At 40.5% G+C, this 72089-nt stretch overlaps 1 protein-coding gene across 1 annotated transcript; it reads left to right on the top strand.

The window, feature by feature from the left end:
• Positions 1-14101: 14101 nt before the first annotated feature.
• Positions 14102-15022, top strand: LOC147449890 (actin-85C-like). Its single transcript, XM_086522721.1, has 6 exons — positions 14102-14113; positions 14263-14395; positions 14493-14548; positions 14621-14657; positions 14798-14852; positions 14971-15022. Exons 1-6 carry the CDS (start codon positions 14102-14104, stop codon positions 15020-15022), a joined length of 345 nt encoding a protein of 114 aa, XP_086378847.1.
• Positions 15023-72089: the final 57067 nt, after the last annotated feature.

Here is a 72089-nt window from a genome sequence, read left to right on the forward strand (position 1 = left end):
CTGTCCAACACCCAAATAATCCATAAGGCGTCTGAGTCACACACACTCAATCATAGCTATGAAGATTGTCTTATACTCAGTCAAACAAATAGAAGTGGCCATAGTAGGTTGCTTCTTGCTCAACCATGAGATACATGAACTGTCGCTTGTGGACACTCGCGTGTCAAAACAACGAGCCCAATACATGAACTGTCGCTTGTGGATACTCGCATGTCAAAACAACGAGCCCAATATGAGTCCGAAAAAGCATGTAAATCTGGCAGCAATGATCCCCCCTTGGGATAAAACAAACCAAGATGTAAAGTGCCACTCAAGTAGTGAAAAATCCTCTTGACAGCCTGCCAATGCTTAGACCCTGAGCTATGCATAAATTTGATGACTTGTGAGACTGCAAATTGAATATCCAACCTTGTGTTGCACACATAAATAAGGCAGCCAACAACAATTTGGTAAAGAGTGACATAGGCAGGGTCACTAGCATCATGAAGAGTCAATTTCAAACCCATTTCCATGGGAGTGGCAATAGGTTTGCAATCCTCAAGTCTAAACTTATATAGCAATGTCTCTACGTAACTTGTCTGACACAAGGTGATACCACCATCACACTGCTTAAACTGTATACCCAAGTAATGATGCAACAACCCCAAATTTTTTGTCTTGAAAGTAGCATTCAAATCAACCTTAAATTCACCAATATGTCTCTCATTTGGTCTAGTCATCAACAAATCATCCACATAGAGAATGGCAATGAGAAGTACATTACCCTCTTGCTTTACATACAATGTGATTTTTGTTGGACTATTACAAAGGCCTCGTTTGAACAAATGAGTGTCAACCTTCTCATACCAAGCACAAGGAGATTGCTTGAACCCATACAAAGCTTTCTTACATTTGCACACTTTATCCTCTTGTCCTCTCTTGACAAAACCGCGAGACTGCGTTACATAAACTTCCTCGAATATGTCACCATTGAAAAAAGGAGTAACAATGTCTGTATGATGTACACCTCAAGCAAAATGAGCTGTCAATGCCCATAGAAAATGCACAGTAGTCATACAAAAACTGGGAGCAAAAGTCTCTTCATAATCTATGCCTTTTTGCCGTGCATAACCCTTTTCAACAAGTCGAGCCTTATAGCGATCCATCTCACCATCCGGCTTGCGATTCAACTTGTAAACCCACTTTATACCAATGGACTTTTTGCCAGGAGGAAAATCACATAAAGTCCATGTGTCAATTTCTATAAGTGCATCATAACTAGATTGTATGGCAACCATCCACCAATTTTTTGAATTTTGTGCTTCATTGAACGACAGAGGTTCCTCAACATCACATAAGTGAGACTCAGGAAAAGCATAACAATCTGATGCATAAGATGCATGGCGAGAACCTGGACAAGTACGACTAGATAAAGGTGCATCCAATTTATTGTCATGCAAAGTATGCACCAGCCATTTTGGCATACATCTAGCTTGCTCATTATCAACACTTTCCTCATGAAGTATATCATGTACATTTGCATTAGTAATAGGCTGATCCATAAAATTTTTAGAAACCCCCATTGGCTATACATTTGCCTCATTGGAATTTGAATTTGAACTTCCACCACTGAAAAGAGGCAACAAAGTGTCATAAATGTCATCTGAGCTTACATTATCGTCTCTAGTACATGACAGCAAGGGTTGAACAAAATTTTCCACAAACACAACATCTCGTGAGACCAAGATATGCTTTGTTTGCGGATGATCTAGTAACCTTTGCTTTCAGCACTATAACCAACAAAAATACATTTGAAAGCCTTATCATCCAATTTCCATTAAATGCCAGATGCAACAATTTCATCACCGAAACTGAGATCATGTAATGTTCATGTGTCATCCACAAATTTGACTACAAGTCCAAGTCTAGCAAGTGCAAATACAAACAAAAGAAACTTCTTGATCCCAGGTGCATACAATACATCAACAAGTGTGAAATAACTGTTTGCAACAGTAAGCAAAATCTTTCCAAATCCCTTGACCGGATAAGAGGCATTCTTGGCACAAGTGACTGAATTCACATGAGGGACATCCTTGAGAGGTGTAAACAAGTCACGATGAGAGGTAATATGCTTTGTAGCACCATTGTCAAAGTACCACACTTGATCATCTGCAGCAACTGACAAACATGCATCATAGACAGAAGGATCATAGGTGCACTCTTCACTAAAAGCCCATTCTGCATCAACATCAGCATCACAATCTCCTTTCAGAGATGACTCAGCAATAGTTGCATTTGTAGTGGAACCAACATTAGTAGTGGAACTAGCCTCTTTCTTCTTAGCCTCTTTGGCCTTCAACTTAGGCCACTGCTTGATCAAGTGATCATTAGCTTTACAATAATGGCAACACATCTTCTTTGTTCCCTTATCACCAAAATTCCTAGACAAATTGCTACCAGCAAAAGCATTAGGAACATGTGATTTACCACTCGCAGAAAACCATGAGAAGTGACTACATTGCTATTACCACCTTTTCTTTGAGAAACAATAAAGGCCCGTTCAAGTGCATATTGTCTAGTCCTGTTTTTTTTGGGAAAGTGAATCTTGCAACATCAATGTGCATAATGCATCAAACTTGACAACTTTTAGGTTTCCTTGGGTCATGAGTCTCCAAGTACTAGCAAAAGTTTGGTAAGAATTTGGCAAAGCATCAAGAAGAGTATGCACAGGGGAACTGTAAAAAATGACTTTACCTACAGAAATAAGCTGCTCATTGATATCCTTGACACCAGCAAGGAAAGTTTCCATGTCATCTTTCTCATGCATAATCTTCAACTCCAGCTCTTTACACAGTAATGCAATTTTTTCCTCATTACGACTTGCATAAAGACCAGCTAGAATATCCCAAGCCTGTTTTGCAGATTTTGTTGAACGAATGTGAGCAATAATAGTGAACTTCACAAACAAGGCAATCAATGTATGAGACTATGCATCTTTTACATCCCAACAAGCTTGCTCAGCTGTAGGCAAAACAGACAGCAATTCTACCACCAAAACCTGCAACATCCTCAACAGTGCCTACATCCTCAGAACCAAGACTTACATCAATGCCCTGCACAATGTTCCAAATGCCCTTTGGCACAAGGAAGTGTTGCATCATCTAAGACCACATAGGGTAATTGTCCCCATCCAATCTGTGCTCAATAGCAAACATCATGAACACATCTATGTTGTTATCGGCCATGGCAAATGCCAACACCTCACGTGAAAACTGCCCAAAAAGAAGAGAAACAAAGAGGGAACAATATGTTCTATATAGCACAAACCATCAAAGACTGTAAGGGACCTGTTATGCAAAAAATGGCACTGACAAAAATTCTGCACAAAATGACAAAATAGCATGCACAGTATTGCTTGTAGTGGAAATGGAGGCCGAAATGAGCCCAAATAAAAAATCTGAGCTCGCAAAGTTCTACGAGATGTCCCAAAGTATTTTTTGACCTTTTGAAGCTTGCCAAAGATCACAAAAATCAAAGAAAGTGAGCAGACATGTGCTAGAGCTACTAGCAGCTAAGCTCAAGAGGACACATCCTGCTGTGATAACAATTGTTGGAATTAGGATTGCAAGAAAACACACATAGCTTGGAGAAGATGAAGGAAGCTCAAGGCACACAACAAAGAGTGTATTACTTAGTGCAATGGAAAGATAAGATAGCCCTAGAGTGATGGGTGTATCTACAATGCACAGGGAAAAAAACCTCCTAGTGAGGGAAAAAATGGTCCGATGGTCCTAAATGTACTCACACACACCAATGCCACATGTATATGGTAACACATCCAATGCTAGCATTGCCAACATTTTGTGCCAAAATTATTTTAGTGAGCTAAAGAGCATTGTGTCGCATCAGGAGATGATGGAGGTGTGTGACAGCATAAGAATAAGTTTCAAGGCCTACGAAGATTTGTATAAAATCGTCACACTAGGTCATAGGGCAAAAGGTCTATTTAGATTGCTGTCAACACCTTACATTGTCAGCATTGCAAAAAAAAAAAGCCAATAATGATGTTGTAAGCTTGTTGGGTGGATTTTATTATGTGGAGGATTCCATGACATTAGAAGATAGCAAATCCTTTTGCTACAACAAATTCAATAATGTGTATGTAGACTTGTTGAAGCTCCAAGAGTCAATGATCAGATTTTATGGGTTGACACAAGAAGAGTTTGATGGAAAAGTTATATTTGTAATGAAGCTTGATGAGTTCCAGATTGTCAAAGGTCAATGATTTAAAAGGGTAAGCGTTACACTGATGAACAGGGACTTGGTGGGCGTCGATGTTGAGCTAAATGCCAATAAGATGGGAAACACGTGTTTATGTGTGCAATTAGAGAAGAATATTTGGTGGCTTGTAGCTTTTCATCTCCCACATCAGATACATGAGTCCCTGGAATGATATTTCAATCACACCCCAATCGTTGACGATGTCATTTGGAAACAACAAGAAGAACAAAGATTACAGGTTTTGGGTGTGGGTACGTTCCAAGTTGAGTGGCATTTGGTAGGAGACTTGAAAACTCTTAAGTGTATGTTAGGGTGCAAGCAAGGTGCAATGAACCTCTTTCCATGCATTTATTGCCACCACAGTAAAGTCTCAATGGGAACTGAGGGCAAGGGTGCAAAGGCCAGCAAGTCAAAGGGTGGTAAGATAAACGATGAAAAATTTGCAGTCAACTCTACGAAAGGTGTGCCCACTACACAAATAGTGGGTAAAGCGCCACAACAATGGTTTCAAGGTATCTTAGTTGTGACCAAAGTGTACCCCCTAATCAAGACATGGTCAATTCAAATTAGGATTCTATTCTATCGATTCCATTGATAAATGTGCATGTGTGCACCCTTCATGTCCATCTACGAATTCTTGACAAGTTACAAATGCTCCATATTAATTATGCTTGGAATATGGAGTCTACAAAGAGAAGGAAAGAGTGTATAAGAGAACTCGAGGCTCTTCTATCGAGTGTTGTTCTACATGGTGGTATAGTTGAGCTATCAAAGGACAAGAAAGCAATGGTGGGTTGGTCTCTACAGTCAAAATGCATCTATGTTTGAATTAAAGCTTTTTTTCCAGCACATTCTTGCACTTGGGGATTTTTTCTCGACACCTATGGGTCATTGGGTATCTTGAGTAGCCAAGGAATGGAGCACTCACACTATCAAGCAAAAGCTGTGTAATTCAAGAATACATGGCATGGAGGTGGAAGGAAAAAGAGCAATACTCCCCTACATGAGATGCTCAATTGGTTCTAAAGAGTTTTAGCGGGGAGAGAGAGGAAGAAGACTAGAGTGCAAAGAAGCTTAAAATGCAGAATAGGGAAAGTGGTTAGCGTGAGGCGAGCACAATCATATCATGATTTGAGTGCAAAAGATCGATACCGACGATGGTTGGAGACAAGATGGGACGGCAAAATGGCAAGCGTTGGGTGGAAATCTAATAAATTTCTGACACTAACCATTTCTATTGTAAACATGAATTGTAATGCCAAGTGATTTGTTGACGTCCCAATCAGTGGTCCCGTCGGTCAAGTTTCGTTTCGGAGTTTTTTTTAAAATTATTAGTTTTCTTGAGTTTTTAACTTAAAAAAAAAAACTTTAAGTACTATATAAGTCAAAACTCACAACTTGAAGTTCATTTCTCATTTGCACATTCTAAAAGATTCTCTCAAGCCCAAATGAGCACCCACTCATATCTTGCATCACATGGACGATTCACAAGAGTTGACCACTATGCACATCAATGTCACCACCACCACTCACACCATTGAAAATCCACAACCAGCACCTCATGCAGAATCTACGGCTTCAAATCCATATCCTCAATCACATGTGGATAGCCCAACACCACAACCCACTTTAGAAGCCCATCAGCCTCCCCAATCTTCAAATCTAGATGATCAAACCACCATGAGGCAGATTTTTGGTGATCTCCAACCACTACATCATGCCAACTGCACACCTCTGTTGGATTCCCCATCACTTCCATCTCTAAATAGACCCACACAAGAAAGAAGAGCAACTGAAGAAGAATACCAAGATCTGCTACTAAATGAGGAGCCCTCGCCTATTGTCATAGCACATGGCACTCAAGAAACTGCATCAACCACACTGTGTAAATTTCCCCAATGGTGGAAACAAAGGGTAATCAAACTAATACTTGGTGACCTTGTTTCTGAAGCACACAAAGCCAAGACAAGGAAGAGAAATAAGGAGATGGAAAGAAACAGGCAGTTGAGAGAGAAACACAAAGAATGCAAGAAGAATAGAGAAGACAGAGGAGCAAGAGGAGTGGCAAAGAGCTGAGACCGAGAGAGCTCATCTCACAAATTTACAAGCAAGGGCAGAGGTAGAGAGGAAAGTAGAAAAAGATAGAGCTCAAGCCACCCAACAAGGAAAGGCTGGGAGCTCCAGGCTTTCCAAAATTCCTCCAAAGGCAAAACAGTGTGCAAAGAAGAAGAAGGACAAGCTCACATCAAAAGAGCAACGGGCCCATGCGGAGAGGAGGAAAAAGTACAAAAATTACCCTCCAACGGCTCCTCCACCACAACCAACAACATAGAAGAAACAGAGATGGAGGCCAGGCACAGTTTCTTTGCAGGATATCTAAAAGTATCAGAAGAGCATAGAGCCGATCATACCAAACGTGGCCTTCTCTTGGGTGGTGATAGAGATAATGGCCTTCTCTTGGGTGGTGAGAGAGATAATGGATGAATATGGTGACAATGTACATTGTGTACTTTAAGTATTTGAATTTCTCAAGTTGTTAAATTTGAACTCACCTCCACCATTCAAGCATCTGGTGGCCGGGGGGCAAAGCCCGTTGAAATTTTAACAAATTGTACAATGTAAGCGAGGTTCAACGGTGCAAAAAAAGGCCCTGTGTGCCACGACCTACAAGGACCAGATTTGACTTGGACCAAATTGTCAAATTTGGTCCCTACGCGTTGTGGCGCTCATGGCCTTTTTTGTGCTGTCAGATCCCGTTGGGCACCACCGTGCTACGTGGGCATCTTGCCCCCCTCGTACGCCCCCCCCCCCCACCCATCGCATTGTATTGTAAAAAGTTCATCGGGCTTTGTCCCTCGGCCATCGGGTACTTGAATGGTGGATGTTTTCTGCATAAGTTGCGGAAACAAATTTTTTGGACAATATGAACCAAGAAAAAACAAGTACAACATGTTGACAAAAAATAGTAGAAGAGACAATTATTCTCTATTGCTTTGGATATTACATCATGGCTGATAGTTTTTCTCAAAATTACATCTGTGGGTATGGGGAAAATGGCTGAGTTGACACCAAGGGTTTTTACAATTTCCTTTGGGTTTGTCACCCCTTGACCTACACTTAAGGCACAACTGGAGAGGATTGACCCAGGGTGCTTGCCTGTAAAGGCACATAATGCCAACTACCGGTCCACCAATATACGTTTGTGAGCATTAAGGGTGAGGGAATCTTCAGTTAAGATGCCACTTGATGCTTTGCATTTGAGCAGCTCCGCAATACCATGCTTGGAGAACTTTGTGCGAGCCACTCAAAGAATCAATGGCCCCAAGTGGCTCAGGTAGTGCCATAAGGAGCTATCCCTACCCATGGGCACCTTGCAACAACCTCTACTTCACATTGCAAACTTATCAACATGGTATGCGATTTGCAAAACATTTTAAAAGACTTTAACACTTGTTGTAAGGAACAATAGACAATTGACTAGGTTAAAAATGTTTACCTCAGTTTCTTCATCCATCTCTTCAAGATTTTTACTAGTAAGGTTGATGCTAGAGAGATCATCTCCACCCATAGTAATCAACGGCTTGTGTGGATGGAAAGTGCTTTCTAGGATGCTTTCATAAAATGAGGCACACGATTTGATTTCTACAAGGGTACTTGCCACTGTTTACACCAACTTTTGTTCATTTTCATTGGGGAGGAAAGAGAGGCTTGCTGGGAGACCTTGATCTTCAAAGTCAATTTGAAATTTCACCTTCTCTTCCTTTGCACTGGGATCCTTCATGCCCGCATAGATATAAAAGCACTGAAAGTGACTCATCTTCTGTGAGTCCTAGTGTTTTGGCAATGTCGTAAAGGAACAAAAAGTGACAACCATCCACCACCATTGCATGCAAAGTGAGGCCTTCGAATGCCTCTGCATGCAGGTTGGTAGTGGCCATCCCTTTGCACAGTCTTAATGGGCTTACGTTGCTTATCATCCCTTTGCACATGATGAGCTTCGCCATAATGCGAGCTAGTCATGGTCTTCCGACGCATCTCCTCTGACAAAAGTGCACTAGTAACATCATCATATTTTAGCGTACCATTAGGAGCAGAGTTACTAACAGCTGTGCAAAAGATATCCCAAGAGGGTGGCAACGAACAAAGCAAAAAGATTGCTTTCATCTCATCATCAATGGTCATGCGCTATGTACAAATCTTGGCGAAAAGAGAATCAAAATCATTGATATGGATGGCAATGCTAGCTGAATCCTTCATACAAAGGTTGAAAAGTAGTCGCATAAGGAAAACCTTATTGCTAGACGTATCCTTTTTGTAAGTGTCACATAATTTCTGCCATAAAGCACGAGCAGTCTTGCATTCTAACACTAAAAAGTACACCGACTCACCAAGGTGTAGTCTAATTGTACCACTGAAACTGAGTCATGTGCATATCTTCAGTTCTAACCGAACAGGCAATAGGCAACTTTTGTTTCTTTTGGACAAGCACATCATGCATTTGGTTCTTCCAAAGCTGAAAATTAGTGCCATCAAACTTCTTTATGTCATAAATGTCATGGTCTTTGCTAGTAGCCATGGTGACAAAACTAGAAAAAAGATTCTGGGAAAATTTCGGCAATCTCCTTTGTATTTAGGACTATGTCAACCAAAATACGAGACAAAATGACCAAGTATGTCACTCACAAATCATAAAAGAGGGCTATGCCTCTCAAAAACACAATGTATAGAGACCAACTGAGGTGCATAAACTTTCAAATTGACCATAGACCGCCAACTCGGTGTCAAAAGCACCTATACCACTCTATACATGTCCTATGGCGAGGCCTCGTAAGGGATGCTCTAGCTACCTGTATCATCAAAGGTATCTCCATATTTGAGAATACCCCAACTCAATGAAAACCTCATGCTATCAACCCTCAACAATGTAAGTTGTGCAGTAAAACGTATAGCCAAGTCTCAGAAATGGCTATCATCTGGACCAAGTCTAAAAAATGGTACTGCCGTACTAGCCAAAAATTGGCTCCACAAAAGCGTACAATGGCAGTATCCACAAAGATGTACAAGTCTGTCATGACACTCAAACAGGCTCCAAAAGCATGTGCATGCAAACAATTATTCCTACGGGGAGTCAAACTGCTCTCAAAAGAGCTCAAACACTATCAAAAGTGCCACTATATGCATGAATGCATAAAAAATTGCTCCCAGTGGAACCATAATATAGCAAGCACTAAAACTTGTAGCCTATGAGTTGATGCTAGTGCCATAGCCTAAGTCAAGATCGAGGCCGAGAAGCACAAAGAAAGCTAACCAAGCCGCTCTATGTACCTATACATGTACCTGTATCTATACCTGTAGTCAAAGAAGACAATGCCTTCAAACTCCTACTCTATGTGTGTGTATGAGGCCACTCCAAAAGAGGCTACACACTCCCAAATGATCCTTGGGCTCTTGTAGATGGAAGAGACTGCGACAATGGTACATGTAATGGCTATGGAAGCTCTGTAGCACAAAGTACCAAAAGAGGAGTGCTTATTTTTTGCAAGCTTCTAATTTGGAGCTTTCAAAGAGAATTTAGAGCTTTTTTTAATCATGATGCTAGTTTTTCACTGTAGCACCCAAAACAACATCTTTTTCAACACACTAATAATCATAATACACCAATACACTTGGATTAAAGACATCAGTCCTAATATACTCTTTATTATTATCCCCATAACAAACCATTTTAAAGTACACTATAATATAAAAGGAGGATTGCCACTAGCTAGTGATTATGGTTAGCAATTAAATGCCACAAACCATTTTTCTAAGTGCTTTTCAAGAGGCTTGTGTAGTATGCTTTGTTAAATTAGTATATAGAAGACCAAGATACTACCTTTCCATTGAGCAAGTGCAAAATACAAAGATTCAAAAATTAGAATCTTCATGCATCTACCACATAGAAGGAGAAGACTTTGGACTACACAACTTGTAGTAGTCTAAACTGCCCCTCTATTGTGTCATTCACAACCAAATCCTTAATTTATACAATGTGAGTGTCTTAAACAAAATACATTGCTAGGAGATACTATGTAAAGGGACTCTAATTGGTACCTCTATTGTGTCATTCATAACCAAGCTTTTCTTCTATACTATAGAAGTTCACTTTAAGTTCTCCTTGCTATGCACTAGGTTGTGAGTCTATCAAAAAAAGCTAAATTGCTAGGAACTAGTATGTAAAGGGAATTATTGACTTCGAAGGGAGGCACTTAGAAATTGAGAGGAGAGAGCAAGCATTGTTAACAAGAGAGAAGTGTATGGAATTATTTTTATTGTTTCTATCTTCATCTCCATCTACACTCTTTATTTATTTTGACTCCTCTCTAACAAGATGCACAAATGGGAGATGTCACTCATCTAAATAACACATATGACGGATAGATGGTAGGAAAACTTGCCTTGATGCTACATACCCTTACTAAAACTACTCAATTACTTCAAGTTACCTACAAAGTGGTAAACACATTGAAGAGAGCACACAAACCCTTACAAAAAGGGGGAGCCCTTCATTGTTAACTACTTTTATTTGTATCCATTATCCAAATTCACATATGAGTTGTCATAATAACTAATATATAATTCTCCTAAATGATTTTCTCATCATTTAATATGGGGAAGTACCAGGGGAGAAAAAGCTAGAATATTGGTTAAGCTGGCAGACCGGCCACAGTAGGGATCCAAAGGATGAAAAATAGGGATCCAAACAGGAGGGCATCTGCAAAAGAGCAATGTGAAACAATGGGCTTAAAAGACCCTAAGGTTCACCATCGAGTCAAAGGAATGAAGCATTGAGAGCTGCTGAGTGGGCTGAAACAATGCTCAAGATGAAGGGGGCGGAATTCAGAAAACTGCTACTGCACCATTCAGCTCTGAAGGCTTCTCTGACTGAAAGATACATCTACAATAGCTTGTCTGAAATTTTAAATCCATCAGGCAATGCTGTTTTCAATTTAGAGAATTTGAAGTCCTCGATGGAAATTATGCAGAGCGATTTGCAGGACAAGGTGGGTGAGTTCAATAATGCTCTGATGAACGAAGCTATAATGGATTATATTGAGCAGCAGACTTCCCTGGATGAGGAAGAAGAAGACGAAGAAGATGAAGCTGATCAGGAGGAGGATGATCAAGAAGCTAGGCATACAAAGGATGATGATGATGCCCCACCACCATCTCCACCTCCAGGACCTGGTACTGGTGGAACATGGCCAAATGAAGGAGGCCAGTCTTCACAGCCAGACCAGCCAGACCAGAATGAGGGCCAGCAAGAAGGACAGAACAAAGAGCACCAGTCGAGTAATCAACAGACTGAAGAGCAGCATCCCAATCAAACTGGGAATCAGCCAACTGATCAGTCCCATCTCAACAGAGATGCTAAAGGAAAAATGAAAGTACAGGATGAGGGACCAGTTGCTGATCATCCGCATTCACTGCAGCTTATTACCCTGAATAGGCAACTGAGACATCAACAGGCCTCCATCACCAGACAGTATCTGGAGGATGATGATCTCTGGACTGACTTGGAAAGATTTCAAAGGCTATATGTGGGAGCCAGGGAAATGGTAGAACATTGGAAATCAACAGCTTTCCATGATAAAGAAGCTTGTCGACTACCTACGCATCCCAATACAGTCCAGCTGTTGGAACGAGTTCATGAATGGATACTCAATGCTGATGAGAGAGTGGCAAACCCGCACTGGCAAAGGCAGTCTATTGCAGATTGTCGCTCCCTAGCTCTGGAACTGGAACTTCTGCTGGGTAACAAACCAACTTACCGCTGTATGAAGGATGTTAGGGTACAACTCAAGGAAGTTTTGGTGCAAATGTAAACTGCCAGAGGTGTTTTGGATCAGAGAGTCAAAGCCATTCTTGAGGACCAGACAGCCACTAGCAGAGGACCTCAAACACGAATGTCAATTGGAGCACAGTCAACTGCTCTCCGAACACTGTTCCAGCTAGTGAGAATCACCATAAAGATGATGCAGCAGGAGAACCAGGCTGTTCTCAATTTCTTAGAATTTGTGCGTGATTCTCCAGTTCTCTTATATGCTGTTCCAGCAAGAGAAACCGAGATGCCAAGATTCTTTCCAGTGCTGTATCCTCAACATCAAGAACCAGTTGATTGTCTCACATACTTCAAGATTACTGATGAGCTTCAGGATTGGTATGAGAGGTCAACTGTAGAATGGAAGACTTGGCAGACGTTGCTCAATGATGCTCTCCAAATCAATGACATTCAGGCACTGAAAGAGGAGTTGAGTAGGATTCAGCTGCGTATGGGCCAGTGGAAGATTCAAGTCAGAGGACTAACCAGGATTACTAATCAATTGCTACAACTTACGGTCCAATCTTCCAAATTGCCTGAAAAAGACATTGCACCAAAGCCGGGTCTAGCACCACAGTACAAGGAGATGGCTGAGATTCTTTTCAAAGCTCGAGTCAAAACTAATCAACCTCTTCCAGAAGGATGGATCCATACTGCTTCGCATTGTCATAATCTAACCAGAACCACACTGAGCAAGGGCAGGCGTACACTCTATGATCCTGACACCAAAACCTATCATTCTCTCATGCCTTATCAAGTAGAGATGACCACCGACCGGCGGGATCAGCTTGAGCAGGAGGCCATTTACCGATTGATTCACAAGGAGAACGTTGGTATTGGGACTTCTCAAGCACCATCCCGGTCAAAGAGCAAAGGCAAACGGAAGACTGTCCAATGGAAGGATACTGGGTAGTTTCATCTCAGAATTCAGTGGAGACTTTTCTTCTCAGCAGGGAGGGAGAGATGACAGCTCCACCTTGGCCTTTTCCGTTGCCTCTCGCAATCCCTGGTCCTTCTTGAACTCCTACTTGTAATCTTTGAATGGCCATTCTCTCAGTGGTCAAGCTGACATCCCAACATCAAAACCAGACGATGGATTTTTCAGTCTCACATCAGAATCAGACAGGGGAATTTTTCAGAAATTTTGGAATCGTGCCAAAATTCAAGAAAGAAGGAAAGGATGTAGACGGCTGGATAGTCACTATGTGGGAACGTCTTCTTAGAAGATGGGCAGCGAATTACTTAGTAATTACTAGAGTAATTACTACAGTAAACCCGAAGTGTATAAATATGGCCCATTACATTGTTATCGGGTTGGCAATTGTTATCACTTGGGTTAGCGCTTTGGCTATAATTGTACTTGAGTATCGTTGGCAGTATTGTCGGCTATACTTTCTCCCTGTAATCATATTCGCTGTAATCTTGATCTGTAATCCGAATCATGGCATATATTTGAGTTATACTTACTTCTCGTCCAGTCTTCTGAATCTGAACCTTATTCCAGTACATAAGTCCGATTCTTATTTCAGTATCCACATTTCAGTTTAGTCTCTCATTCCTGTCCAGTCTGCTGTCTGAAATCTTCCCACACTAGTAGCTGAAATCTTCCAACATTGGAATTAGCTGTCTCAAGAGATTAGCTCCAATTCTAGCCCCTACTCTATGCGCATCGCGAGGTTTCAGACTAAAGGCCGGCGATATTGTTCCTATAACGGCGTTCAAGAAGGTACATTGTTCATCAAGGAGCACGTGCGTTCAAGAAGCAGGGATCAACACCCAAACACCTAACACATGCACAAGTTCATACAAGTATAGGCCTAGCACTGCAAGTTCATACAAAGAGTACAGGATTTTATATGGCACATGCGGTGTCCTGTCTTGCGTGTGTGAGTGTGCGTGTGCCCGCGCATGCGTGCTTTCATGCAAACAGATCGAGAAGAAAATCAATGTCCTAACAACTTTGCAAATCGCTGAATGCAGATGGATGCTGAGGTCAAAAATACTAGACACTGAATGCAGATGGACGCAGAGATCAATCACGACTTTGCCAATCGCTGAATGCAATGGACCAACATCTCTTTGCAGTCTAGAAAAACAGGATTCAAAAAAATTAGTGTTGTGGATGACATGTGCATGTGCAGGATGGATTTGCGAGGGATGATGCACGAAGAGCAATGGTTCCGAGCATTGTGGGGCGGCCAAGACATGCCGGTATAATGGTCGGCATGGGGCAAAAGGATGCTTATGTGGGGGATGAGGCACAATCCAAGAGAGGTATTCTGACACTCAAGTACCCAATTTACCATGGCATTGTCACAAACTGGGATGATATGAAAAAATTGTGGCACCACATTTTCTTTAATGAGCTAAGGAGTAGCACCGGAGGAGCACCCTGTCCTCCTCACAGAAGCTCCACTTAATCCAAAGGTGAATCGTGAGAAGATGACACAAATCATGTTCGACACTTTCTATGTTCCGGCCATGTATGTTGCAATCTAGGTAGTCTTTTTGCTCTATGCGAGAGGACATACTACAGGTAATCCCTCTCTCCCAATTTCTTCCATGGTTTTAGCATACAAACATGAATCAGATGTTAATTTCAAAAATAAGATTGCTACAGTGGCTTCTAATGCATATGGCATTACCATTTACTGAATGTTCTATATGAGTAACCAGGAATTGTGCTGGACTTTGGAGACGGGGTGACCCACGCGGTGCCCATCTATGAAGGGTATGCCTCTACACACTTTCTTCTGAAATGCATGTCTCCCCACACACACACACACACACACACACACACAACACATATACACACAATGATCTATGTAAATGCATGTCTATCCATGCAGCTATGCCCTTTCGCATGCAATCCTGCGTTGGACTTGGCTGGAAGGGCCCTAACAGATGCACTGATGAAGATTTTGACAAAGAGAGGAGAAGCTGGCGTATGTAGTCCTCAAATATGAGCAAGAATTGACTCCGATTGAGGTCAAAAGTACCAGATGTGCCCATTACACTTGTTGCTTATAACAGATACAAAACATGATTGTACAATGATATGATCGCCAACATTGTGAAAGGACAACCGCCATGGTTTTAAGCTTCAATTTTCACATTTTTCTTGTCGAGGACGTGTTTGCATAGCGATTAATGACCACCGCCAATTCTTTTTGAGATGGTAATTAACGGGCATGACTAAGAACAAGGTGTTGCAGGATGTAGTAAAGGGATTGATGCAGAAAGTATTAGTAGTATCGCACCTTGCATTTCTAATGTATGTCAAAGACCTTCATTAAATATGGCCGCACTTTGAGAGAAAGAAGACTACAGAAGCCACCGCAATCATCCAAAATCAGCCCATATATGCATTGGCAAGAAAGGTCTCTAAGAGTGATGCTTTTCAAAGTCTTTGAGCATGTTGGATGCTTGTTATATGTAGTCCATGTGCAAATTTTTCATTGGTTGATGCGTTCGTGAGGTGCTTATTACAGATCTTCCAAGGCTGTGCCGGTGGGGAGCTACAAGAGTTTAGTGTACATTCTCTTGAGGGGGTGAGAGGATGTGGTAATAGGGAGCGGCCTTCCTAGTGTGGAGAAGCACACTTGATCATCCACACCTCTTCAAACCTATTCTCATCATCATCACCATGTGTGGGATCCATGGACCATGTGGTTTTGTTATTGCTATGAGTGCTTTGTGCATGAGGAGACTTGGGCAGCTCTAAGGTTTAAAGGAATCCATGTCCATGTCGTAGTTGTGCACAAAATTTTAACTGGAAGTACATATAGCACAATGGTATCTACAGAGTGGGCGATGGCAGAGCTATTGTGTGCCCCAAAATCAAAGTTGGCTAGTTAAGTTTCAAGAGGAAATAATTGCACTGGTACAATGGGGGTAGAAAGTGGAGGAATCCCATTTTAATAGCTTGGCATACCTGCAAGCATTTGTTAAAAAAGTTTTGAGGCTACACCCACAAGTGCCACTGCTACTACCGCATTTGGCTAGGGATCCGAGTGGGATTATATCCTCCTTTTTGTGAATGTGTGGGCAATTGGCAAAGATGAAATCTTGTGGGAAGTAGCCCATGAGTTCAAGCCTGAGAGGTTCTTGGTTGGTGTTCATGCAATGATGTGGGGATCTTTGGAGAACAAAGCTATATAATTTGGTTGCTTAGACCTTTTGAGAGAGTCCGTAGAGGATGCTGAGGTAACCATTTAGTTGTTACCATGATAAGCCTTGTCATTGCCAATCTTTTGCATTGTTTTCATTAGCATCCCTCTTGTTTTAGCATCCTAGAAGGTGAGGTCATGCGGATGTCTAATTCTTGGTCTAATTTCATGCTGGCAAAGACATATTATTTTTAGCGACACCTGCCATCTGCTACAAAAACTTTAGTAGTCTTGTTTTACATGTATCTAATCTTTCAACAAAAAAATATGTCGAGGGAAAATAACTATCCTATGCACGGTTAGCTTCAACACAAGGGTAAGTATTCAAGTCGTTAGTTCTTTTCCTTTGATCAATGGATAGGATAATATGAGGCTCAATAGATCCCAAAACTCAGTTGCGAACTTGCCTAGAATAACCACTTCTTTGTAGTCTTGTCCACGTGCTCCACTCCCACCTTTGTGCACCATTATGCCCTCTAATAGCGGGCCCACATCAATTGAATTCCTAACACGTGGTTGCCTATATTTTCCTACTCATGAATGATTGATCTGTGCCTTCATCTACTTTCATACATGACAATCTCCTTTGCCATCCTTCTTTTATTCAGCTAATAATACTCATCATTGCAAGCTTCCCTAGCCACCTTCATTAGAATTGCAAGATCACATACACACACACACACACACACACACACACACACACACACACATATATATATATATACATATATATATATACATATACTCTCTCTCTCTCTCTCTCTCTCTCTCTCTCTCTCTCTCTCTCTCTCTCTCTCTCTCTCTTTTAACTAGAATGCTTCTTCAAGGATTTGTCTCCATGGATTTTATTTTTTGAGACTTCCACTTTTGGTGACCAAAGTATCCTCCAATCTAGAAACCCTTCACATGTTTTGAGTAATGATGAATGGTTTTGTGACAGACTGAGCCTCTAAAAAAACAAGCTCCTCGAATGAGCATCATGATCTAAGACACATACAACCTAATGATACCTTTGCATGCGTATCTACACCATCAAGATCCGATACACATTTGCTAAAAGTTACGAGTTCAAATATTAGTTCTCATTGACTTTCACACATATCCAGATCACATAATAAAATCTACCATATTCACCTTCTCTGGGCCTAGTCAAAAACTTCTCCCTATGAAAAAGCTCTGGGTGATCCTCCTAATTCTTTTAATGTTGAACAATGTTTGAACCCCTCCACTATTGACCATTGTTCTCTTCTATGACTCCCATGTTCTTGCCACGAAGTTAGATGCAATATGAGGCACATAGATGGCCTACACAGAATTGCTCCAAAGGAACCAATCAATTATTGCCCAATAATGTGCTCAAAGGCCTACAAAGGCCTACAAAGGCCATATTCTTACAATGAATGGTAAAGTGACAACCCAAAAACCATGGTTGCAAAGCATGTAACCCAAAGAGTCCATAGTGTAGCACATGTAAACCTAGACGAGGCAAATCCCATTTAGCAATTCGAGAGTGATAACAAGACCACCCTCTGAAGGTGAGGAAACCCCTCACATGCCAAAATAGAGGCATTATATGGACTTACAAGAGTGATTTCTCGGGGGGTTCACTATATAGAGATCTTGCATAGCACGTGCGTTCAAGAGGTATTTATAAAACCCCCTATTCTAAATTTTTTAAATTATATAGAGACCCTTTATGTACCACTTTTCTCAATAAAAAGACCCCTTATGTACCAAAATTTTCACTTTTTCAATTTAAAATACCCTTCTATATGTATATTTTTTGTAAGTTCATAGGAGAAATTAACCCCTTCTTGACTCTCTCTCTCTCTCTATATATATATCTATCTATTTATCTATACATCATTCAAGCTCCATTGACTATCATTCTCCTCACATTTTTCATAGGTAGTACTCAATTAGCTTCCCCTCCCACTTATGAAAATTGTTTTTTTGAGCATGAAATGGAAAAAGCTCTTTTTGTTTGAAAAAAGCTCTAAATTAAAAGCTTACAAATTTATTATCCCCCCAAAAGAGGGCTGAAAAATGCAGCTCCTGAATTGTAGCTCGAATGCGGTTTTTGATGGAACCCTATTTGCACTCTTGAAAGTGCATGCACACAAAAGCAATTTTGGGAACAAAACCACTCTGATACCAGATGAAGGAGAGGAGCCGGGAGCGCGGGAGCACAGTAAAAGAGGAAGATGAATCACACACACACACACACACACACACACACACCCCACCATAGCCTCACACACAGGTTGGAGGGGGAGAGCCAACACATTGTGTGTCCCCTTTCTTTCTTCTCTATCTTATGCACTAAGGCACAATACACAATCTACTTAGTGTTAGTGTCTCACCCTAAGTGTATATCTGTACACTTAGGGTTAGTAGCAGTTAGTGATGGACGGTTGGCCATTAAACCTAACAAAATCTTGAAAAATGACTGGTGATAAATATGAAGATGGACAAAATTGATTTTACATGCCGCTATGTGCAAAGTTGATACGTACAAAGAGTTGTCTTGTACGACTACACATAGAGAAGGCAAGATGAGGGCAAAAAAACCGCATCTAGAAGCATCAAGGAGGCACAACTTGCTAAAACCTACAAATTTTTAAATGTTGGCTGAACTTTTTTAAGTTTTTACAAGAGTTTTAGCTATATACAAGTCTCACTTCAAAAAACTCACTAAGGGGCATGTACAATAACCCGACAGTTGGCGCTATACTAGCAACCTGCCTGCATGTACATGTGCTTGCTAAAGCAAGCTAAAAAACCCACTAAAAGAAATCCCACACACCCTTTTAACATCAAGTGTCATGTCCATATGTACAAATTTACAAAAAAATGAGGTGTTCAAAATGCACGCAACAACGTGTAGATGAGAGATGAAGTCTCTATAAGGGATCTCTCAAACAAAAGCAGAGGAAACTTTCTATCATCCTAGTGACCCACTTTTGCAAGAAGATGCAGACAATAAAACGATGAGTGTTTGAAACGGAAAGCATTGTTTGGAGATAAGAAAACGGTTCTATGATTTTCCAACACCAAGCATGATACAAAGTAAAACAAGACAAATACAAGCAATAACTAACTAGAAACCAATGCCAACCCTAAAAGGAAATACCAACACTGTGTGAAAAACAAGATCACAAAGAGGTATGAAATCTCCTTAGCCAAAGGGAAGAAAACATCAAGCAAAAAAGAAACTAAACCTAAACCAAAATTGCCAAAAGAGATTGTGCCAGAAATGACAAAGGTAGGATGAAAAAAGAAATATTAAGAGGAAAAACAAACCCTAAAAGAGGTATGGCAATGAAAATGGAAAGTAAGGAGTACACCCATCCGGATCAAATCAGTCTTCCATCCCATTACAAGAAGTACAAGATTCAAAAAGGATGGGTTGTTAGACAACAACACATGCAAGAAGTGAAAAAACTAGGGACATCGTATGATGGGCCAAAAAAGCCAAGAAAATTGACTTAGCAAAACCGAGGGAAGAGCCTAGACCGGCATACATTGCAACTGACCTAACCCCTGAAGAAGAAAAAATCTTAATTGCGACACATAAAGAGTACAAAGTTGTGTTTGCATGGTCTTACAAAGATCTTCATTTGTCAACACACCATCCCTCTTAAGAGCAATGCTAAGCCTAGTAGACAACATTTGTACATGTACAATGAAATGTTTGCAAGAAAAATCAAGGAAGAAATAGGCAAACTAAAGGACGAAAAGTTCATTTATGAGATCAAGCATATACATTGAGTTTCACCTATTACAGTGGCATCCAATAAAAATGGGATACGCAGAGTGTGTGTGAACTTCAAAAAGGTCAATGCTACCACCATTAGAGACAATTATCCTCTTCCTATTATAGATCATGCGTTAGAGAGAGTGGCAGGTAAAGAAGCCTACAACTTTTTAGATGGATTTTAAACTATAAACAATTGGTTAGTAAACCCAAATACCAACATAAAATGGCCTTTGCCATAGAATGGAGCATATATGCTTATCAAGTTATTCCATTTGTCTTGACTAATGCTCTAGCCACCTTTCAACAATTGATGAGTCATGGATTCCGAGAATATCTATGGATATTCTTAAAGATCTTTATGGATGACATGTGTGTTTATTCATTGCTGTGCAAGGACCACATTGAGCACTTGAAGAAAGCATTTCAAAAATGAAGAACCTAGAAAAATTGTGTAAACTCGAAGAAGTGTGTTTTCATGGTGTGACAAGGAAAAATCCTTAGCCACATTGTGTCAAAAAAATGGCATATCCACAGTTTTAAAAACAATCCAAATTTTATTGGCCACTATGGATCATCTCAATGATTTACCTCCATGTATGAAATTATTTCACAATCCCTTGACCAATTGATTAGGAAATTTGATTGGACCAAAGAGTGCAAGGTAGCTTTTTAAAAGCTAAAATACTACCTCATTTCTGCTCCACATCTTGAAAGGTCCTTACTGGGACAAAGTTCTTTCATGTCCACATTGATACATCAGCTGATATTGGCTCAACTAAATGAGGTAGAATGGATTTTACCATTTGTTATGCTAGTAGATAGTTGAATAGCACTGAAAAGAACTATATCACCATCGAGAGAGAAGGGTTATGAATGATCTATGTAGTAAAAATATTTTGACACTATTTACTAGCCAATAATTTCACAGCTTTGTCGATCATCAACCTTTCAATACATGGTGTATTGTTCAATGATTTATTATATGGCTTAAATTTGACCACTTAAAAAGGGTGTAATCCATTAGCAATCCAGCCATCTATCAAGGATGTTCCATGATGAAGCACATGAGGGTATCAATAATGACTTACTTGATTCCTACCTATTCAACATATAAATGGTGCCAAATGGAGTGAACAAATGATCCCTCTTCTAGCTCAAGGAAACATAGATATTGAGCACAACCCAAAGGCTATTGAGCATGGGATATCTCTCTTCTTATTAGTCGAGCATCTCTATACATAAGGAGCTCACCAAATCTTATGCTTATGCATTGAGACCTGGGAACAACAAATGTACTTGACTCAAGTCCATGTTAAAATTATAAAAATCCACAATGACTCTAAACAAATTTATCAATGGTCCATGAGACTCGGAGTGTACTTACCCCAGATGCATCCTAATGGGGGTCACTTACAACAAGAAATCATCTATGTTTAAAGTGTATTATAAAAACACCTATACTTACATGCTTTGTGATAATAAATTAGTCTCGTTTTCACAAGAAACTTACGGGTTCTTTTTGAAAATGAAATAAGAAACCAATTTTGTAAATGTTATTTTGTTCATTTTTAAAAATTATACCTAATAAAATCCCTTATTTTGACCTCCATGGTGAAGCACATGAGGGTATCATCATGACTTACTTGATTCCTATCTATTCAACATTGAAATGGTGCCAAATGGAGTGAACAAATGATCCCTCTTCTAGCTCAAGGAAACATAGATATTGAGCACAACCCAAAGGCTATTGAGCATGGGAGATGTCTCTTCTTATTAGTTGACAATGTCTATAAACAAGGAGCTCACCAAATCTTACGCTTATGCATTGAGACTGGGGAACAACAAATGTACTTAACTCAATTCCATGTTCAAATTATAAAAATCCACAATGAATCTAAACAAACTTATCAATGCTTGATGAGGCTGGGAGTATACTTACCCCATATGCATCCTAATGGGGGTCACTTACAAGAAGAAATCATCTATATCACGTATGTTTAAAGGGTATTATAAAAACATCTATACTTACATGCTCTGTGATATAAATTAGCCCCTTTTTCACAAGAAACTTACAGATTCTTTTTGAAAATGCAATAAGAAATCAATTTTGTAAATGTAATTTTGTTGTTCAAAATTTTACCTGATAAAATCCCTTTTTTTGACCTCGCAAGCTATGTTTACATTCTTGGAAGTGACACCCCGAGATATGCATAGCACCATTCATGAGTATGTCAAGAAGTGTGAAACCTACAATACCACAAAGAGGCATAATTCTGTGCCCATGTTTTGAATCATACTAGTACCCCAGTGGAGAAAATACATTATAGATTACTTGAAAAATCAAACATTTCTTGAGGGATTTAGTAAAACAAGGCAAAAAGGTATATTGAAATAGAAGCCCGAGACTTTGAGGTAATCTCAAATCATCTCTACCAAAGGGAAAGGATGATATCTTAGGATGTGCACTATGAAAATCAAATATATACCCATCCTAGACCAAAAGCACATGTTGGACAAGAAAGAGGTCATTTCTTTGATGCCAAAATGGCCAAAGCAACTCTAGTTGCTAGGATTTGGTTGCATATGCTACAAATGGATGCAAAAGCTTATGTCAAACTTTGTGATGAATGTCAACGTACCAAAATATTGATTTGGATTGAAGAAATGCCTCTTAGACCAATGATGGGAGCACAAGATTTTTCCAAGTGGAAAATTGATTACAAAGGACCCACAGATCCACCTCCATATCAAATGCATACAGAGTAACTTATTGTAGTAACATATTATCTTTCCAAATAGGTAGAAGCCAAGGCTACACAAAAAATGATGCAAGAATGACATTTTGAAATTCTATATGAACCTATCTTTACGATATATGGACTACCAATAGAAGTAATTAGTGATTGAGGGATGAGTTTCTTGAACAAAGTGATTGAATATCTCTTGGATGAATTTCTAGTAATCCATCAAAATTCTACACCATACCACCCTCAAGCAAATGGATAAGTCAAGAACACTAATAAGATCTTGTGCACAATACTCACAAAGATTGTTAGCGACTCCCATTGAGATTAAGATACAAAATTACACTTCATCATATGGGCTTATCAAGTAGCATTCAAAACTTTTATAGGAATGATGTCGTTTAACAAGGTCTTTGGACATGATACCATTTTAGCTTTGAAGTTTTTTATTCCCTTCTTTGAAAGTATCAAGAATACTTGAATAGGCAAGAAATGAATTTTTAAAATGGCTTGATCAACTTGAAATGCTTCACAAGACACGATCATGAATAATTGCAAGTTTTTATGCTAAAAAACAATGTATAAAAGAATTTCATGACCAAAATGTCAAGAGCAAAGAGTCTTCAATGGGTGACTACATCCTCATAGAACAACTGAAACAACACGCTAAGAAATTGAAAAAGTGAGGCAATGAACCATTTGTGATTCATGAAATATCTTCAAGTGGTGCCATTAAATATGCTATATTAGTGGGAGGTGAAATTCCTAGAAAGAAAAAGTGAGGCAATGAACCATTTGTGATTCATGAAATACCTCCAAGTGGTGCCATAGGTGTTCGCACCACAACCAATTCATACAATCCAATCATCAACAAATGGCTAGGCGGCATAGATGTATGCATTAATGTGCAACCACCACATGGAACCTTTGAACATGCATTAATTGACACAGTGGCAAGAAAAAAAATTATGGATTATACATCATACTGCAAGATGAACAATGCCCCCCTAACGAAACAACAACTAAACCTAAGGCTACCAATCGTAACATTATTGTAAGTAAGGGTTGTGCTAATGTCAACATCAAAATCAAAGGTCAACAATGCCCACACCAATTCTATATTATGGCTACCATTAACATCAATGATTCTATTCTTGGAGTGCCATAGAGGTGCACTTCCCAACCTATATCCATGTGGTCCACGATTACCTTATAATTTGTCAATAATGGCAAGACGCATGAGCTTCCCTTGGTAACCATAGACTATGAATGGACCGTACTTCCAATCAAACATCCTCAATCCATGCATATGGACAGTCCAACCTCACTATCACACCAAATTACCCAATCAATTTACCATTCAAGAACAGGCTATCAACTTGCACAAATTGCTCTTAAGCAGGTAACCAGACAAGAAGCTTTGGCAAAAAATTAGCCCTAAGCGCATCACTCAAGACCTGTTTCTTGCACCACGCTTTGTTACCCCCTGCATTAACTTCATTTTCATAATAGGACAACATTACAGTGCCTTGCACATGCACCTCTTTATGGCCCCATGCATGCATCCCACCACCCTTGGACCAATGTCATTCAAGAGGACTCCAAATAGGAGGGGGACAAACACAAGTAAACCACACAATTTATGTGTAGATATTGTAAAATGTGCGATTTCTTTTGATTTTTTGCAGATTTTTTGCTCTTTTTTTGCATAATAATGGGATAGAGTTAAATTTTCATCTTAAAAAACAGAGAGTGTTAGAGTAATTAGGTAGTGCGAGATTAATTTTGGGACAATAATAATCTTTTTTAGGTTCATTTTTTAAAATTTCCTCTTAATAATTATAGATAACTTTTAAAAAATCAATAAATATCACCAAAAGATAGAAATTAGAATCTAAAACCAAATGTCATATCTACAAAGCTCTCCTATTGAGACCATTTGGCACCTTGACTTTTGAGTGGTTGGCAGGTACATGAATCACAATTCATGTTCCTTAGCCAAACTTCATAAGATTTATACCATGCATTACTCTAGTGTTGGTGATTATTTTTGGCTAGTGGAATCCCAATTTTGGGGTGTTGAGATCATACTTGCCCAAATTTACGATGTTTTCCCCTAGATTTGAATTTTTTTGACCTATGGGTGAGGTTTTCTTAGGACATATAAGTGCTTTGCCTTGCAAATATTCCTTCCTTGCTGCTGAGATCCTTCATGTTTCACTGTGTTGAGGTACATGGATCACAATTCATGTACTTGCAAATTTTTGAAATCTCAAAACTTGCAATGTCAAGGTGCTTTTATGAGCATTCCAATGATGTTCTAAGGTCATGATTTGGGTATTCCTAACCCTCCCATGCATTTATTTCCCCCCATGGTTTGTGCAATCCATCCTATGATGGATCTCAACCCTACCTCCTATGCATGTTTTTTTGACCATTTGGGACCTTTAAACCATAGGGAATTGAATAAAAGAAGCCTCAAAATCTGTGTGTGTGTGTGTGTGTGTGTGTGTGTGTGCAATTGAAAATGCGCTTAGTTAAGCTCCATTCTACCTATATCTATCCCACTTATGTGGCAGTCAGTTTGTGCTTTTCACCTTTTTGGCTTCATTTCCTCATTTACATTACCTATGGTTTAGATGGTTTATGATTTTGAATACCACAATGATTGCGTACCAACATTTTGACTATTTGCGTCAGATTTGGATAATCCCAAAACTTGACATCCTCCAATTTTTTCATATTAGTCATCATTGAAGTGCTGGTATAAGCAAAAGGAACTGCCAATGTTAACTTTTCCTAGAAAATACATCAACTTTCCAATACTCAATTCTAATAATTCAAGACTCCAAGTGCCAAACTAGAAATTGGTATAGAATATAGACTAAATACACCTACATTCTTCCACGGGCTTGTGGATCATATCTTGGAAGGTTTCCATGATGGTGTTTCTGGTGAAGATGCTCATCCTCTTTTTATCCTTTGACATCGACAATTCTCCTTCAATTGGAAGTTTGAGAGCCTCGACCATTATCTCCTTGAAGATACTCACTTCTGTTGATTGACCGACAACATATGATATTTGGATGGTTCCACCTTCTTGGATTGTGTTAACCAATTCATATGCCCGTTCTAAGTCCACTTCACATGGCTCCATTTGGTAGAAGGATTGGAGCCCTAGCTTTTGGTGGGCCTCTTGTATCTCTGGTGCTTGAGCCACATCATAGACTTCTTTTGGCATCATCTGTAGCTCAATTACCTGGTTGTCCGCTGATCTGAACTGGCCTTGGAAGATTTCCACATGGTTCTTCTCAAGAAGGTCCCCAAAAAAGGTCTTCTTTGCCTCTCTGATAGATTCCTCTTCTAGCTAGTCCTCTAGAAGGTCGAGAAGTCTTTTCTTTTGAGTCTTCTTTTTTAGGGTGGATGGTTGGCATTGATCCTGGAGTAGGCACACCATACAAGGCAAATAGATGCATTTCAGAGTGGAAAATCACTTGATAGGTTGGAAATGAGGTTTTGCAGATCAAATTCACAATTAAAGCCAAATAATTACTATTGTGACACATAAAAACAAAGTGTAAGCATCAAAAAGCTGATTTGACGAAAAAAAATCATCTAAGATATTAAGCACGCTTATTATCTAGGGCATCATTTTGGCATAAAAATTGGATTTTGGATGTGCGTAGGGGTTATAGGCCTTGAAAATAGATATGATTTGAAGTTTGGCTAGATTTGGATGCATGGATGTCTGGTTGGGACCACTTTTGGACTGGAAGTGTCTGAAAATGAAAGTGTTGGTGCAAAATTTGAGGTGTCCAAATTGAGCCAAAATTGATATGCAGTCTTGTGAGGGCATGATAAAGCTGATGGGAACAAAAATTTTCAAGTTTAGATATTAAGCGTGCTTATTATCTACTGGACCACTTTTTCAAATGTTTTTGCTTTTTCTTGGCTTAGCCAGGGCGTACATGATGTTTTCCTGGTCTCAATATCTTTTTACACTTTTTGGGTTTGAAAGTGGTTCCCTTGGGCTAAATTTTAAATTTGGAAGCTTTGGTGCATTTTTTGATGATGTGATTATGATGTGATTGATTTTTGACATGTGAGGGGACTCATGGCTTTGATGCATCATGAAGATAGATAGCATGAGGTGAAAATGCTAGAATGGGCCAGTTTGGGATCATGAGATAATAAGCGTGCTTATTATCTATACTTGCAAAAATTTGGTTTTTCAACTTCTAATGCTACACACTTGTCCTATAGGCCTAGTGAGTAACCTTTGGCCCTAATTTGAATTGATTTTGGTCCTCTTGAGTTGTTTTTGCACTTGGTAGGGGGTGGTCCCATCAAGTTTGGTCCATTTTGGGGTGGTTTTGAGGCCCTAGCTAAAGAATGATGCTTTGTGGTAGTTTGATCCTGTTCAGGGCCTCAACCGAGCTTTCCATTTGATTCCATCCAGGTACATTGGTTATGACACCTATAGGGAAGCCTCCCATAAAGTCAGATTGTGATTCTGACTCCATGACAAATTTTAGCTTATTATGTATAGACCCCCTGGCCTAGAGTAAGATGGTCATATGACTCATTAGGAATGTTATAATAGTACTTGCTATGCCCCCCTTCAAGTTTGGTAAGGTTGGTCCACGTATCTGACAGTTACACTCCGCTTTCACCTTGCATTTTCTTGGGAAGGTTCTGCTAACCTAGGGTTTTTTTTAGTTGCACTAACCTTGAAAACAAGTTCAAACATACTTGCTAGTAAGTTAAGAACATATCCCTCATGTATTGGCGAGATTGTGTAGCATAGAGGTTGATAAAAGTGGACAAAAGCACACATAGAACAGGCTCTAAAAGCTCTCTCCAAGAAGGCAAAGTAGAAATGAGACTAAGTTGGTCCTACGTGGGCTATACATACATGGGTTTCTCGGCTCATTTTTCCCCATAGTCCTACTAGACACATACTCAGCCTCTATAGTGGAAGAAGACGTACCCTTTCCTTTTTAAAAAAAATCCTCATTTTGACTGTGATTTCTCTCTTTCTGAGAAGCATGACTATCTTGTACAAGCTCGAGCGTCTTCAAACCAATCTTGCTTTGCTATGTCTTTGCACCAAAGTTCTTCTCTAGGATGTTCTATGCTTGAATTTTAGTGGTGCAAGTGTCAAAATGAAGTGCACATAATTATCATGCAATGAAGTGCACATTATTCATGTAATGTTGGTAATGATTGGTCTTAAAACTTGCTCTTCTTTGGCTTGTGCTTGTGCACTCAATGCTCTTGTTTAAGTGGCATTGCTAGAGGATTCCTCAGTTGATGGCTTAGGATTGACAATATATTACAAATGATTTTTTATAAGATGCCTCTACAACTTGGTCTAGCCTGTGTGGATCCCCTTGCCATTGAATTTTTCTATGCCTCTTTCTCCAATTATGCAACTAAAGGGATCTTAATGCTTGGACGTTGTTCTAGAACTAGTCTCTACCTCTTAAAAATAGCATGATGATGAGGTCATCTCCATAAATGAGTATTAACGTATACATTATAAAAGGTTGTTGGATGTAAAGATTTTTTGCTGAAGACAAAGGAGAGAGAGAGAGAGAGAGAGAGAGAGAGAGAGAGAGAGAGAGAGAGAGAGAGAGAGAGAGAGAGAGAGAGAGAGAGAGAGAGAGAGAGAGAGAGAGATAGAGAGAGAGGAAAATTATCCTTTGTTGAGTCCTTTTGAAAGCTAAATCTTGAGGTTAAAGAGATTTGGAGTTTCTATTTTGAAGTGTCTTCCATGATCTTTGGTTGGTTTCCCTTTAAGAGATTTTGTATGGCTAGAGAATGCACTCCTTTGAGGCTTTGCAAGTTGTGGGAACATTGGCTTTGCCGAGAGGGATAAAGCCCTTGAGGTGAGGCTTGCAAAAATGCCTTAGACTTCAAAGTGCCTATTAAGATTAGGTGACTTGATAAGTGTAGCATTCATAATTATAATTAAGAAATGATCAATGACACAACACACAAGATGTAGCACTAAGAATGAAATGGAGTATTGACCACCATCAAAGTCACACTAAAAGTGTGTACAAGACAAACAAGATACCTAAATTGAAGTAGCTAGTTTAGTACAAAGTAGTAGTACCAATGAATCTGGCACTAAGAGACACCCCAATTAGCCCTATAAATATGAGAGCAATTCATGAAACTAGGGAGGTGGTTTAGACTCATGCACAACTCCTATTGATGATATTACACCTCATACAAATCATATTAAAGTCACACGACAAGCTCCCAACTACAATAGTGACTAAACTAGAAAGGTGCACATGCCAAAGGCCATATTCCCAACATCCCTCCCCTTGAACTTTAAGCTAGTGAACAATCTACATTAAGAGGAATGCTACACATGCTACTCAAGTCGCACAAACTATGTCACGCATTGTGCAAAGGTGTTTCATTGGACCATGACATCACACAAACTAAAGATATCTCCCTTTGAATTGGGGCCAAGGATCACTCATATCATCTATAGAATGTCACAATGTTCATTCTCCTTGTGGTGTACAAGGAGAATTCTCCCCGTTTCTTCCTTGTCTTCGTCATCATTGGTTTCTACAAAGTCGGCTTGTCCTTTGGATTGGCCACTGCTACCACTACTATTGCTACCTCTACTTTGGCACTTAGATGGTCGATGTTCTTTCTTGCTATACGATGCAAATAAAATTGATTTTTTTGGGAATCCTGGGAAAAGTATCCAAAATTGGTGCACATGTAACACTCCTTTTTATTGATAAACTAGATCAAACTACTAATGTTGATGATGATGCAAGAAATTTGTAACTTTTAATGGTCTAGTAACTTGTGTGTAGCGGAAAATAGCATGAACATAGTGAGCATTTTATTAGAATAGATTCCTAATGAGGATAACAAGAGTGCTTGGGTGGAGAGAGCAACAAAAAGTATAACACCTAGTTAGATAGCATGAACAATACTTCAAAAGAGAGAGAAATTAAGCAATTGACAATAGTTGAGGACCGGATTTGCATGGAGCCGGTCCCCCCTCCAAAAGGCTTTGTATTATGGTCTCTCCCATCAAGAGAGACATTGAGGGTCTCAGACCCAAGACCTCACACACCTTCAAAGATGGTGAGAGCTAGCGGGGCATGAGAGTAGATTGAGAGGAAGGAGTAGTCTTACGAGAAAGATGTACATCTCCTCACGTAATCACTCATATTAGCATAACTTAGCTTAGTAATTAGCATGGTAGAGGAGATGAGCATGCATTGGAGCTTGGCTCTTGGTTGGATTTGCATCACAAAGCCAAGAGTTGTTGGTGTAGGCCTCCCTTCTCACAAGCTTGGAGTAGGTGATAAGATTTCCATTAAAGCTTGAGAAGAGAGAGAGAGAGAGAGAGTCTTCTTACTCCACACATAGACTAGTGTGAGTGTGCAATGCAATAATGCCTTGAGAAAATCAGCCCTCTCTCTCTCTCTCTCTCTCTCTTGGTCGACCCCTCTTGCTATTTGCTCATGCTACAACCCTATTGGACCCCCCCAAGCCTAGACAATGGAATTTCAAGAGCATAAGTGATAGCCTTTTGATATGTGTCCCCATTTCCCCTTTTGTGAGAGCTTTAGGTAATTAAGTAATGCAACTAAACTCTCATTGGACCCCTTTGTCTCCTGGCCAATAGGGCTGTTGAATGCTCATTGGACCCCTTGGGAGACTGTCCAATAGTCTTCTAGAGAGCTTAATTCTTATTGGTTCTTTTATTAAGTGTTTTTAAATTAATTAAAATAGATTTACTCTAGCCTAATTCTCATTGGTCCACCTCCATGGCCATCCAATATGATTTGAGAACACCTTGTGGGCATCTGGGCTAGGGAGCTGACATGTGTCCCTCATTCCCTTTGTGTAAAGGTAGCTTGTGTGTGTGTCTGTGTGAGTTTCTTCTCATCCCCTACTTCTTGGGCTCGCCACCTCCTATGTAGGACTTGAGAAGACTTTTTGGGACACACACAAAGTATCCAATTTCCCTAGTGTTTGGATTTTGGACACAACCTTTGAATTTTGGAACCTTAGCATTTTGGAAGTCTTAATGGGCTTACGTTTTTGGAAGACTGTGCAAATGGTGGAGGCAGATTTAAACTTCATTTCTTACATTCACCTTTGATCTACTTCTGTTACATAGGCTTTTAGTAGATCAAGGATTGTTATGTTAGATATTTCAATTTGGCCATCCATTTGCGGGTGATAGGTCAAAAAGAAGTTTAGCCTTGTCCCTACATTCTCAAAGAGACCCTTCCAAAAATTACTGGTCATTCTAGGATCTCTATCCAACACTATGGACATCAGCAAGCCATGGTACTTTAACATTTGTGATATGAAAAGGGTTGCCATTTGATGGGCTTTGATAATCTTTGTGACAGGTATAAAATGAGCTTGTTTGCTGAACCTGTCTACTATTGTCCATATTCTCGTATTCCCATGGATAGGCAAACCAAAGATAAAATCCATGGATATGCTCTCCCATGGTGAATTAGGGATTGGAAAATGTTGAAGCAATCCAGGTTTCTTTCCCCTATCAAACTTCGGCTTTTGGCATACCACACATTTAGAAACATACTCTTGTATGTTTGATTTCATGGCAAGCCAATAGAAATATGTTTTCATCCCTTTTAGGGTAGACTGAATCCCTCTATGCCCGGCATAAGGAGGAGAATGAGATTCATACATTACTTTCTCACGTAGTGACTTAGTAACACATAGTCCATTGCCATAGAGAAAATAACCATCTTGTAAGGTAAATGGTTCCTCTTTCTTCCCTAGTGCAAGGGCTGAAATCACATCTCTAAACTTGGGATCAATAGCATACTCATCTATCATAGAAGATAGATCATTGTGAGTTGCTATGGAAACCGCATTCACTCTCGGCCGTCTTGAGAGTGCATCGGCTACTTGATTATGCTTGCCAACAATGTGAGCAATATGAAAATGAAATTGCAAAAGGAAATTTGCCCACCTCATTTGTCTGTCAGAGATCTTGGTTTACGTCATGAAGTACTTAAGGATTTGGTGATGCATCCGCAGAATGAAAGGAGTCCCCAATAAATAGTGCTTCCACGAGTCTTAGGCATGTAGAATTATGAGGAGTTCCTTTTCATAAAGGCCTAGAGCTTTCTCAACGGGGTCAAGCCTTTGACTTTCATAGGCTATGGTGTGACCTTCTTAGAGAAAAACAGCTTCAAATGGATTTGAGAGATCCAGCAGTGTAAGAGAGATAAGCTTTTCTTTAACCTTTTCAAAAGCATTGTTCTCCTTGGCAGACCATGTATACCTAACATTTTTTTTTGTTAGGTCATATAATGGTCCCACAATTTGTGAGAACTTTTCTATGAAGCGTCTATAGTATGCACACATACCTATAAAGCTTCTTAGTTCATGTAGATTCCTTGGATTAGGCCATCCTTTTGTTACCTCTAGCTTTGATGGATCCATTTGGATGCCATCTTGAGAGATAATGTGACCTAAATAATGAATCTCTTGTAAGAAAAACTCACTTTTCTTTTGATTAATATAAAGTTTATTCTCTCATAAGACTTGAAATATTACATGGAGATGTTGCTTGTGTTAGTCTAGAGATATAGATTAGATGATTATATAATCAAAGAAAACTCCAGTAAAGGTTTGGTGAGGCCTGATTAGCTTCTCCATCAAGCGGTTAAATGTGGCTGGTGCATTGGTCAAGCCAAAAGGCATGGCAATGTATTCGTAAAGACCAAACGTAGTGCAAAATGCGATCTTTACAATGTCTTGATCAACTATCCTTATTTGATGGTAGCTACTTTTTAGGTCAATCCTACTTAGGTAGGTTGACCCTTGTAGCTTATCAAATAGGTCTTCTACCCATGGAACAGGAAACCTATTCTTGATAGTGATCCTATTTAGTGCTCTATAGTCGACACACATACGATATGTGCCGTCTTTCTTTTGCACTACTAACACGGGTGAACAAAATCGAGATGAGCTAGGCCTAACCATGCCCTTCTCAACTAACTCGTGCACTTGCCGCATAAGCTCCTCTTGTTGAGCTTGAAAAACTCTATAAGGAGGTTTATTAGGCGGTGAACTTCTTGGAAGAAGTTCAATTGCATAGTCATCATTGCCTCGTTTAGGAGGTAGTTCACAAGGGATGTCGTCAATAAAATCATCTTGAAATACCTTGAGAAAATTGGATAACTCTTATTTGTTGTGATTGTTTATATTTTCTTTTGCTAAAGCTTGCACTTGAAACAACAGTTTTCTTTACGATAACACTCAAGCTCTTCAGGAGAGAGTTTATTTTGCCCTTTGTAAACTCCCTTCTCCTTAGCTTTGTTGTTGTTGGCGTTGCCTTTAGGAGACTTTTGGACAATGTCCTTCCCCTTAGGCTCGTTATTATGGTCCTTGTTCTCCGTGGGCTTAAGATTTCTCTTAGCACCTTGTTGGAAATTGATTCATTAAGCCACCATGGTATGGTGTATAACCATAGATATGGTGCGTGGTCTTTGGGATTTGAGATACTCCGCCATATCTTCAGTTAGACCCGCACAAAATTGTTGTTTTTGCTTTCCAAAATCCATGTTTTTGAAGATAGTGTCTTTGAGATGTAAGTCCCAAAATTTGTCTACATATTTGTGAATAGATTCGTAGGGAGAGAGCTTCAAGCTTCGCCATTCAGTGAGTACTTTGTCTTTGGCATCGGTAGTCAAAAACTGCTTCATGATGGAAGCTCTTAAAGATTTCCATGTTTGTGGAGCTTTGCCGTTTGCCCGTAGGGTAGACCACCATTGCCTGGCGGACTTTTGAAAATGCATAGCTACATGGTGTAGCTTAGAGGACTCCATGAATCCCTCATCTCCAAACTCCGCATCAAATTGTTGGATGAAGGCCAAGACTTTGTCTGTAGCGCCAAAGGCGCCATCATAGGTAAGGAAAGAGAGATTCTTTCCTCCCTCTTTGAACTTTTTGAGATTGGATGACCTCTTCCACACGACATAGGATTTCCTATGGCCTCTTTTTTTTGGTGGTTTAAAAGATGCACCATAACTTTCTTCAGAAGAGGAAGAATTTGAGGAGGATGGAGAAGAGGGTGACCTCTTTCTTGCCTTTTTCTTCCCTTGTTCCTCCTTCCCATCACTTTCTGCATAAGAGGAAGAGGATGAAGAAGAGGGTGACCTCTTTCTTGCCTTTTTCTTCTCTTGTAGTCTATCGTCCCTCTTTGAATTATGGTGTGGAGAAGTGTGCGATGGTCTTATTTGTTTTAGGGGGTGTTGGAGAGCATTTTGCCCGCCGTCTTCGTGGAGACATCTCTGCCAAGGTGGTAGGAGACTCATTTCTTTCTTGATCTTTCGGTGGGGGCTCTACCATTGAAACTTGAGTTCTCCTTTGGAAAGGAGATTTTTGAGCCCTTCGTATGGATCCTCTTCTTCTTCCCTTATCGGAGAGAGGCCTCTTTTGGAAGTCTCACAAGGAGGCTTCCTAGGTACTCTCTCTTCTTGGTGGGGAGTTTGGAGAATCCCATGAGCACGTAGCTATCGTTGCACTTCATTTTGGAGGGATGGATTGCCTATGGCTTGTTGAAGCCTATAAACAAGGTAATTAACAATCATAGGGGCATCATTAGTAGCCTGTTCATTAGAAAAATCAAAGCTATCAACATTAATTAGAAGAAGAGTTAAAGAAGACAAAGAGAAAAGCCTACTTAGCCTAATCCTCCTACTCTCTAAGTAAACAAGAGCTCTAATAATCCACAAGAGACTCAAAAAGATAAGCTTGAAATAGTTGGATTTTTTGATATCTTTGATGCTACTTTACTAGGATTGGTTGTGCTAGACAAATATAGGATGGCTGGCCTTAATGCTGTCAAATTTCTAAGGAGGCTAGGTTTGCTCTCACTTAAGATTGACCTCATAAACTGAGGAGTTTTCCTTGTGTACTCAGAGAAGCCACAATATTTTCATATCATAAAAATGTCATCGGGATTATAACGGAGCCATTTTCAAAACCATTCCATAAGTAGTTTCTCGTCTCAAAGACCTTGGATACCACTTCATGAAGTGAACCTTTGCACTTGAGTGATCTTATAGTGTAAAAAACCAAATAAGAATTCTTAGGGCCCAACAAGATCATTATGGAGCCATTACCTCAACAAGAAAGTGGAGAGCTAGAAGAACAACTCACTACCCAACTTTGGGAAAGGTTAGGGAGAAATTCCATGGAGGAGAAGAGATTGTTCCTCAATCTCTATCCAGTGTGGCATAAGACAAGAATCAAGGGGAGGAGATGGGCTCCTTTCTATAGGAGAGTGTTGGCAGATGGACCTGACGAGTGCCCTCTTAGTCTACCACCTCATGAATGAAGCCACAAATTTTTAATGTCTCATTATTATTTATCAAAAAAGACTTATAAATATGAGAGACTCTGATTTATAGCCAAATGATTTCTAAGCCTACCTATGTAAAATCTGATTTTGAGTCTGAGCCTTGTAAGCTGGCCATTGGCCAAGAGAAACCCATGTATAAAACCCAATTTTGTAAGTTTGTACATAATCTCTTATCAAAGGTTTTGGAGTTTGAAGTGTATGACTGAGAGCGGTTACTCTCTAGCGCATTGTAATCCATTTTTCTTGAGCTTTGGTAATTCAAATTTGTTTTAAACAATTGCATTGTGTTCCTTGTCTACTACTCTTTAATTTAAGTGTAATCATTCTCAATTTTCTTGTGGTTCATGATGACATGTTTACGAGCTAAATCAATTTTTTTGAGTGAGTTAATGGTTTTGACCATAGGAGAGTGTTCCTAGATCATAGGGTGACCCTTCTCGACTGTTCTATTGGAATTTTAGGACCTTGATGATGATGGATTGTAATTTTTGTACCTTGTTCAACCATACTTGGTAGGATAGTGTCCCTAGGTGTTTTGGACCTCCTCCTAAAGTTTCATTGCATTTGGACTTTGTTTGAGTGCAAAAATGGCATGACAACCGAGAGTGGTGAGACTAAACATATGCAGATTGTCTGAGTACAGAGTGATAGATTTGCTAGTGCTAGGGATGGCTTCGTTCTGTAGGAAAACTTCTTGAGGCTAACACCCTCAAAGAGTCTCCGTGCCCCATGTGGGTCGCTTCCTTATGTATTGACATTATGCTGATGCCAGATAGCTATGCTACAGATATTCATTTGCTGTGACCTGCTAACATTGGCACCGTTGCCGAGGACAATGATCCTTAGGTGGTGAGTGACCTAGTCGTAGCTTTTGCTTTTGAGATATTTGATTTTGATTTCCATTCCATTTAGACCTTAGCAGTCAAGCAGCTAGACTCGGGGTTTAGTGCTTGGTAGAGTCTAGAAGTCGGGGACTTGCTAGATCTACTCTTGAGAGGCATAGGGAATTGTGAGTGTGATACGAAAGCATTCCATTCTATATTTTTTTTTGAAGCTTTGAAAGCATTGTTCCATCATCCATTTTACTTTCAATTTCATGTCATTTGTTTGTTTTTGTTCTTAGGATTCATTTCAGCACTTAGGAGTAGGTTAGGTAACATCCAAAACCATCAAATTGGACTGAGTAGTTTAGGGAAAAACTGCAAAAACCATATTTTGGCAAGTGAGACGATAAACTCTGAAAAATTGGAAATTTGATGGTCAAAACTCAAAAGCTGATCCAGACCCAACAAAAAGGGGAAAATCAAGCCACAAAGAGTCAATTTGGGAAGTTTCATGCAATTTGGTGCAGGGACATGGATCGCAATCCATGTCCTCCTATGATAGTTTGAGCAGAAACTGATATCATTGGGTCCAATGTGGTTCTAGATCACACTTTTGGTAAGGAAGAAAACTCACTCAAATTAAAAATTTCGGCAAAAGATGTAAAAACCTTGGAAATTGACCAAACATTTAGGGCCTTTTAACTTTTTGAGATCCAATCCAATTAAAAGTGAAAATTTGACATCTACAAAGTGCAAGCATACATTTGACCAAATTTCATGTTTAGATGTGGTCAAACATGGATCACAATCCATGTACCTTTTGACCGTCTGAGGCTAAGATTTGAGCAGTAGATAGCTGGTAGCATTTGGAACAACTTTTACAAAGGGCGCCATAGCAAGAAACTTCAAGAAGTTGAGCAAATCATCAAAAAACCAGTTGCTAGTCAAAAATTGTAGGGCAAACACAAAAATTTGATTTTGATCAAGCAAAAAGTTTTCCAAATCCAAAAACGAGCTGTGAAGTAGACTACTTAGACTGCAAGTAATTATCAAGCCAAATTTGGGGTCCAGATCTGATGGAACATGGATCGTGATCCATGTACATTTTCTGACTTTTTGGACAGAGACCATACAAACTTGTAGTAGAGACCAATACAAACAAAGTATCCAAAAGCAAGATAGTAAAAAAACTCCAAGAAGTAGGCCAAAATAGGGCAAAAGTCATTCAAGGTCAAAAACCGGCAAACAGACCTAAGTTTTGACTTTTGGGTTACCTAAAGTGATCCAAATCACTTAAAAACCATGCAGCAAGGATCAAGGGACTGAGGGGAAAGGTGTTGGCAAGTTTCAGTGCATTCTGACATAAAGGTCCATGGATCGTGATCCATGTCCTCCTGTTACAAATTGAGCCCAAATTCATACCAGAGCTAGCTCTACTCCCCAGAAGCATAGTGGTCTTTTCAAAATTCAATTTGGATTCTAATTGTGGATTTTGCAAGAAAAATAAGATTTCTTGTCAAAAGTGTGATAAAATCTTGCTTGGTTAAAGTTTTGACTACCATAGCGGCTGTAGAATTATAGCCACCAAGTGATTTTTGTATAGGTTGTGGAAATCACAGCTTGCAGCTCAAATTGCCTTCCATTGGAAGATTGGATGCATCACAAAAGGTAACAGGTCAGGGTTTTACAAGCATAATTTTCTTGATGTATGTACGATCAGACAAGTTATATCAGAATAGAAATCCTATTGTTAGAGACCAATCAAGTCATTAATGAAAGAGAGTGTCAATCAAGGAATTTTGCCAACCTTAGAGCCAATCATAGAGAAAAGTCTTTCTGATGCCTCATCATCAGAGAAATCTTATACCTATATGGCTAAGAGATTCAAAAGTGTTGGCTTCAAGGAGGAAACCAATATGGGAGTAGGACCATCACAAACATCACCAAACATGAATATTTTGCACCTACACTACCGGTTTGACAATGAACAAGGTGCTAAAATCTACAAGATGGTATGGATCGTTATTGTGTGAAAATAGAAGAGAGACTGAGTGAGCAGAAGCGCATAGTGCCCATAGATTATAGTGGTGATTGATACTTCGATGAGGAAGAAAACATGTATTTACTTGTGCACAATCCCTTTATTGTGGACAAGTAGGGCTTGACGGGCACCAAAGATAAATTTGATGTCGAGCTTGAGGAAACGCGACCAAAGCTAGACATTCCTAATCCAAATCTTAGGCAAGTGAATGTGGCTACTCACATCAACACAAACAACATGCATTGGGGTTTGTACAAGTACAATAATGGAGAGCAAATGCTGTACTACAGATATGATGAACCTAATGTGAGAGAGTTAACGGAGCAAAAATGCTTGTATGTGTTCACGCATGAAGTGAAGAGAGATACTCAGGTGATCACGCTAGATAAGTATGGTCAGAGGTACTCTGTGGTAGATTGTAAAGAGCTTGAAGGATATACGTACTTTGGAGGTCACTCCACCAATATTATGTCACCCCCAGCACGCAAAGACCAACTGTCTCTGAAATGAGGTCAAAAACCACGAGAACAAGTCTTGTGAGAACAAGGGTGGAAGATTCATGTTGTCTTTTGAATTTAGATCCATGGAATCCTTAAGTTCAAGGGTTCTAATGACCAACATTGGGGTAGTGAGGCTCTGTTGGACGGATACGCCGCGACGGATGTCAGCACAGCCAGAACTCACCTAACATATAATGTTAGCTAAGGACGAAGCTCGACCCGCAGGTGCGTAGAAGCAAGCATAAGGTGTCAACCTACACTCGACCGACTCCTAACTAATTCCTACAAAGGTCTCTGCCAATTGTCTAAGTCACAGCCTTCAAGAGTGCATAAGAGGAAACTTCCTACAACGTTGTCTAGAGCCGAACACCCATTAAACAATCTCGAAACACCATAGAACTTGAAGGAGACCCTACTAACACCAATAGGTCGCTCTCCCTAAGGTCTATGAACCAAAACCCCAACCCAAAACACCCGATATAAAATCACGTAGGATGTCTGGCCAAAATTTGCAGGTCTTCATTTTCGAAATCTAAAATGCCTAATGTGTAGCTCTACTCAATGTGAACGCATGGATATGCTGCAATGCAAAATCGAACAACGTATGCTCACCAAATCACGAGATGAAGCTCGTAGAAGTAGCCCGCAAATCCGGACCGTACGCGCGCAATGTAGGTATCGGCACATAGCTCTTGTCGGGGGCAACACGATGCACTTCTCCGCACTCGATTCCGACCACCGGTGCACACGTAGCGTCAAGATGAAGCTCACACTCTCTCTCGTACACAGTACGCTCACTCAATGACAAAAGGTTTTTTCATTAAGGTCAAAAAGTGGTATATATGCCTTACAATTCTCAAACCCTAAAGTTCCAAATCAACCATCTACTCAATCTAACTATCAAAACTGGGACACAATCTGGAAACTTCTATAAGCCCCAATATTTACAAGGTGAAAAATCAGGTTTCCTCAATAAATGAATAATTACAAAAAATGATAATCTTTCGAGTAGTTAGTTTCCGTGGGGTGTGTCCAGCTTCTAACACTCCCCCCCCCCTCCTTGCTCATGTCGTCCCCGACATGGCCGCTGATCTGCTTCTTCATCGTATGGTTTCACGTATCTTGATCAGTGATTCGTATCTTGCATGTAGATTCATCATTGTTGGGTCAAAAATAGTAGGGTTTATTGTGAAGAAGCCGGTGTAGAACACTTCTTCAAAGGCCTGGAGGTGATAGGATGGTAGAAACATTATCCTTTGATACAACGCATGCATCACCTCCTTGGAAGGCTGACCAGACAGATGATAGGTGCATCTGTAAGTATCTTGGAAGAAGAAGATACTGTCTGTCACCTGGCCTGGCTTGAATGTCTCAAATAATGCTAAAAGGGTTTTGCAGATTTTCTTCATCATGATGCACGTAAGGTCAGGTGAGCCAGTGAACAATTTGATGGCACTCGTTAGGGTTTTCACCATGTATCGGACACTTATTCTCTCACCTGCCTTCAAGCCCGCAGCTTCGGATAATTCAGCCAAGTGGGTTGGCTCCTTTGTAATATCTCTTAGGCTTTCCACGTCCTGATCCTTGGTAGAGGACAAAAGCTGAGGTTGTCTCTGATGTTTTTCGGTGCCTTTACCAAGTGGATTAGGTATTGTGGGTACTTTGTGAGCCAAGCCTTCTTCCATTTGGGCTGAGAGTCAACTGTTAGCCTGGCCCCTTCTGGTTGGGAGATAGATGCGTTGCAGAGTGGCACAGTCGGCTCTTCTCTAATCCTCTTATTGCTCTTCTCTAATCCTCTTATTGATGGTGGCGGCTTCATATTTCAGCAATGGATATGGGAGAGAGGGTTGAAGCCATTCGTGCCTGAGGTTGCTGGCGTCAATCTTCTGGATGGTCATGGACTTGAAAACCCTCTGCTCCCACTTCAAGGCTTCCTTTGTTGTCTCTCTGATATCCACCTCTATTGCCTTACGCAGCTTTTCTTCCTCCTATTGTGTCAGATCTTGTGGCTCTTGAGAGGATCCTTCTAGGATTTCCTCTTGCATAGGTGTGTCCACCAGATCTGCCACATTTTCTAAATCAATGCCTTCATTGGCCGCTGGCCCTGTGCCCTCTTGCTCTCCGGCTTGCTGTCCTCTCAGCTCCTCAATATGCTTTAGGAGTTTTTGTTTTTCTGTTTTAGCTTCTTCACCCATATTTACGAGGAGGCCGTTCAATTCGGCGTTTATCTTCTCCGCCTCCTCGAGCTTTCTTTTGATACTTTCTAATTCCTCTTGCATGGATTTTTGTTCTTCTTCCATTCGTGTTTGCATGACAATAGACCCTTCTGCCATCATCAATCTTTACTTTTTCTCTAGAGTCAGCTCCTTCTGAAGTTCTTGCATTTGTTCTTCATAAAGTTGACTTTCCGTAGTGATGTGAGTCGAGCTAGTAGCTCTGACTCTGGCAGGGGATGCTTGCAGCCTCTGGATGGTTTGATCTTTCACTTTGAGCTAGTCCTTGAGCTCAAGGACCTCATCCTGGATGGCTTCTTGATCTATCTCCGCCTTTTCTTTGGCGTTTCGCATGGATTCGACTTTTATAGATTCCTCAGCCAGCTGTAGAGTCAGGTTATCCCTTTCCCTCTCGGCATCTATCAGTGATTTGCCAAGTTGCTGACATTCCTCTTTAACTCCTTGCATTCTTTGGGCTACTGCCTGATTTTCCTTTTCCATTTCCTGGCATCTTTGCAATGCCCTTGCTAGACTAGCCTGTAGCTCCGCTTCTCTTTCTTTCTGCCTTTGACTTTGTCCTTGTAGAGAGTCTACTTCCAGCTTTATCTTTACTTTCGTGGCCTTGAGAGCTGCCATCTCACTTTCTGAGGCCATGGACTGCGCTCTTAACCCAGTTAACTTTGTCATCACCACATCCCAGTCAATGGAGGGCTGGTGCAGATCCACTGTATCTGTGGCCATTTCTTTTAGTTATACTAGCCTGATGCTTTGTATTTGTTCCTTAGGCCCTGTGCTTGCCAAGTCGAATGCGACTGTGGTAGCCTCTTCTTTCGTGTATCCTGCCGCTAGCAGGTCCAAAAATGTGTTATATGAATCATTTGGCTCTTGTTTCCCACTTCGAGGCTTAGCCTCTTCCTTTGGTTCTGGCTCCTGGTTCTGCTCTTGCTTGGCCTCTTCTCGTTCTTCTGGTTTTTCTTCAGCCTCTTTATCTTCTTGTGGAGGGCTGCTAGGAGGTGGTGAGGGCTGTGGGGCTGGCCGGTAGAGATGTAGGCTTTTTCTTTAGATGTCGGTCTGCCTTTGTTTTTCTTTCTCTCTCTTGGATCTCTTGCTCGTCTAGCAGTTTCTGCCGTATTTGCTCCACTTCCTCCTCTGTGAAAGGTACATGCGGGATATTTTCTGATACGGCATCAAGAATCTCAAAATGTTTAATGTAATCTTCGAATCTATCCCTTTGCACCCTTCAGGATGATCCAGACATTGCTTATAGAGACGGCTTCCAGAGTTCACTCAAATCACCTTTAAGGGCTCTCTCTGCTCTGATCTCTCCATCAGCCACTCTAATCTTGCCGCTTTTTGTAACTTTGTCTCTTTCACCGGCACTTGGGCAAACTCTTTCTTTCCTTTCTTTTGCTCTGGCTGCACCTCTTGAACAGGATCTAGCCGTCTTTTCAATCTTGTAGCAACCCTTGGTGCTCTTTGTGGCTCGTCTTCTTTGTCTTCTTTGAGCCTCAGCCAGTCATTCTGAGACGGGTTGTCAGGCCATCTTCCTTTTGCATGTAATGCCCCATAAATCACCTTAGTGATTAGTTCTCCTAGCACAATATACGTTGGCTTCTTGTTACCCATCTTCACTAGGTTGTCATGTATATATGCTTCATAATTGATTATCTTTGGAGTGCTCTTCATCATTGCCCAAGTGAATGTCGTGGCAATTGCACCTGGCGGCACTCTGTGCTTTTGTGGCCTCTTCGTACACATATGGAAGTATTGGTTGTACAATTGACTCATGATTGCCACTCTTGGGTTGGCAGTATCTTCAAAGGTGTAGTTTCCTTTCTTCTCATTGTACACCTTGACATCATCCCTTCTTTTAGTTACACTATCCCCCTTGTTGGAGAGGTCTAGTGCATCTGCTACGACTTGCTCAGTGATGATTAGTTCTGTTTCTGGCCTGCCTTGTAGATCGGTTACTTTGGCCACTCCGTCTTCTTTGATGGTCGTCACAAACTCCCAGACTCTCTTTATGTCAACCCCTGCCGGCACTGCTTCAAAATAGTTGTGGAGATCAATCTTCTCCAAGTACCCGGCCATCTTGCTTCTTACGAACTCATTGAGTTCTCGCGGCAGCATTGGTAGCTCGATCACATTCCCTTCAGTGTCTTTGAATACTCCTTGGTAGATTTTTAGGCCGTTGGACTCTAACAGATCTTCTTGGATCCATGTGCTGGTGGGCTTTAGTGTTCCTTCTGGTATGACGAAGGGCTCCACTTCTTCTAGGTAATCCTTAATGGTCATTCTTTTCTTCTTTGCTGGTAACTTCGCGGCTGCCATAGATCCTGTTGCACTCAGTAGTCCGAAGTTAGCGTTTTTTTTCCATATTAGCTGAGAAACTGAGTTTTAACTATCCAAATGACTTGAAAATTGAAAATAAAGCTTAAAAGGAACTTGTGAAACTGTGCATGTGCTCACAGTGCAAATCTGGCCAAAATTTTCCATTTAGACATCCTACGCGTAGGATGTCTTTTTCATCAGAATTGATTGATACTTGACATGCTGGTAGTGCATGGCTTATGGAACATGGCTATGTGCTTGGATATAGATTTGGGCAACAAAAAGAGGGTTTTTTGGTTGATTCAGGCTTTAGGTCACCAATTGGGTAAAAAGTCCAATAACAGGTAGCAATTGATGTCCAAATGGGTTGAAAATTGGTATATGGGCTCATTGCACCATGGTATTGGCTCCCATGATGTCACTCTTTGCACAGAAGGTCCAAATTATGCTGGAGATATCCTACGCGTAGGATGTCTATTTCATCAAAATGACATGAGATTTGTTCTATGGGTAGTCCTTGGTCTATGGAACATGGCTATGCTCTTGGATTTGGATTTGGACAAGGATTGATGCTTGTAAGAGCCTGTGTAGTGTTTTTGGGCTCAAAAAGTGTATCTTGAAGGTGTTGGGGGTCAAAAATGATTAGAATGGCTTCAAAATTGATATATGAGCTCTTGATGATGAGGTGATTGGATCTGGAATGGACAAACATCCTCTGTAGGCCAAAAATGTCAAATAGACATCCTACGCGTAGGATGTCTACTTCACCAATTTTTGCTTCTGACCACACGGATTGGTTGGTGATGTGTTGATGAATGTGTTGTGCAAGTTTCAGGGATTTGGACAAGATTTGGTAGGTCTATGGCCCATTATTGCCTCTATGCCCTAACTTTGCATTTTTTCATGCATATGAGGTCAATTTCGGTCCAAATGTGATGAGACTTGGTGGATAGCATGTAAAGGTCATTCAAAAAATGTGTATGATGAAAAATGTTGGGATCTGTACCCAGAAATGTCCTTGAGACATCCTACGCGTAGGATGTCTCCTGATGATTTTTTCATGGATTGTGCCCCTAGTGCTTGCCCTTGGTCCCCCTGAGTCCCTTTTAAGCCTAATTTCAACAAAAAAATCAAATGGATAGAAATTAACTCCCTATGTGGACTTCAGAGCCTCCGAGCCGTTTTCTGACTTTTGGAGTGCTTTTTGGCGAGATGAAATTTCTTGATGTTGGTCTCCATAGCTTCTCGATCCCTTGGGGATCCTTGCCGTATGGTTTTTGTCGACTTTGGCTTCACTGGAGCTTCATTTGGCAATTTGTCGCTCTAGAAGCACCCGTGGTTGCATTTACATCTCTTCGATGATTTGTGGTGGTCTACCTGAAGGAGTACGAGCGGAAGTGCGACGCGAGAGAGAGTGCGAGAAGAAGAGAACGACGATATGGTGAACTCGCTCTACTGTAATGTGTAGAGCATAGTGAGTTCTTATTAGGTTTTTACAAAAGAATATGTGTACATACCTGGTGGCCCGCCCACTTACCTGGGTGACCACATTGGGCTTTATACCCCAACAACCTCCCACTTAAAGCCCAATGTGGTACTTTAAGTGTGAGAGAAGCTACTATACAAGCTAATATACAAGAGATGTAGAGAAGTGATGTACTACCCTACACCTAACTGCTTGCGAAAATGTGCAAAGCTCTCTGAGGGAAGTCCTTTTGTAAGTAGATCAGTAGGATTTTCTGTGGTGTGAACTTTGACAAGCTGAAGTTGCTTATCCTCGAGCATTTCCCTGATGAAATGATACTTCACATCCACATGCTTTGTCTTTGAGTGATAAACTGGATTGCGAGCCAATTGTATAGCGCTTTGACTATCACAATATAACACAGGCATCTCTTCTTTGATTCCCAAATCTGTTACTAGTCGATTAAGCCAAATTGATTCTTTAAATGCCTCTGATGCTGCAACATATTCAGCCTCTGTAGTAGACTGAGTAACACAATCTTGTAATCTAGAACGCCATGATACTGCTTCACCAACCAATGTAAAGACATACCCTGACGTAGACCTTCGGTTGTCTAAGTCACCTGCATAATCTGAGTCTGTAAAACCCTTTACACTTAGCTCGTGACTCCCATAGCATATACGCATACTCTTTGTAGCTTTCAGGTATCTCAATATTCCTTTCATTGCCTCCCAATGTTTCTTGCCTGGGTTTGACATGTATCGACTTACTACTCCCACTGCAAATGCAATGTCTGGGCGAGTAGCAATCATTGCATACATCAAACTACCCACTGCAGACGCATATGGAGTCTTATCCATTTCAGCCTTTTCTTCCTCAGACACAGGACAATCTTGTTTGCTAAGTTTCACATATGGTGGCAATGGAGCACTCAATGCCTTTTCCTTCTCCATATTGAAACGTTGCAAAACCTTGTCAATATACTCTGTTTGAGATAACCAAATCAACTTCTTTGATCTGTCTCTCTCAATGCGCATACCAAGTATATGACTTGCCTCACCCATGTCTTTCATGTCAAACGATTTTGCCATCTTTGACTTCAAAGCTGAAATTTCTTCCAAGTGCTTGCCAGCAATCAACATGTCATCCACATACAAAATAAGGATCATCCAACTACCATCCTTAGCCTTCTTTGTATATAGACAGTGATCGAACTCACTACGTTTGTAGCCTTGAGAAAGCATAAACTTGTGGAATTTATGGTACCATGCCCTCGGTGATTGTTTTAAGCCATAAAGACTCTTTACCAACTGGCATACCCAATCTTCCTTGCCTTTCTCAACAAACCCTTCTGGCTGCTGCATGTAAATTTCCACATCTAAATCACCATGCAAGAACGCTGTCTTGACATCCATTTGGTGCAACACCAAATCTAATATGGCAACCAATGCAAGAAAGCATCTCAATGTAGTCATCTTGACCACCGGAGAGAAGACTTCATCAAAGTCAATGCCTTGTTCTTGCTTAAAGCCCTTGGCAACAAGCCTTGCTTTGTACTTTGGCTGACTATCATGAGCGGTGATCTTATACCTGTAAACCCATTTACATCCAGATCTATGCACAATAGGTGCCTCAGGCTCAGCCACAACCTGTGGTTCCACTCTATCCTGTCCTTGCTCCTCTTGAGCCCTGACATTTTGTCTTGCACGTGCAGGTCCATCTTCTTGGAAGACAACTCTTCTAATCTCCTCAACCCTTTCTGGTTTAGAATGATATTTGGATTCATTAAAGTGAACATCATTGCGGCGGACAACCTTTCTGGATTCGGGATCCCAAAGTTTGTACCCCATCTCACCAGAATTACCATAGCCTAGAAAGATGCACTTTCTACTCTTTGGCTCAAGTTTGTTCCTAAATTCCTTTGGAACGTGAGTATATGCCTCACAACCAAAGACTCTGAGATGCTTGTATGAGGGCATTTTGCCTGACCATACCATCTCTGGCACTGAATCCTTCTGCAAAACCTTGCTAGGAGATCTATTTACAAGATGAACAGCTGTTGATACAGCTTCAGCCCAAAACCCATTTGGCAGCTGTGCATTAGACAACATACTTCTGACCTTCTCTTGTATGGTCCTATTCATCCTCTCAGCAACACCATTTTGAGGAGGATTGTAAGGAGCAGTAAGTTCACGTTTTATACCTTTTGACTCACAAAAGTCCTGAAAGGCCTTTGAAACATACTCTCCACCATTGTCAGTGCGTAAGCATTTAAGCTTCTTGCCACTCTGATTCTCCACAAGTGTCACAAACGTTTTGAAAACACTAAACGCTTCATCCTTGTGCTTGAGAAAGTAAACCCATACTTTCCTCGAGTAATCATCTATAAATGTCATAAAGTAAGAAGCTCCCCCTAGAGATAGGTTAGGCATAGGTCCACACAAATCACTATGAACAAGTGCCAACTGTGTATCTCTTCTACTGCTTCTATGCTTATGTGGCTACTGTGTTTGCTTACCATACAGACAATGTTCACAGAATTCAAAATCATTAAATGAAAATCCAGGCAAATAACCAGAACGAGACAAGATTTCCATTCCCTTCTTGGACATATGTCCTAACCAGCTATGCCACAAAGAAACGTTCGGCTGCTCGGTTACATTGATTACATTTTTAGAGACATTTGATACATAAATCATGTAAAGTCCTCCAGACTTTACTCCATGTGCTACTGTCATAGAACCCTTGGATATCTTCCACATGTTCTGTCCAAAAATGGTGACGTAGCCAGCATCATCAAGTAAACCTGTGCTGATCAAGCTCTTTGTAATTGCGGGAACATGTCTCACATTCTTCAGCGTGAAAGAAGAGCCATTCTGAAACTTCAATTGAACATCTTCAACACCTGAGATCTCACATGTCTGCCCATTGCCTAGCCGAACACGATCTTTAGTGGTCACATAAGAAGTAAACCACTCCTTGTTTGGAGACACATGAAGTGATGCTCCTGAGTCTATAATCCAGTCACTCAATGCATTTCCATCAGATGCTGTAAGAAGAGCTGAGTCCATTGTATTCTTCAAGAAGTAGATGTCTCCTGACACTAGGTTGTCATCCTCCGCAACAATGTTTGTCACATTTATTTCTTGAATCTTCACTGAGGACTTGTTCTTCTCAACATGGTCTTCAGCTTTCTCTTTGCCTTTTTTGCTTTCCATTCTCTGCAGTCTCTTTTCATTTCTTGATTCCAAGAATGCACCATTGTGGCAAGAATTTCTATGGTTCACGTCTTGCACTTTACACTGCGGGACTTTCCTTCCCTTGACAACTAAGGCTGTTTCTTTGCCTTTGTCCATGGTCTTTCTGTTGGTTTCTTCAGTAAGCAGACTTCCTTCTACACCTGCTATGTTCAAACCATCTGGAGGTGCAGAATTACTCAAAGCTGTGCGAAAAGTGTCCCAACTTTCCGGCAATGTGATCAACAGGAACATAGCTCTAACAGGTTCATCAAACTTGACACCTTGAGCTTACAACTGACTGTAGATGGTGTTGAATTCATTCAGATGATTGGACATAGGTGTCCCTTCTTTCATCTTCAAGTCAACAAGCTTCTTAAGCCAGTATACCTGTGAAGCTGCACTCTGCTTCTCATAAAGATCACTCAACTTTAACCATGCTTGATAAGCAGACATCTCGTCTGCTACATTGAAGTAAACGCTTTCTGCCAAAGTCAGCATAATGGTAGAAAGTGCCAATTCATCCATTTCGCTCCATTCATCTTCGTCCATATCTTCTGGTTTTATCCCCTTGAGATTTATAGGTTTTATCTGCTTCTTTTGTACCAACACGTGCCAAATCTGCTGCTTCCACAATGGGAAATTGGTTCCATCCAGCTTCTTGATATTGTAAAGAGCAGTGTCTTGTGATCTAGCCATAGCTACGCTTCACAGTAGTTTACTTTTTTGGGAAAAATTCGGCAGAGTTTCCCCTGTAAACTGACCTCTGAACCAATATCAACCTGTCAAATGAACCAAGAAAGCTTCAGATTCTGCAGAAATTTTGGCAGAGTCTCCTTTGTAAAATGGCTCTGGTGTACTAAAAACAAACCAAAAAACAGCTCAAAAAACCAATGTCTCTCTAACACTGTAAGCTGTCGGTAAACCTGTCCTGCACCTGTACTGTCTCTGACTGTCCTGTCACTGTCCTGTAAGCATAGACTGCGACAATGCCTCAACGGCAGTAAAGCAAAGATGCAATCCCAACTGTCTAACTCACAGTCAATACATCCTAGCTGCCTATCTAAGGGTGCTCGAGGGATCGCTCCAAGACCTGTATCACCGAAAGGATCTCAACATTCGAGAATCCCCCAGCTCAATAAAACCTCACTCGACCCTCAACAAAGGCTGTAGTAAATTTGACAGTACATAGACTTCCCACAAAGTCATACATCCACAAATTTCCCAGTATATGCTATAACCGCTGCGGCGGTTGTTTGCTGCGTGACTCACAGCCAGCAAACCCTCAACAAACATACATAATCTCTGACAATACATCCCATGTGGAAGTACCTGCAATGTCAGGATGAAATCTGGAATATCAAGCAGCAAACACAAGCTACCTGATGAACTAGTGGATGTCGCCTATAGTCTGTGTGTAGATGCGCCTGTGTCCCTCAACAAACATACATAATCTCTGACAACATAAATCCCATGTGGACAGTAATGCAGTCTAGGATGAAATGCACAGCAAAGCAACCTACCTAACTACGCCTATTCTGTGTGTAGATGCTCCTGTGTTGTACATGACACGCCTTCATAATGTGACAGCCCTCACAGACAGCCACAAATCCACTCCCCTGTCGATACCCACCCCAGTCGTAGCCCAAAAACACCCCAAATCAGAGTCGGATCTGCACCCGCTGAGACCACGTAGTCGAAAAAGGCCTGCGCAGACCTTTGTCGAAGCCGAACGGTGGCCGAGATGACCTCATAATGAAATTCTGACAACACCGAGCCCTTAGGGATTACCCACGAGATTTGGGGCCGTGTCTTCGCCTGTCGAATTTCACTCCAATCTGAGTTGGTGACTCTAGCCTCCTGCAGTGCTGCCCCGAGCCTCGATCTGAGCTCTGATACCAGTTAAAGGAGTACGAGCGGAAGTGCGACGCGAGAGAGAGTGCGAGAAGAAGAGCACGACGATATGGTGAACTCGCTCTACTGTAATGTGTAGAGCATAGTGAGTTCTTATTAGGTTTTTACAAAAGAATATGTGTACATACCTGGCGGCCCGCCCACTTACCTGGGCGACCACATTGGGCTTTATACCCCAACACTACCACCATAGGATTTGGTTGTTGATGGCCTAGGAAAGCCGCTCGTGAAGTTTGGTGGCAAACGAGCATGCGGTTTGGCCGCGAGAGCAATTTGACGCTTTGTGTGTCTGATGCCGTTTCTGAAGTTTAGTGCCGCTTCGGGTCACTTTTTGGTCATGTGGGTCACATAGACTTGTCGAGCATGTCGAGATGCTTCTACCCATGAAATTTGGTAGCATTTGGGCGCCTTTTCGCCGATTTCTCACTTGGTGGCCTCTTGCGGGATTCTAGGAATTAGGGTTTTTTCCGATTGTTTTCTACTATCTTTGGACATCCAGGACTGGTCTCCTATGCTAGGGTAAGCTGCCAATGAAGTCTCATTGCTTTTGGGTTATCCATTAGGTCGCCGTCTCTACTTGTAGGTCTCTACCACCCACTTTGTGTGTGATCCCTACGCTAGTTTTCGCGACATAACGACAAACATGCGCGAAAAGCTCAAGGTGGTGAGCCTACCTCTCATGTCTGAAGCTCGTCTGGTAGTCGTGCGCGTCATAGAAGCTGCTGGAAGGTCCGTCCGCTCTAGGTGGCAGAAGCTCTCTCCACAAGGTCAATAGTGAAAATGAGCTAAAAATGAGGTGAAAATTTCATATAATGGAGGTCCCCAAACCCCTTTTCATGAAATTTGACATGTGCTCCTATCTTCTTGCGAGATGCGGTTTAGGCTCAAAAATTTCTTGATTTGAACTCCATTTGACCTGTTTACCAGAAATTTGGCATTTCGGTCAAAACCTGGCCAAAACACGCTATCCGCTCCAGTCACATAATTGCACCCCCACTGTACCATAGGTTGTCCTATAGTCACTGATCATCCCCCTATTTTTTTGTTTTTCATTACGATCGTTTTTCACCTGCTTTTTGTATTTTTGAAGTTTTTCTACTGAAAATTAGCAAAATTAAAAGGAAAATAGCAAATCAAACCAAGAAAATCCCCAAAAATCATAATGAATCATAAACATCTCCGCAAAACATTATATACACTCACATGCAATTTTTATGACCGGATTTCTCCGTTTTACCAATATTTTGCCCAAAAAATGGCTATTTCTACTTATATACACGCACCTAGGGGCTTGATTTGGAATTTGGCCCCATATACCTATAGATACATGTTGTATAAGGGCATATGTACTTGGGTTAGTCCAGAAAATTTTGCCATCAAACAACAACCCTTAAAAAAGTCAAAAATTATGCCCTTTTTTGCTCTTTCTACTATTGGTTCCGCATTTGAGAATGCCTCCCCCCCTCCTAGCCGGAGTCCTCCCGGACGACAAGGTATCGCCTTAGAGTATGTGCCGTGCATAGGTTGAGAAATTTGTGCTAATGCTTGGCCGATTATTGTGGCCCTAATTGATGCATACTCGGTCAATGCATGGAAAAATCAATGTTGTGTAAGAGAGGGGAATAAGCCATATGCTTATTGGCATTCGCCGACATTGTACTCTTTTTGCCAAGGTTGTCCCAACATCATTGGGTGTTGTGTGCTGTCATCCTCTACCACATAGAATTTGTGTGGGTAGATATATTGATGTATTTGAACATGCAATATAGTCCATCCCAATGTTGTCAACGAGTGTGATGTACTACTTTTCAGCACTTGAGGAGTAGGATGAAGTTGACCTGCGGATTTGAGCTGTTGGTATAATCTGTAAGAGATCAAATTTGCTTGAACTCCCGAATCAAGCAATGCCATCGATTCAACTTGAGTGCTACCCACTTTGACTGCAATTATTGGCTCCATTGTGTCTTCATCCAACTTCGTTAGTCGAATGGCATTGATTCGCAATGGTGCTCCACTTTGTTGTTGTTGTCGCAGAAGTCTTCTTTTTGCAATGCGCTCTTGTGCTTTTGCTTGAGCTTCCTCTCGTACTCTCTGTTTTTCCTTCATTCGTTGTTTTCCTTGATGAATTTGTTGAAGCATATCCTGTGTGAGTGGTAGATGATATTTCTTTAGTCGACATGCGCTAATCCAGTTCGGCATTTCTTCCCCTGCTAATGTAGCAAGCTTGACAGCTCCGCTTTGTGATAGATCACTAATCACAAAGGGTCCCATCCCTCGCTTTTTAAGTTTCTTGGCATGTTGCTTCAAAGTATAAAAAAGTACATAATCACCTGTTTTGAACTCTTTAGTGCGCACATGCTTGTCAAAAAACTCTTTTTGTCTTCTCTTTTTAGCATAGATTGAAGCTACAGCTCTCAAGCGGAGTTCATCTAGCTTTTCAAGATCATCTATTCTTGAAGAGAGTTCATGCCCTGTCCATTCTAAGCGTTTTGCTACTCGTAGAGTTGGAATTAAAAACTCTATGGGTAGTATAGCATTTAGGCCAAACACCATGTTGTACGGTGTTGTTCCTATCGATGTTTTGTAAGCTACCCTGTATGCCCATAGTGTTGAGTGTAGATGCTGATCCCAATCTGTTCGTGACTCTGACATTATTTTAGTGAGAACCGTGCATAGTGTTTTATTTGTGGCCTCAGCTTGTCCATTTGCCTGTGGATGGTATGGAGCAGATTTCCTATGTATGACCATGAATTCCTCTAGCAGATATTCAATGACTTCATTAAGAAAATGTGTCCCACGATCACTGACAATTTCTATTGGTAAACCGTATCGTATAAAAACATTCTCATACAAAAATTGTACAGTAGTTTGTGCATCTGCTTTTTGTGTTGCCTTGGCTTCCGTCCATTTTGTGAGATAGTCCGTAGCCACAATGATATATTGGGTATGGGTGCGATATGCAGGGGGTGAGATAGGTCCCACAAAATCAATGCCCCATTTTGCAAATGCTCTTGCTCCCATCATTGGCCGTAGTGGCATCTCATCTCTCTTTATCGACACCTTGGTGCGCTGACATGCGTCACAACCCTTGACAAACTCTTCAGTATCCATGTGCAATGTGGGCCACCATATACCTGCAGTTAAGACAATTTTTGCCGTCTTATTGCCTGAAAAATGGCCTCCATTTATTCCGCTATGTGCATGTTCTAGAATCAGTAGGTATTCGCTTTCACTTACATAGATTCTAAGTTGATTGTCCTTTCCTCGCTTATAGAGTTGGTTCCCAATTAACTGAAAGTCACGAGCTTCCAACTCTATAGCTTTTTTCCGTGCTCTTGTTATGTTCTCAGGAAACGTCCTGGTGGTTAAGAAATCAATGATATATTGACTCCATGCAGGTGCAATGTTTACCTGAAACAATGTCGCGTTATCCACTGGTCGTTTGGCACTACATATAGTACAATTGGTAACATAAGAATGTGTGTCCGCATACATAGTTGGCCAATAAACCCCTAACTGTATCAGTCTCTGGTGTGTTTTCACTGTTGAACACAATGAAATGCACAATCCTGGACATGTGCTTCTTTAAGGTAGCACTCAAATTCTTCCGGATTTATACATAATCGTAGGATTTGGTCCGATCCTAGATGATACAACCGTCCTGCTATCAACTGGAAGTTTTTTGTTTGTCAAATTGTTTGTTGTTTGGATCTGTACTCCGTATTATCAAACCTTCTTCCAAAGGAAAGAATGCTAACAATTTCTTGTGACCATTTGGGTACCATTTCAACATTGAAAAGATAAGCATCTGGTATGTCATCATCTACTCCTTCAGGAGCTTCCCCGTTGTGTATCCTTGAAAGATGATCCGCTCGTAGATGAGGTTTACCCTTTTTGACCACCACTGTGAAGTCAAACTCTAGGAATATAATAAACCAGCGTACAATTCTCCCTGTATTGCATGGTTTATTTACCAGATACAAAAGAGCTTGATGATCTATGAAGAACGCAAATTTGTTTGCGAGCAAATAATGCTGAAATTTCTTTACAGCATAAATCATTCCTAACCCTTCTTGTTCGGTGGTTGTGTAGTTCTTTTCTACACTGTTTAACTATCGGCTTGCATAACAAACTGGAAAATCCATTGTTCTGTCTCCAAGTTGAGCCATAATACTTTCGATTGCATATGCAGAAGCATCAATGTGAACATGGAATATCTTTTCCCAATCTGGTGCTTTAAGTACAGGTGCTGATATAAGGTTTTCCTTCAGCTTTTGGAATGATGTTTCACACTCCTCGGTCCAATCGAAATTGACTAGCAAACGATACAGAGGTTGTGCGATAACCACATACATGTATATAAATCTTCGATAATATCCACAGTGTCCCATGAAGGATTGCACTTGTTTAGCATTAGTAGGCCTGGGTAGGTACTATGACTTTGACTTTGTCTAGGTCAGTGGTTATGGAGACAATGTGTCCTAAGATGCGGCCTTGCTTAACCCATAAAGATACACTTTTCTGGGTTAAGACAGATTCAAAATGTCCTGCATTTTTCAAAGACCTTTTGCAAATGGTCAATATGTTCCTCTCGTAGAAGAGAATGTACACAAAGATCATCCATGTAAGTTTCTAAGAATATTCTTAGGTATTCTTTGAACGCGTGCGTCATTAACCTTTGGAAGGTCGCTGGGGCATTAGTTAAGCCAAACGGCATAACTCGATACGCATAAATTTCCCATTCTGTGGCAAACGTTGTTTTGTGTTGATCCTCCCTTGCAATTGCCAGTTGGTTATATCCTGAAAACCCGTCCAGAAAGGAATAAGCCCGTTTCTTGGCCACCCGCTCAAGTACATGTTCTGATATGGTGGTTGCATTTACCTTTTTGAGGTTTACACACACTCGCAATTTTTTGTTCTTTTTGGGAACTACCACAATGGGTGACACCCAATTTGTATGTTCAATTTCATAGATGAATTTAGCTTCCATTAGCTTGTCAATATCCTCTTTGATTCGTTTAGCAAATGTGTCATTATAAGTATAAGGACGTTGTTTGCTCGGTTTTGCATCTGATTTCAAAGGAATTGTATGTTGGCATATCGATGGATCAACTCCTTTGAGGTCTTTATAAGACCATGCAAACACATCTTTATACTTCTTGAGAAGTTGTGTTAGCAGTTCTTATTCTTCAGGCTCTAAATTGTTTGCTATATAGACCAGCTGAGGCTTTTCACCTGGTTCCGCGAGGTCTATTCTTTTTGCATTTTCTGGCCCATTGTAAGATTCTTGGTTGGTTCTTTCCCTGACTGGTGGTGTTATGATGATTTTTCTGTCCTGGATGGTAAATTTTCAATAGTGTGATGGTACATTCATGTTTCCCTTTTGTGACTCCCATTTACCATCACTATCTTCTTCAGTAGTCCATATCTCACGTAAAGACCATTTCAGTTCTTGGTATTTCTGTTTACGCTCCAGTTTGGTCCACTCTTGGTCTTTTGTTGTTTCTTTTTTTGGTTTTTGAGATTTTGTTTTTGTTTTAGCTTTTCGTTCCTGTTTTATTTCCTCTCGCCTTCTTTCCCTTTGATCTTTTGAGAATCTTCCTGATATTTGATCTTTTACACAATCCTCTGCTTTTACAAGCATCAAATAGTGAGTTTTACCTTTTGTCCTGGGCATCAGGTTCTCTCTCACTTTGTTTCCTGCTCGTTTCCTCCTATAGCGTTCCTGGTGTCTAGGGTGCTGATTAGCAAAATCATAAAACTTGATATTCTCGGTTTCCCTTCCATGCTCACTTGAGGTGTCTGAACACTCATTATCTGCATCATCATTTACTTCAAGATGTTCAGAGGATTTATAAAACTCTTCTTGTTTTGGTGGTTCTACCATCTCATCTCCTCCTGGTATAAGGCTTACCATGTAATAGGGTAGCACATCATAGCCATCCTTATCGCAAAATTTTATTGTTGGACTATCTGTAATGGTACAGACATCCAACATTGCTAGTATGTATTCCCATTCCAGAGGTTCCAAGGCATCTTCAGGAAAAGGTTCCGGAATATAATGCTTGTCCTCAATCGCTCTTTCTAAGATGCATTCCTCTCTATTTAAGCTCCCACAATGTGAAGCTCAGCACATCCATAGCTCTTTTTGTTGCCCTAACCATGCTGGGAGTTTCGATCCTGCCAATGTAGCTGAATCAAATTCTTCCATTGGTGTCTGGTTCACATCCTTGTAACTATGGTCTTTCAAGTGAATTTTGGTTGTTGTTTCGCCATGTCTGAGGTATATGTGGTCGTAACCCCAATTCTGGACCATCTTTAATTGTCTCATGAATGGTCTTCCCAAGATGATCTCGTAATTGTTCTTTTTGTAGAAATCGACTATTGCAAATGTATGCTCATACTCGATTCCGCATGAGGTGACAATCACTTTTTCTAAGAGTCCTAGAGGCTTCTCCATGAACCCATCTGCCAATTGCAATTTCATTCTGGTAGCTCTCAAAGTTAGTTTTCCCCATTTTTTCCATATTTCCTTGGTGGCGATAGCGACTCCTGCTCCATTGTCAAGAATAGCTTTGGAAACTACTCCTTGGAATTCTACTGGTAGTGTGGTGTTTCCATCTTCTCCCTCGCAATACTCTTCAACCTTGCTTAATGGTACTGGCCTAGTGTTTAGTTGAGGCCTGTCCAATTCTCTGATCCCTTTCTGAAGCTTTGAGGTGGGGTCTTTTACTCCAAATTTTTCTACTGTGGCCCACATGTTTGGTCGTAACCTTAGGAGTTCGGCTAATGTGATTGTGCATGCCACCGGGGTGGACAATAACTCAATCAGCCCTTGTGAATCCATCACTTTGTTAGAAGAAAGTCTTTGAGATGGGATTGCTCTCACTTCAGACTTGGCTTCATACTCTTCTAGGTAAGAGGGTAAAGTTCTCAGCGAGTCTGGTTGGCTGTGCCCCGAACTAATTGATCCTTGGTCTCCCCCTTGTGAATGTATCTCAAAGTTCATTTGTGACCTTGCCTCAAATTCTTCAATAGGAGGTAAGGTTACATTCTTTTCTTTTCTCGTGCTATTCATGTGGTTACTCATCCTATTAGCCTCGTTGGCCTCACGGATTTGCTTCCATAGATCGTCTAGACCGTTACAGTCCTTACCCATTTCTGTCAATGTTTTAGGCTGGAACTCGTCACTTGCCTCATCTGTTGTATTTGGCACTATGATAGGCTCTCCTTTGGACTCATAGGCATTAGTGAGTCTTTCCTTTGTTTCTACTTGTTCCTCTAAAGTTGGTTGGATAGGGGTTGGAGCTGGTGCCTCATGCCAATTTGCAAGTTTACCCAACGGGTCTTCCATCAATGATTGAGCTGTTTCAATCATCCTTTTACACATTTCCAACCTCTGTTTTTCTATTTTCGTATATGGATAAGTCATCCACCTTTGCTCCTGGGTTTGGTTCTTTTTTAGTCTGGCTTCATAAGCTTTTAGAAGCGCATCGAACTGCTCATTTACCTTGTTTGCCAGTACAGATCCTCCTGATCCTGCACTTTTGGGCTCTGCTATTTCCTTGGGTGCTAGGGTTTCCGTGGTGTGTGAGCTTACGCTAGCTAGATCCTCTAGCCGCTCTACTCTATCCTTTGTATGTTTCAACTCCTTGGATAGAGCATTTTGCTCTCGTTCTTTCCTGGCTTTCATACGCGCCTTTCTAGCATTCCAAGTGCTTCTCTGATTTTTCGTTTCTGAACTTTGGGCATCGGTTTTTGGCTCTTCAACTATGGGTTCGTTCGTCCTTCTTTGGGCTCGGGCTCGTGTTACCGCCTGAATAGGTATGATTGTTTCATTTTCCGATCCCCCACTAGAAGGTACTATTTCTAGCATGTTCAAGGTGGTTTTTGCTCCTTTGCTCGGGTTTTTAGGGCAATCGGGAATCAAATGAGTAACTCCACACTCGGTGCAATATGCGTTGACTCTAATGATTTCATCATGAGGACAGTCTCTTAGCCAATGGTCTCCACCACACTTGTAGCAGGGTCCCTTGGGTTGTTGAGGTGCTCCTTGAGCTCTTCTTTGTTGGTATGCATGTCTCTGTCCACCCATGCCTCAGTTGGCTATGAACAACAATGTTCGTTCATCTAAGCTATATCTTCCTTCTCTTGCTGCCTGTGCAGCTGTTGGTGGTCCTGTACTTCCTATCATGCTCCATGGTTCTGGTGTCGAGGGTTCTTCCGGTGGATAATAGACAGGGTTTGCCGCATATCCATTGAGATCTTCATAATAAGCATGCATAGGCACCAAAGCCTTATTCTCTGATTCGGTTACAGTTGGTGTGTATCTTATACGACTGGTTGTAATCCTGGTAGGGGTGGTTGTTTCCCCAACACCGTTTGTGGTCTTTCTACACCTACAGGTCCTGGTAGGTTACCTGCTTGATACCTAGGCATCGGTGGAACTTGAGGAGAAGCTACGGGAGCTTGGGGAGCGTAAGGTCTCTCTCTCACATATCCCTTGTTAAAATAACATTCCTCTGTCCCATGGTTTGTCCATTTTTGTTCAATTGCACACCACTTGGGATGTTTAGCCTGGGGTTTTGCGTACAAGTTAATCTTTTTTAGCACTTCATCTACAAGCTGCTCTTGGGTTACAGCTACTTCTCCTTTCGGTGTTGTCTTAGAAGATTTGCTCCCACTTTGTTGTGAAGATGAATCGTCGTCAAGGTCCTTGAACTCTCCCTCTTTGTAGATTGCACAATTGTCCACAAGGTAAAGAGCCTCCTTGGTCAATTCATTCAACGTCGTGCTCCTCTTCATATGTAAGTCTTTCTGGAGATCCGCATACCTTAGTCCCTAGATGAATATCAACATAAGTCTGGACTGAGTTGGCAGTTCTTCCACAGGACAGAACTTAACATATCTTTTTAGTCTTAGGGCTTCCCTTCGTACAGATTCCCCATCTTTCTGTTTGAATTTATGGATTTGTGAGACGGTATTATGAGCTATCCCCCTTTGTGAGAATTCCTCGATAAATTCGTCAAACACTTCCTCCATAGACTCAAAGTCTCTCCGCTCTACAGAGTCAAACCAAGTGGCAGCGTCATCCTCTAGGGTTAGTCCAAAGCCTGCAAATTAGGTAGGGAAGTCTAATACCTCTTCCGCTCTAATTACACGCACAAAGGCTGCTACATGATCTCTTGGGTCTCTACTTCCTGTGTATTTCTTGTTTACCCACTTTTGCACTTAAGAAGGTCTAATTCTACGATGGTCTACGAACCTCATCATTGGATCTCCACGTCCTAATCAATATACCTCCTCAGGTCTTCGGTAGTAGGCTCATTCCTCTCCCAGTGGTGCTCCTAAGCCATAATTTCTAACAGTTCTCGCAAGAGATGGTTCATCTCTTCGAACTCGTTCTATGGGTGGCTCTCCAGGCTCTGTTGACCCTTGAGTCTTTGGCTTACTCTCTCCTTGATACCTTGAATATCGTGCTTCGGTCTTGCTCCATTGTTGCACTCTGTCGAAGCCATGCCTGCAATGATGGCTGAGTTGCTGGTTGGTTTTGGTTGTTGAATGCTTGCGGTCGGGTGGAATGTGAGGTAGCATCATAATCTTCTGAAAAAGGATTCGTCGACTTGCTTGGGGTGTAGGTGGCTCTTAGCACCTCCTCAGGGGCATATGCTAATGCTCCTGGACCTGTTGCCCTTTCTACCTCCTCTGGGAGAATACGTTGGTATTCTCGCCCGTATCTATCAACAAAAACTATACCCTTCCCCATAGCAGTTTCATAAGAGAATAAGTAAAGAACCTTGTCTTTGCTTAATTCGTTTATGTGTGGTTCTTTGCTGCGAAAGTAAGCGACTATACCCTCACTCTCATGCTTGTAGATTCCCACGTTCTCATTATAAATTGGAACCCTGGTTGTTTTCTTACCATACATAAAAATAGCTCCGGGCCGATCAATGTTTGGTGGCGGTTCTTGAGCTTCTGAAACCATTTTTCCTTTCGCCAAATTATCTCCATATTTGTTGTAATCTTCAGGGTTACTGTTTATTAGATAATGGTTCCCCTTTTTGTCTGAGAATCTATCTCCATCATCATAGACTCGAATTATCTCCAATCTCTGTGCTGGCCTCTCTTCAATACAAATGCACTTGCGTCCTCGATAGTCAGAATAGACTAGGGCTCCCCTCGAGTTTGTTCCCTCTAAGAAGATCACAGTGAGCTTGGAATCATTCAAAGGATTTAGGGAGGTGCTTTCTCCTGGCATTAGTCCGTCATAGGTGAAACCTCTTGGCTGTTGACTACCCATCATGAAGAAAGATTTGTCTGACGAAGTGTCAGTATCACTACCTTCCTCAATAATCGGTGCTAGTGGATCTAGCCTTGCCTGAGTTACACTCTCCTCGGTGGACACTAAGCTACCTTGGTCACCTACCACCTTCTGGTCTCTAAAAATGTATCTTCCTGATCTTAAATTCATTAAACTTATCAATGCAATTAATCACAAATCCAACCACTCACCTGGCAAAGGACCAGTCTCTGCACAACTTCTTGCTTTGCTGTTGAATATACCTGTACACAAGCGTTTAATTTCGGCAATCGAATCAAAGCATTTATCTGCTAGAGGTTATCTTAGTAATGATTGGTATAACTGGAGAGTTAATCTCAACCACTACTGTATTTTATACACTGCTGATGTTCTGGACTACGTCTGCTATTCCGGAACTGTACTTCCCTCGGATGTTGATCAATTTACGCAAAAAAGTCTGCATTCAGTCTTTGCTCCGTCAAATGGGCAAACAAGGTCCAAATTTACTTCTGAAAGAAGTTCTGGAACCCTTAAGCCAAATGGAATCTTACTGTCTAAGCCCAATCAAATTTTCTCTTCAGTAGGCTCCAATAGACATCCTACGCGTAGGATGTCTCCTGCTTTGTTTTGCCTGGATTTTTTCACTATGGATTCCCCTTGATGTGCTGAGTCTACAGCTGTTTTTATATATATATATATATAAGTTTTTTTTTACTTTTTGATTTGGACACCTATAAGCTGGTCAATGAGTTAAAAATCTGTTCCGACAGCTTGTTGCTGATCTCAATCAGTCTAATCAACTCCAATTTGGACCAAAATTGACCTAGAGGCTTGCCTTAGGCTATACAACACCTTGCTATGCTCACAGTCAGTATCTGGCTTCAATTTCTTGCTTTAGACATCCTACGCGTAGGATGTCTTTTTCATCAGAATGGCTTCAAATTCAAAACACAGGCTCTCCTTGAGTTGCTGATCACTTTGGTATGCTCAAAATTTGGTTTGGAGTGCACAATCACACAATAGACATCCTACGCGTAGGATGTTTATTTGGCATGTTTGACCCCAGACTTAACCCACAGCTTCCCCTTGATGTCAACAACCCAGTGGTATGCTTAGATTTTGGTTTGGATTTCAAAAGTCCCCAATTTTAGCTGTTCTTGCTTTTTTCAGTCAAAAGTGCTAAAATCTGCTTTGAACCCAATTTTCTCACCCAAATGAGATGACACCCCTCTCAGTCACTCAATATATCATGCAAGACATGCTCATGCAGCCATCTTATGGTTTTGGTCTTAAAATCATGTTTTGACACAATTTGGGTAGGATGTCTGGCAATTTCAGTCTATCTGGCCTTATCCTGTCAAGATAAGGTCAAATTTCCACTTTCCAATTGGAACTAGGGTAAACCCCACCTTCTGAACACACTGGTCAACTCAAAATCCCAAAATTCCCACCAGATTAGCCTGTAGACATCCTACGCGTAGAATGTCTCCAGTCTTGAATTTAATTTTTTTCTTGACAGAAATGCTCCTGATGCTCTGCAGCTCTATCAGAAACACTCACAGTAACTTTTGGACTTCACTTAGGCTTTCAAACACACTTTTGCGTCTTTTACAAACTTGTGATAAATTTACGAAGCAAGTATACATACATGAAGTGCTCTAGATCCTGAATCATGATGTCCTACTTACTCTACTCCTAGTTATTATGTGAAATGGTGATAATGGTGTTTTGGTTGCTTTTTGGCCTCTCCGGACTCTCAAGCTCTCCTCTCACCGCTTCTACCACTCCAACTCCTACTCAAGAACTCAACTAATACCAAAAATGATCTTAGTCTACCTATATCTACCTAAGTCGAAGGATCTAGGCTAGACACACGCTTCCTAGACTCCCTCTATAACCTAGAGAGTCCTCCACTCTCTGATCCTATCTAAATGTAAAACGAGACTCTTGGCAAGCCAAAAATCTCTATCCTCAAGGATTAGTCTCGGTCACCTACTTAGGGCCCTCATCCTCGGCAACGACGCCAATGTTGGACGGATACGCCACGATGGACGTCAGCACAGCGAGAACTCACCTAACATATAATGCCAGCTAAGGATGAAGATCGATCCGTAGGCGCGTAGAAGCAAACATAAGGTGTCAACCTACACTCGACCGACTCCTAACTAATTCCTACAAAGGTCTCTGCCAATTGTCTAAGTCACAGCCTTCAAGAGTGCATAAGAGGAAACTTCCTACAACGCTGTCTAGAGCCAAACACCCATTAAACAATCTCGAAACACCATAGAACTTGAAGGAGACGCTACTAACACCAATAGGTCGCTCTCCCTAAGGTCTATGAACCAAAACCCCAACCCTAAACACCCGATACAAAATCACATAGGATGTCTGGCCGAAATTTGCAGGTCTTCGTTTCCAAAATCTAAAATGCCTAATGTGTAGCTCTACTCAATGTGAACGCGTGGATATGCTGCAATGCAAAATCAGACAACGTATGCTTACCAAATCACGAGATGAAGCTCGCAAATCCGAATCGTACGCATGCAACGTAGGTATCCGCACGTAGCTCTCGTCAGGGGTAACACGCTGCACTTCTCCGCACTCGATTCCGACCACCGGTGCACACGTAGCGTCAAGATGAAGCTCACACTCTCTCTCGTACACGGTACGCTCACTCACAGACTTCAAAACTTGTTTTTTAAAATGACAAAAGGTTTTTTCATTAAGGTCAAAAAGTGGTATATATATCTTACAATTCTCAAACCCTAAAGTTCCAAATCAACCATCTACTCAATCTAACTATCAAAACTGGGATACAATCTAGAAACTTCTGTAAGCCCCAATATTTACAAGGTGAAAAATCAAGTTTCCTCAATAAATGAATAATTACAAAAAATGATAATCTTCCGAGTAGTTAGTTTCCATGGGGTGTGTCCAGCTTCTAACAGGCTCCAAACATGATTTATGCTACAAGGGTTCCAGACACAAGAACCATGGATAGAGACGCAAAACCTGAAGAGCACCCACTAGTGGGTATGAGGCAAGAGATGTAGTGGTGAACGAGCTAAAACTTCAAAAGAAAAAAGGGTTAGATGGCCTTGGAGACTGAACTAAACCAAACAAGGAAAAAACTCAAACGTGAACAAGAAAACAAAGAAAATATCAAGGGAGCAAAAGTGCCAAAAACAGTATCAAGCGGTTCAGTCTTGGTTGCAAAAGTGAACGAGCACTTAATGCCATGCGCAAGCCTACAAGCCAAGGCTAAAGAACAACCAAGCTCTAGAACAAATATTTTTGACATATCTGCATCTTGAAATAGAAACAAAACAAATGGAAATGTGCATATGGTTCATAGAGACAACTCAAGCTCTAATGCAACCAAAAACATTGAAAATCCTTGAGCAAGTTGTGCATGTGCTAGAAAAGAAAAATGTGAGCACACTAAAACCATATCGGGAACAAAAGAACCATTGGATATGAGGGTTGGTGCGAACACAACAAATGAGGCCAATTCTCATGAGATGCCACCAAATCTTGAGGTAGATGAGCCCCTAGCCACAATCATTATGAGAGACAATCAGAAACGGAAAAGACGGTAGTGTCACATTGCAATCACCACCAATCTTGTAGATCAACATGGACCTTGAGAATTATCATGGGGATACACAGTCATTCTACGGGGATGCAGGGATGGAAGTATGCTTAGAGAGTAAACCGCAACCTTAAGGACTTTACCTTCCTTTATAGCGGAACACAAGACAAAATCCGAGGTGAGGGTTGTGCCATCTCAATGGAATCCAATCCCACAGACGACTGACACAAAAGCCTACACGATCTGATGTCATACCCTATAAGATGCACCATTACTCTCATAGAAATTCTAAGGCTTAGACCACATTTATGGGGACAAAGGAGCAAAACCTGGAAAAGGTGGGGTTGAAAATCTCACCATAGCATAAACTAGTAGATGAAATCATGGAAACAACACATCCATAGAGACCAAAATCAAATCCTACACCAGTGAATAATGTAGGTGACTATTGCAAAGGAGAAGATGGAAACACCACCATACCACTTGAGTACAAGGGAGTTAAAATGATAGCAATACTAGACTGCGGGGCTGGGGTACCCATTGCTACAAAGGAAATCTAGGAGAAGTGGGAAAGACCAACTCTTAGAAGAACACACATGACGTTGCAACCAGCAGATGAATTCATAGAGAGACCCCTTGGAAATGCTAGAACAACTTATTGTATCTTCTTGCAAAACTAAGTATGAGCACACTTTTGTTGTAGTTGACTTTGGAAAAAGCAACAACTTTGAGGTTATTTCGGGATGTCCATTCACGCGTCAACTAAAAATGGTTCAAGATTGGGGCTATGACCACCTCTACTTGTGATACAAGGGCATAAGAACAAAAGTCAAAACAAAGGACCATAGTTATAGAGACAAAATTTGAACCTCGTTGGAAGATTTTGTTGTAGCTACAGATTCAATAACACAATTGCCTCCTTGGTTGATGAAGGGAGCACATGTTTGGATGTGCGGAGCATCAAAGTGTGGAAGCCTGAAAAAGGAAGATTGTATCTTAGAGCGCTTGCCAAAAGACAAGTACTATATGAAAGAGCCATTTCCAGAGAATTTATTTGAACCTTTTGGCTAGGAGCAGATATTGGTGACTCTCAATGTTTGCATAAATGACGTAACCCCCATAACATTTTGCAACAAAGATGGTTATGAAATTATGTCCTTCTAGAAGGTGAATAATATCTTGGAACCAGAAGAGGAGATCAAAATGACAAAAACTAACATAATGATTGATTACAAATGAATATTGGACAAAATTTCTATTCAAGTGATGAGGATGTGGAGGAAGAGTTTCATGATTCACGAAGTGATGACTTGGAAAATGATGTTGAAGACAAGTTCTCATGCAACTCAAAAAATGAAAACTCGCAAAAACAAGATGAGCCAATCTTCTACGAGTTTCCTAACCAAAAATTGAGGAGACAAAAAAGATATCAAATGAGATGAGCGAGAAAGCAATGAAACCGATTTGAGAAACCAATTCCTAGATTAATGACCAAAATGCAATATATCAGGCTTGTGGGAACAGACGATTGTTTTATAGATTAAATTACAAAAAAACCATTGAAATTAACAACTTCTAGAGAAAATCCAAAGAATCAAAGAAAAAGGAAACCCAAGGACACATTCAAAATATCAACAAAAATGTCCAAAACTGAGTAAAAAAGTGAACACCAAAAGTTGAAATGGACTCTACAAAAGGTTTGGACAATTGAGATGGAAAATGAAGAGAAATCCAACATGGAGAAATTTGATGCGCCCTCTCACTATAAGAAGTACAACGGACCGACGAATCATGATTCAATAACCAATGAGGGAACTTAGAGAACCAGGTACATCATACGTTGGGCTTGAGAATGCAAAGATAATTGACCTAGCTGAACCAGGGGAAGAACCAAGACCGGCTTACATAGCCATAGATCTCACAAAAGAGAAAGATCAAATTATGGTGGCTACCCTCAAGGAATATAGAGATATGTTTGCTTGATTGTACAAGGATCTTAAAGGAGTAGACCCAAGCATGTGCCAACATATGATACCCCTTAAGAGCAATGCTAAGCCACATAGACAATGTTCCTATACTTATAATGAAACATTAATGAAGAAAATCAAGAAGTCATAGACAAGCTTAAATAGATGGATTTTATCTATGAGATAGAGTACACGGAGTGGGTGTCGTCAATCATAGTAGTACCCAAAAAGAATGGTAAATTATGAGTGTGAGTGAATCTCAAGCAAGTAAACTCTATCATGATAAGAGACAACTATCCCTTATCCATTATAGATCTTGTGATTGAGAGAGTCGCAGGCAAGGAAGCTTATAGCTTTCTTGATGGCTTTCGGGCTACAATCATCTCACAATAAAGCCAAAGGACTAGCACAAAATATCCTTTGCAATAGAATGGGACATATTTGCTTATGGAGTGATGCCATTTGGCTTAACCACTGCACTTGCCACATTTCAAAGGTTGATGAATCATACATTCAAGGAATATACGAGACAATTCTAGAGATTTATATGGATGGCATGTGCGTGCATTCTCTACAAAGAGATGAACGTGTTGATTACTTGAAGAAGATCTTTGAGAAGTGCAAAACTAATTGCATTTGCCTAAACCCAAAAAAATGTGTCTTCATGGTAAGACGAGGCAAGATTTTAGGACACATTGTGTCTAAAAATGATATTTTCACAGATCTTGAGGAGATACAAGTTATTATTTCTCTTCCAATACCCGCCAAAGTTAGAGAGGTACAAGTCTTTATGGGCCATTGAAACTATTATTGAAGGTTTATCTATGTGCATGCAATTGTCGCAAAACCTCTCTATGCTCTCATCAAAAAATTTGAGAGGAATGAAGAATGTGAAAAAGTGTTTCAACAGTTGAAGCAGAGACTGATTTTTGCTCCAATTTTGAAAGCTCTTGATTGAAACAAGATCTTCCATGTCCACATAGATGCATCGGCATATGCAATTGGATGCAGCTTAGCACAACCTGGAGAGAACAATATGGATTTTCCAATCTGTTACTCCAATAGACAACTCAATAGTGTAGAGCAAAATTACACAACCACAAAAAGAGAGGTATCAGCCAATGATCTATATATTCAAAAAGTTTAGACATTATCTTCTCACAAACAAATTTGTCTTTTTTTGAACAAACCATGCAATATTGTCCGTATAGTTTGATGGTTCATTATATTGCTTGAGTTTGACTTCACAATAGTAGTCAAGAAAGGGACTACTCATCAGAGAATAGACCATTTATCTCAATTGATTCATGGGAAAGCACCTCTTGGAGTTGACGATGACCTATGAGATTCTTATCTCTTCAATATACAGATGATATGCTACATTGTTTAGGATAACAGAAGTACCCAAGTGGGGAAAATACATAGTAGACTATATAGAATAGGGAGTCTTGCCGACAAACATGAGCAGATCCAGACTATGTTCAATCCAGAGAGAAGCAAAACACCATGTAACTATTGAAAATCACCTTTATTGGAGAGGGATTGACAAAAACTTGACCAATAGAGGGATACCTTTTGACTGGCAAAACTGCAAAGGTGATACTTCTTGCAAAAATCTGGTGGCCTACTAGGTATATGGATGTAGAACAATATGTCAAACGATGTGACGATTGCCAACAAACAAAAGTACTGATGCACTAGGATGAATTGTTGTTAAGACCAATAATGGATGCTAGGGCTTTTTCCAAATGGGGAATAGATAATGTTTTACCTATCTTACCATTGGCCTATCAAATGCATGCTTAGTACATCATAGTGGCCACAGATTGTTTGACCAAATGGGTAGAAGCCAAGGCGACACATAAGACAGATATCAGCATGAACGATAATGAGTTCTTGTATGAGAACATCTTTACTAAATATGGGCTTTCAATTGAGATAGTGAGTGAGCAAAGGACTCACTTCATAAATGATATGGTTAACTATCTATTGTGAGAATGTATGGTGCTTCATTTGAAATCAGCACCATATCACTCTCAAGCAAATGGGCAAGCCAAGAGCACAAAAAAAATCTTATGCACCGTGCTCACCAAAATTGCAAAGGAATCAAGAGTCGATTGGGACTAGAAACTACATTTAGCTCTATGGGCATATAGGATAGCATACAAAATGCCACTGAATACAACACCTTTCAACTTGGAGTTTGGGATAATACCATATTTCTCGTATAATTTTTTATTCTTGAACCACAAGTTGCACAAGATTTATAAGGGACAGGACACAATTTGTCTAAAAGACTGGAACAACTCACCAAGCTAGATGAAATGTGACTAAAGGCTGGTGTAGCAATCTATGCATAAAAATGACAGATAAAGAATTTTATGACCAACACGTGATAAATAAGGAGTTTCAAAATGATGACTATATGTTAGTCTACACCTTGAAGCAACACTCCAAGAAATTGAAAAAGAGAGGTAAAGGTCCATTTGATCAATGACATATGACCAAGTGACACCACACAACTTGCAATGTTAAAGGAAGAGGAGATGCCCAACTTGATCAATGGTTGCAGATTAAAGAAATACCACCTACCTCTCACTGCAAAAATATTGGAAAAGATTCATGAAGCAAAGAAAAGGAAGAAAAAAGCACAAGAAATTCAAGAACAAGCAAAGGAGGAAGCCAGGTTGCGTATTTTAAAATGCAAAGAACGGCAAAACAACACTCCAATTCAGCACCCAAAAACACCATCTCCTCCTATGAAAGTAGTCCAGATTGAGCAGCAGAGTTGGCTTGGAGGTATGATGTACCAATCAACGTCCAACTTATTGATGGAATACTTGAGCGTCCATTAATTCCATACAATATTCTACATAAGTCAAACTATCAAAATCCATGATATAACGAACAAAAATTGAGCTCAAGGTAGCTAATAGAGGAACAATGGTCAATTTGGGACAAGCCAATGTCTCAATAAGCATTGATGGTAACCACTAAAATGACCACATCAATTCTACATCATGGTAGATATGGAGAAATCATCTTGGGAGTTTCGTGGATGTGCACTTACAAAGCAGTTCTAGACTGGCAAGATGATACTCTGAACATGCCTTCAAATTTAGGGTAGTGAATGGTTGGGGAGAAGAGAACTTTCCCTAAGGATGTAGCCAAATCCCCTATGCATGGCCACAAGAAGGTGGGGATGTCCACAAATTCAACCCAAACTGGACACTTTGTGAGCATTTCATCTTTAATAAATTATTAGGTTTCCATGGAATACTATGAACTACCTCCCCACACAAGATCATAGTAGGCATAGAGAGAAGGGCCAGTTTATCATCGGCTTTGAAGAGCAAAACCTAGAATAGCCTAGAGCCAGAATAAAACATCTTATCTACCACTGGATTTCTAAAGGCTACTTCAATTTTAGTAGCTATGATTGCGCAATTTACCAAGGAAAAACAACACCACAGTACGTTCACAAAATATTGAAAGTTGGAACCAAACCAGAGAAAACTTCAAACACACTCTATGCTCCCCCTTAATTTTGGGTTCGGGGGTGAGCTCAATAGCTAGCCTTCAATCAATCCTAAAGAGCCCTTCAACCATAGAGCAAGCTTGGCATAGTATTCTTTAGCAAGAACCAATCAAGCGTTGTTGAAGACCTACGATATGCAGGAAAAAGAGATAGAGTCATGATGCAAGACTTCATAGAGAGGGCAATATATGTATACAGACACACACGCATGCACACATGTACGCGCGCACGCGCACACACACACACACACACACACACACACACACACACAGAAGGAAGGATTTGGATGTGGCATGCCCTCCACATTCTCCTGTTTTCTCTCTTCTCTTCTTCTTCTTATTTTTTAAACGGCTCATGTGAATTGCATGCCAATAATCTTTTTCTTAAAGAACCTTTTTTTCCATTTTCTACAATTGGGAACCCCCTACTTGGTTTGGTAGCATGTAAAATAGGATTAAAAATACCAATAATAAGAAATCTCCAGCATATAAATAGGCCCCTCTCCTTCCTTGCAATGCATCTCTTACATAGCACCCAAACACTATAGTTTTGATGTTACACATTGCAAGTGAGAGAGTGTGAATGCCACATCTGAACACCACTATTGTACATGCTCTTCCATCATCAATAAAGCTGAGGTTTTAGTGCTTCAAAGGTGTGATTTTCCTATCAAATCTTCCTACGTCCACTTGTGCAATGCGGTCTGATTGATTCAAGGTGATTTGTATCTTTAAAATTGTGTCACTTGAGATTTCTATGAAAGAGTTTTAGTGTGTTCTCATTGACTCATTCTTGTCCATTGTGAGAAAGTACTATGGCACCAGGTCTCATGCAACCCTAAGACAACATACGTCTGATGAGAGTGCTTAGCATTCACCAAGCATATGTCTAGTTTTATGCAAGCTCCGTAATATAGAGTCATACCAAACAACATCACGCCCCAGTTTTGATACCACCATTAATGAGAGCTTTTTGTATATTGCTACTTCATATTGTGTGAATGCTTGCCTTTAGCACAAATAGGTTTCATGAATCACAAATATCTGTATGGCCCTTTTATTCCTAGTACAAGGCAAAGGGTGCACATCATTGTTAGCACCAAGCTACAATTTTAACGTGTAATTTGTAGAATGTTAGGTCCTTGTAGGTTAGCTAAAATAAATGCATTAATGGATCTTTTTATTTTGCCTTTCATTAGGTATGACATCAATTTGGATGTATATATTCTTGTTCTATTTTAAGCATTAGGTTATGCATATACCAAGGTTAAATGGGTCACAACACCTAAGAGAGGTAACTAACTGAATGACCAAATTTTAGACTTTGCGAAGGTGTTGGAACACATAAGGATACCTCTTCTTAGTCTTTTGTGAAAGGGACTTGCTAAAATATCTCATCAGTATGGTGTGTGTATCTATCTTATCTGAGTAACTAAATGAATGACCAAATTTTAGACTTTGTGAAGGTGTTGGAACACATAAGGATACCTCTTATTAATTTTTTGTGAAAGGGACTCGCTAACATATCTCAATAGTGACTTGCTGCCATTCATCATCAGTAGCCAATCCCATCATAATTGGTGATAGAGGTTGAAAAACTTTCATAAGCATGAAGGGATTGTAACATGCTTTTTATCATGATAAGCCAACTCCAAACTAGATAGATAATCTTCCCAATTCAATTTTTTCTCAATAGCGTATGCTCTTAGCATATCCTGAAGCACTTGATTAACACTTGCAAGCTACCATCCGTCTCTGGATGATTGGCAATGTTGATATTAACTTGTGTTCCCCAATCATTTACAGACGGTCTCCCAAAAATGACCAATAATAAATGTGGGTTCACAATTATTGCCATTTTTAAAAAAAAAAGAGAGTACAAGAACTTTGAAACACACACACACCCTATGTACAACGGCCTCACAGGTAGGGAGAGAGGCATCCCATCACACACACACACACACACCCACATATGGGAATAGTTCCTAAGGACTTAGAGCTTGTCTTCAGGTTGACAAGGGGGTATTGAACCCAAGACCTTAAGCACATAGGCTATGACTCTACCAACTCAGCTAGCACCCGTTGACAAGTACTGTCAATATTGCTGGGGTAATCTATATAATCAATAAAAATCATTAGCACCCAACCTGGTTAAATACAAGATGTGATTGAAATAACTTAAAAAGTTTAGTCCATCTATCTACAATCACCCATACCAATCCATGACCACGTATGGTGGATCTTGGTAGACCCACAACAAATACCATAAAGGTAATGCATTTGTTGTGACTAAAAAGCTTCATAAAATATCAAACACATGAATAGGCATGTCATTACAAAGATGCTATTCTAAACACTAGGACCCATAACACCTAGTGTGCATGCATTAGGAACAACATACCTGAGCTTGCCTTTCCATGATTGGAGTGTCTTGTGCTTGCCAATACTCATGGCAAAGTTTATTCCCACAGCATTCATGAAAGACGAGGAAAGAGATATGTAATAACTCTTTTGAGAGAAAAGCACTTCCCATCACAATTATGAGATAGCCCTTCTATAACATTGGAACCATAATGGAATGTGAACATAAATTACATCTAGACTTGTACAAACAATGAAAAATTTCCATTAACAACACATAGCCTTACTATATGCATAATAGGTATGGAAAAGTGCAGCATAAAAGAATTGAAACAACCATCCATTAATGTTCTTTATAGTACCTACCTGCTACATGAACAAGTCCTACTATATATCCAATGATTTATTGCCACTAATTTTGTTTCCGATACCACGTGCTTGAAATGGTCTAATAAGCAGATTTGACTAGCACTAAGGAGTATTCTCATCATAGGCAAACCAATATGGACCACCTATGCTTGTGCATTGAAGAGTAAGCATCCCTATGCTAAACATGTGACTCCAACCAAAGTTAGCATGAGATTGTTTATCAAAAACTCCTTGAAAGAAGA

The sequence above is a fragment of the Adiantum capillus-veneris genome, chromosome 10 (genome assembly GCF_014529385.1).
Source record: "Adiantum capillus-veneris isolate H3 chromosome 10, ASM1452938v2, whole genome shotgun sequence".
Lineage (NCBI taxonomy): Eukaryota > Viridiplantae > Streptophyta > Polypodiopsida > Polypodiales > Pteridaceae > Adiantum > Adiantum capillus-veneris.

Coding starts and splice junctions, on each gene's coding strand:
- LOC147449890 (XM_086522721.1), top strand. Junction 14,658..14,797: donor TGCGAGAGGACATACTACAG/GTAATCCCTCTC, acceptor ATGAGTAACCAG/GAATTGTGCTGGACTTTGGA. Junction 14,853..14,970: donor GCGGTGCCCATCTATGAAGG/GTATGCCTCTAC, acceptor CTATCCATGCAG/CTATGCCCTTTCGCATGCAA.